General features: G+C 34.9%; 1 protein-coding gene and 1 long non-coding RNA gene across 2 annotated transcripts; both read left to right on the top strand.

Annotated features, from left to right (window-relative positions):
• Positions 1-29,668: 29,668 nt before the first annotated feature.
• On the top strand, positions 29,669-33,886 carry LOC108476945 (uncharacterized). Its single transcript, XM_017779325.2, has 8 exons — positions 29,669-30,176; positions 30,478-31,669; positions 31,757-31,847; positions 31,968-32,125; positions 32,224-32,275; positions 32,523-32,602; positions 32,689-32,782; positions 32,867-33,886. The coding sequence occupies exons 2-8, from the start codon at positions 30,518-30,520 to the stop codon at positions 33,454-33,456; spliced, it is 2,217 nt and encodes a 738-aa protein (XP_017634814.1). The 5' UTR covers positions 29,669-30,176; positions 30,478-30,517; the 3' UTR covers positions 33,457-33,886.
• A 1,456-nt stretch (positions 33,887-35,342) lies between these two features.
• LOC128295406 (uncharacterized) lies at positions 35,343-41,811 on the top strand. Its single transcript, XR_008285863.1, has 3 exons — positions 35,343-35,943; positions 36,837-36,954; positions 41,576-41,811. It is a non-coding gene; the product is annotated as an uncharacterized LOC128295406 (long non-coding RNA).
• The last annotated feature ends 30,278 nt before the right edge of the window (positions 41,812-72,089 follow it).

Below are 72,089 nucleotides of genomic sequence, written 5' to 3'. Positions count from 1 at the left end.
TGGATCGGTTCGTAGTTGTGTTCATTGATGACATCTTGGTCTATTCAAGAGATGAGACCGAACATGCTGAGCACCTGAGATTAGTGTTACAAATTTTAAGGGATAAGCAGTTATATGCCAAGTTCAGTAAATGTGAGTTTTGGTTACGAGAAGTTAGCTTTTTGGGTCATATAGTATTTGTATCGGGCATTCGAGTTGATCCGGGCAAAATTTCAGCCATACTTAACTGGAAGCCTCCAAGAAATATTACCGAAGTTCAGAGCTTCCTGGGGCTCGCCGGTTATTACCGATGATTTGTAAAAGGTTTCTCGATAATAGCCACACCAACGACGAAGCTACTTTAAAAGGATGTTAAGTTCGAATGGACGGAGAAATGTCAGAAAAGTTTCGATCAACTGAAAACTTATTTGACTGAAGCTCCAATTTTAGTGCAACCCGAATCAGGCAAAGAGTTTGTCATTTATAGTGACGCATCCCTATTTGGGTTGGGTTGCGTATTGCTGCAAGAAGGTCGAGTTGTGGCCTATGCGTCGAGACAATTGAAGCCACACGAGAGAAATTATCCGACCCATGATCTCAAACTAGCCGCCATCGTATTTGCTTTGAAAATATGGCGACATTATTTGTTTGGTGAGAAGTGCCATGTATTTTCGGATCACAAAAGTCTCAAATATTTGATGACTCAGCGAGACTTGAATCTGCGACAAAGGCGTTGGCTTGAGTTGTTGAAAGATTATGAGCTTGTCATTAATTATCACCCGGGAAAGGCTAATGTGGTTGTGGATGCCTTAAGGCGGAAATCACTGTTTGCTTTGCGAGCGATGAATGTACACTTGTCTGTTCTACCCGACAATGTGTTAGTAGCTGAATTAAAAGCCAAACCATTATTAATTCATCAAATTCGTGAAGCTCAGAAAGCCGATGATGAATTGGTTGCAAAACGGGCTGAGTGTGTTCCGAACAAGGAATCGGAGTTTCAAATTGATGATGATGATTGTTTGAGGTTCAGAAGTCGTTTGTGTGTTCCAAGGAATTCGGAACTCATTTCGATGATTCTGAACGAAGCCCATTGTAGACGAATGTCAATTCACCCGGGGAGTACGAAAATGTACAACGATTTGAAACGCTTGTTTTGGTGGCATGGTATGAAACGAGACATCTCCGACTTTGTTTCGAGATGTTTAATATGTCAACAAGTGAAAGCGGAACATCAAGTGCCTTCAGATTACTTCACCGATCACGATACCCGAGTGGAAATGGGATCGAGTCACAATGGACTTTGTGTCCGGACCGCCATTGTCGCAAGTAAGAAGGATGCGATTTGGGTTGTTGTTGATAGATCGACTAAGTCGGCTCACTTTATCCCCGCGTCACGGATTTTCATTGGATAAACTAGCTGAATTGTATGTTTCTCGATTGTGAGATTACATGGGGTACCGATTTACATTGTCGGATAGAGATCTCGAGATTCACCTCGCGATTTTGGAAGAAATTGCAAGAAGATTTGGGTACCAAGCGCATTTTAACACCGCTTTTCATCCACAAACCGATGGTCAATCTGAAAGCGGTAATTCGGATACTTGAGGATATGTTGAGATGTTGCGTCCTTAAGTTTAATGGTCCATGGGAACGATATTTACCTTTGATTGAATTCGCCACAACAACAGTTTTCAATCGAGTATTAAGATGGCACCTTACGAGGCTTTGTACGGGCGTAAATGCCGTACACCATTGTTTTGGACCGAGCTCGATGAAAGTAAAATTTTGGAGTGGATTTGATTAAAGATGCTGAATGTAAAGTAAAAGTAATCCGTGAAAGTCTCAAGATAGCCTCCGATCGTCGAGTCGTGACGCGGATCTGAAACGAAAAGACATTGAGTATCGTGGGAGATAAAGTGTTTCTTAAAGTTTCGCTTTGAAAAAGATACTCGATTTGGCCGTAAAGGCAAATTGAGTCCGAGATTCATCGGGCCATATGAAGTATCCGAACGAGTCGGTCCGCTTGCATATCGATTGATTTTGCCTCCTAACTTGAAAAGATTCACGACGTCTTTCATGTTTCGATGCTTCGACGTTATAGATCCGATCTATCGCACATAATTAATCCATCAAAGGTTGGAATTCAACCCGATATGAGTTATGAAGAAGAACCGATTCGTATCCTAGCTCGTGAAGTGAAAGAGTTGCGAAACAAAAGGGTTCCATTAGTGAAAGTGTTATGGCTCAAACACGGGATGGAAGAAGCTACTTGGGAACCCGAGAACTCTATGAAAGAGCGATACCCAAACCTATTTATCGGTAAGATTTTTGGGGACGAAAATTTCTAAAGAGGGGGAGAGTTGTGACAGCCTTAAAACGACCCTAGTCGGAATGTGGTTTCGGGACCACAAAACCGAGGCATAAAAATAATTTAATATTCATTTTGATGCCTATAATATGTGTTAATTGTGTGTGACATTTTTGATGTTTTGATTTAGAGTTATAAATGTGAATTTCACTAAAAGGACCTAGTAGTAAACTTTGAAAGTAGGATAGGAAATGTGTGATGACTAATTAAATCATGCATGCAAAACAATGGTTTTGCATGTCAAATACCCTTCTTTTTATAAGTGGTGGCGGCCATGATGGTCACATATATATAATATGTATTAAATCTTAATTAAATGACTATTATTTTATGCAAAAGAAAGGAAATAAATAAAAGAAAGAAAAGAAAAGGGTAATGAAAACAAAGCTTGTATCCTTGGTTCTAGCTTGGCGAAACTTAAAGGAAGAAAGGGATATAGCATTCGGTTGTCTTAAGCTCAAAACAAGGTTAGTAATTCATGTTAGATTTTGGAATTTTAGCTTAATTTAAGTTAATTACTAAGTTCTTTAATTAGCCTATGTTAAAACTTTGGACTTGGGTGGTGAATGAAGCATTCGGCCATGGTTGTTAGTGAAGAAATTTGATTACCTTCTTCATGTTTTAATGAGTAAATGTGATATGGGTGTTAAGCCGGAATGATGTTTAAGTACCAATGTGTTTGGATGGATGTGCTTATGAGTATGACTTGAGATAAAATGGTGGTAATGTTGTATACACTTGATAAGTATGTTAGATGGTTTGAGATTTGAACTAGTTATCAAGTTCTTTAGGTAGCCCATGCTAGGAATTTTGATTTTGGCATGACTAGGACTTTCGGTCATAGTAGCTATTCAGGGTTTAGGTTTGTGATTCATGTTAAATTGGATGATAGGAAGAAAATCGGCTTGTGTATGTGTAGTAGCCGAATGTGAATTTAGGTAACATTTCATGTAACATTGGCATTTTAAAAGTGATGGAATGGGGATTTAAGCTTGATAAGATTTTGTTAAGGATGAATGAAAAAAAAAATGTGTGTATTCGGCTAGGGATGATATGATTGGTTGGTGAAGTGGCTAATAGGGATTTTTTTAATGAAATTATGCCAAGGCTGAATGTATCATGAAGTAAATAAAATGCTAAATGCGCATTATGTGCTTATACGTATAATCGGCTAGGGAGGTTTGATATGAAGCTTTGATAAGTTTGAGAGATGAATGACCGAATGAGCAATAGGTTATGTATGGGTGAATTTTATGCATATGTTTGTGTGTAGCATTAGTAATTTAATGGCATTCGACATTGTTTAATTAAAATTTGAAATGAATGCTTGGAAGACTAAATAGGTCACTCTAATGACCAAATATGCTAAAAGCTAAAATATGGAAAAATGATACGAATGAATTGGTTTTTGAATTGTATATGGTAGCCGTATGTATGTGTTTGATTGAGAAGTAAATTTGTTTGAATTAGCTCAAGAGCTTAGAGGACCAAAGTTGGATAAAGGGAAGGAAAAAGTGATCGAATAGCCGTCAAAATCGTTCGACAACATCCGAGGTAAGTCTTCGAGTAATGACCCTACTTGAATTATATTGAAATGATTTGTCATATTATGGCGGATAGCCGAATGTGCGTAGGGACTACGTTGTAAAGTCAATTGAAATCATGTTTTGTGTGTGGCTATTGAGCCGAAATTGGAAAGGTTTGATAAATGTTTTGTGTTTGAGCCTTAGTAACGAAAATGAAATATGGATGTGTCGTGATTATTGATATATGTGTGCATGAGCATTTGAATGATACCCGTGCTAAGTCCCAAGGCATTTATGCTAGTGATTATATCCGGCTAAGACCAAGGCATTTGTGCGAAGTTGCTATACCCGGTTAAGACCAAGGCATTTGTGCGAAGTTGTTATATCCGGCTAAGACCAAGGCATTTGTGTGAGTTGCTATACCCGGTTAAGACCAAGGCAATTGTGCTTGTGGTTATATCCGCTAAATTCAAGAAACTTGGTTTGAAGGTGAGCGTTTTGTGCTGTAATAAATTCAATTAATACGCTCAAAAACCCAAACGATAAGGTATGTTTGCATGTGCATCGGAAAAGTCGATTCGCTTGAAATAGTATTCGCTCAATCGACTAACGAACTTTCGGCTCTTAGATAGGTTGATACCTTGTGTGTGTATATGTTGATGAAGTGTGAAGTAAGTATGATTATGAGAATGTGTATTAATAAAGTGATTCATTTAGCTATGTGAACGTAATACTTTAGTCGGGTTTATTTCATTACTTGAAACTTACTAAGCATTAAAATGCTTACCCGTTGCTTTGGCTCTTTGTTTTCTAGATTTTGTTCGTTAGCTATCGGATTCGGGATCATCAAGTCAAGTCATCCACACTATCAAAGCCCTTTTGGTACTCTTTTAGTTGAACTCGGATATGGCATGTATAGGACTACCCTTTGTTGTTTTTCAAGTACTTTTTGTGATGTATGTGTGTACAGCCATGCGAAAATGGCTCGTAGAAGTGGAGTATGGCATTAGACCATTTGTGTTTATGTATATATATATGGTTTCATGATGTGACTATGGACTAGAATGGAAGTGTTGGGCAAATGATCAGCCATTGGAATGGCTAAATATGATCATATGTGGACCTATGTATGTCAAAACTCTAGTTGGTCCATGGAAACCACGAAATAGGTAAAGTTTACCTTGAAAACAGATGCTGACAGCAGCAGTGGTGTGGATTTGAAAATCACTAAAATTTTAGGAATGGAATTAAATAGTGAATAAATTATTTAATCGAACCTTGATGAATCTATTTTCATATGAAAGTAACGAAACGATCATATGAACAGTATATTAAGAGATATTAAAGTTCTCGTGAAACAGGGCCAGAACGGTTTCTGGATCCCCTGTTTCGACTTTGAAAATTTACCATAAATTATCCAGAGACAATTAGAAGTCATGCCTTATATTTATAGATTCCCCTTTGAGTCTAGTTTCATTAGAAATAAACGGCATGAGTATTGAAGCTCTGTACAGGGAGATATCCAAGTCGTAATACATGAAGGTCAGAGTAGTCGAACCTAGAATCAGGGGAGACTTTAACTAATAAACTGTACCAATTGGCCTGACCAAAAATTCTAGAAATAAATCCACAGATGGATATATGAGTCTAATTTCAGTGTAAATTTACGGAATCAGTTTTCGAGTTTTGGAACTCGAGATATGATTTTTAAGGCAACAGTGATGCAGTTAGCCAGCCTGTCTGAAATTTTTTTTTTAAATGGACTGTGAAAACAAAGTAATTAAGTCTGTTAGCACCTCGCGTTCGACTCCGGCAACGGTATCGGGTACGGGGTGTTACAGTTGTGTTGAAAGCTAAAGGAGGATCCTGACTTCTCCTTAGTAGGCGGGAGTATATGTATATATATATTCCCTTATCAAGTGTCCATTCATTATAGATTTGAAGCTAAGTCATACGAGTTTTTTTTTTTGCATGTATGTTAGGGCTTGGTTCTCAGACCACGTGTTTCTTCTTGAAGCTTCCTTAGGCTTCATGATGATTAGGTGATACGCTTTACAGAAGGCAAGTAATATGTCTTTTGACAGGGTTCTTACTGTTAGTGAGGTAATGAATCTTTGTAATTTGTGAGGTGACCATTTGGAATGTTCTCATCGTAATATAGGCATATAACAATTGCCCCCCCCCCACCCAAGCCCTCCAAATCGAGGGAAGGATATGAAATGATCTTACCTGAGACTCATGGTAGGTCATTTCTGTAACACCCCTAACCAATATCTGACCCCGGAATAGGTTACGAGGTATTACCGGATAATACACCTTATTTACATACATTTATACATTCATAAGCAAAATCCATACAGATCATACTAATAAATGTAATACCCCTAACTCGTATCTAACATCGGAATAGGGTTATGAGGCATTACTGAATTATACACATTATTCACATACATTTATACATTCATAATCAAAATCCATACAAATCACGCACAATGTCCCTTATAAGGCTCTACGAGACCTTAAAACATGTTTAGAAGTGGTTCGGGATTAAACCAATAACATTTGCAAACTTAGGGAAACTTAGAAAATTTTCTTTGATTTAAGGGTCACATGCCCGTGTGAACTGGCCATGTGCCTCACATGGCCACCATGCACACCCGTGTCACAGGCCATGTGAAACAGGGCATACATACTGACTTGTATCACACGGCCGGAGACACGCCCATGTGTCATGGCCATGGGAAAATTAAGGAGATTAGTGACTTGGCCACACGCCCATGTGCCAGCCCGTGTGCCACACACGGCCAGTGACATGCCTGTGTGTCTAGGCCGTGTCAAACCTATAGGGTATACTGAATTAATTCGAAAGGGTACCCTAAGGGACACACGGCTGAGATAATAGGCCATTTGAAAAGCCAATTTGCCACCCTTTCCTCATGCACACAAAATAATCAAATTGGTACCATTTCAACACATAGGCAACCAAAACATGCCAATTCATACACCTATCATGTCATCTATACTCAACCATTTCAACTACTTAATTCCATATTCAAAAACATACCAAATCAATATGTCACAATCATCAATCTCACATAACTTTGAAATGTATTTTCATCACCTTTCCATCAACTAAAACGTGCCTCCCAAACATATCAATTCATCATCTACAAAAACATACCATAATATACCATTCCTCAAGCATTAATGCACCAACTTACAACTATCCAAAATAACCAACTCATAACCATACCAAAACAAGCCAACATATAAGGCATTATATCCATCACATATATATTTCTTAACAAACACAATTCAAGCCAACTTAAATGGCCATGCACACCAACATTTACAAGCCAAATCATATGGCTAAAATCATAACTCAAAACATACCAATATGGCACTAGCCTATACATTCCATATACCATATATACAAAACTCTCAAAAGTACCAACGAGATGATCAATAGTGTGATGACGTTCCTGACGATTTTCGAATCTGAGCTAGCTTCGATAATCTATAAAACAGGGAAAGAACACATAAAGTAAGCTTCAAAAGCTTATTAAGCCATATACAAATAAAGCCAACACATGGATAATTGCATATCAATTCAAATATACTAAACATAGCTAATCACATTCAAATATACAAACCTTTCTCATTGAACATATATTCAATGTCTTAATCAAGTTCATCAAATACTTTCCCTTTTCAATACTCGTATGAATTTCATAAGTACCTAAGTCACTTAGCTCATTCACATATTCTTTCTCGACTTGACTTTGCCCGTTGAACCATTCAGAATCATTAAGGATACTCGAAAACACATAAGCTCGTACAATGTCATATCCCAAATATGGTATTACATGTTATCACATATCGATGCCACTGTCTCAGACAGGGTCTTACACTAAATCAATTAACGATGCCAATGTCCCGGACATGGTCTTACACGTAATCTCAATACAATGCCAATGTCCCAGACATGGTCTTACATGTAATCACAATTTGATAACCTAATGTCATGACATTCGTATCCTATACTATTCCTAAGGTTCGTACGAGACTTTCGGATATCGAAACTTCATTGTTTCTTGCTCGTAATTACTCGTTCAACATTCACAAAAATTCAATGGCAATTAAACACATATAATTCAATTTAAAGACATTTATTTGCATATGAACTTACCTTGTAGTCGGAATAGAGAGACTGAATCAACTATTCGATAACTTTGGATTTCCCTCGATCTAAATCTAATTTCTTTTGTTCTTGATCTATATACATTCAAAATCAACTCTTTTATTCATCAACACATTCAATCTAGCCCAACAACATATATTTGAGCATTTTTTCACTTTAGTCCCTAAAGTTTCATATTTTTACAATTTAATCCCTATTTCATAAATACACAAAATTCAATATGGCCCATGCCTAGCCGAATTCTCTATAGCTTCATAACAACCCATATTTTCATTTATTTCACACTTTTAACCACAACATTTCATATTTTCTCAATTTAATTCCTAATTGACATTTTTACTCAAAATCACTTTACAAAACATGTATATCAAACACCAAGCTTTCATATTTCATCATCAAACATTCAAAAACACATGAATTCATCAATGGAAACTTTCAAAATCATCAACATTTTCAAAAATTGAGGCATAGGCTAATTAGTACTCAAAATAACAATCACAAAAACATAGAAATCATCAAAAACCAAGATAAAACCATACTTTAATCAAGCTTAACCATGGCCGAATGGATGAAAGCTCAAAACCCTATTTTCTTTATCTAATATTCAGCTAAGTATGATGACAATTTTGGCTTAAAATTGTTTTTCTTTTATTTATTATAACTTAATACATATTTTACCATTTTACCCTTAATTATTAAACATTTAAAACATCAAATATAAGGCCATTAATGTCTATATCCACTATCAATGGTCTAATTACAACATAAGGAACTTTCATTTAATAAGCCATAGCAAATAAGCACTTTTAACTTATAGCATGCTACTTTTGCATTTTACGCGACTAAGTCTTTTTTCTCAAATTGAGCTATTAAACAATAAATTAGCTCACAAAATTTTCACACATATATATTCACATGCTATAAACACCAAAAATAATATTAAAATAATTTTACGACCTCAGATTTGTGGTTCCAAAACTACTGTTCTGATTTAGTTAAAACCGGCCTATTACAATTTCCTTGGTAAAGTTTTTAATTTTGTTATGTTATTGTTGTGGTAGCTCCTTCATATTTGTAATATCCCTAATTTACTATTGAGTTAGGAACAATACTGTAACAGTCCGTTTTTAGGCAAATCGAAACATTGGTTTTGGGACCACAAATCTAGAGTAAAAATAATTATTTTATTAATATTTTAATGTTTACAGTATGATAGTATAGTTGTGTGAAAGTTTCATTTAGAAATTTTATCGTTTGAGTGATTAATTTGATAAAAATGACTAAATCGCATAAAGTGCAAAAGTGATATTCTAATAGCTAGAAGTATTAAATGGCTATTAAATTAAATAGAAGAGGTCCTTATGTGGTAATTAATCCATTTATAAGATAGTGGATGATAGTGGCATGGTAATTTTGAAATTTGTAATGTTCATTAAGGTTATTAAAGTAAATTGGTAAATAAAGATAAATTAAATAAAAACAAAACATGGTCATCATCTTTCTTCACCATCTTCACCCAAAATTTAGCTAAGGAAACACCATTTTTAGGGCTTTGAAGGTTTAGCCATAGTTCTTTTTGCATGTAAGTGATTTTGACTTGATTTTTAGTGATTTCTATGTTTTTGAGATCGTTGCATCTTAATCTAGCTAGCCCAGGGACTAATTTACAAAAATGTTAAAAGTTTAGGGTTTTTCATTGATTAATTTTCATGTATTTTGAATTTTACTAGTAGAAAATGCATGGTTGTTGTTAGATAAACAACATTTGTTAAGAAATTTTTAGTAAAATGTCCAATTAGGGATTAATTTGTGACATGTTGAAATTTGGTCGTTAAATTGTGGAATAAATGAAAAATATGGATTTCTAGGGACCTAATTGAAATTTGGATAGCATGGGTTTTGATTGAACTGCATGAATTTGTGATTTTGTGAAATAAGGACTAAATTGTAAAAATGTGAAATATTAGGGGCAAAAGTGTAGAGTGACTTTAAAGTGTATTTTGGACTAAATTGAATAGAGTGATAATTAAATAAGTTAATTTTGATTACATTTAGATCAAGAAAGGTGAAATACAGATTTAGATCGGGGAAAGAACAAAGTATCGAATTAATAGACTTAATTCACCGTTTTTGCATCCGAAGTAAGTTCATATGTAATAAGCTTTGTTTTAATTGTATTTTAAATGCTTTAATATTGCATAAATTGTGAATACAACATTACGAAGCTATTCGACAAAGATTCAGCATTGGAAATCCTGGTTGAACCTTAGGAATAGATTAGGATACGAATGACATGTCATTAGGGGTTTATTATTGTTTTGGGTGCTGGTTTGTACGTCCTACCGGTGGCTGAGTTATCCAAGATGTGTTGCGGATTCTCGTTAGCTTGTGTGAGCAGCACCGTGTAGCTACATCATGACTGTCAGCTTGTGTGAGCAGACCTGTTGATAGCTCGATAGTGAGCATTATTAAGATATGATATTGAGATAGCTTTGGCTATGTATTGGCATTTCGGTGCAAGATTTATTGAGATAGCTTCGGGTATATATATATTGGCACTTAGGGTACGAGATTCCCGAGTATCCTATATTATTCCAAACGGTTCAACGGGAATATCGAAGATATGAAATGGTGAGCTATAGATACGTAATGGTACGGGTATGTACAAAAATTCAATTGAATATTGAATACATGAAATTGAGAGTTTATGATCATTGTGGAATTGAACATCATTTAAACTTGTGATTAATGACTTGTAGTATATTATGTTCATATTACTTGATTGATGAATGAATGGTGAGTGTTATTTATTAATTCATACGAGCTTACTAAGCTTTATAGCTTACTTTGTTTATTTTTCCATGTTTTATAGTGATTTCAAGGCTAGCTCGGATTCAGGAATCATCGGAGACTTCATCACACTATCCAACTATCACTTTGGTACTTTTGAACTTAAGTATTTTGGGTATATGGCATGTATAGAAGTTATGGTCATTTTGATATATAGTTTTGCAATGAATTTAGCCATTTGAATTGGCTTGTAAATGATGTATTATTTGGTTTTGTATATAGCCATGAGAGTTGGCTTATTCTAGTTGATTTGGTTGTGTAAATAGTTCTTGTTATGTGCTTGATTATGGATATGTTATACTTGTTGATATTTGGTAATTAAGGCTACTAAATAGTTGAGAATTGAATTTGGTATGTTTGTGAGATTAGGCTAAATGATGCAAAATTTGAAGTGTTCTTATTGATGATTTGAGATTATAAGTTTTAGTATGAAATTGAATGACATATTGTGGTATTGATGTGTTTTGTATTGGTTGGTATTGTAATGGTATGAATTATGTTTGAATGAGGTTAATAGAATGCCTAGTTTTATGCCATGAATTGCACTACTTGAGTTGATGTAGGTATATGCAAATTGGGTGGCAAAATGGCCTGGTAAATATCATATTTCTGTCCACACGAGCAGAGACACAAGCGCGTGTCTCAGCTGTGTGTGACACACGGTCATGTTACACGGCCCTGTGTCCCCTGGTGTTAAAATAAAAATCAAGTCAGTATGCTCCACACAGCCTAGCACATTGGCGTGTGACTTGGCCGTGTGATATGAGTCAATATATCCTACAGGTTTGGCATGGCCTAGCATACGACCTGGCACAAAGGCTTGTGTGGCCATTTTTAGGGTGTACGAGCTAGCCATACGGGCTTGTATGTTGGTCGTGTGACCCAAGTCAAAGTGTTACACAGGTCGGACACGGGCGAGGACATGGCCATGTGATCCCTTGCCAAATGTTCACATGGCCTATGACACGGGCATGTCTTTGGCCGTGTGAGACACATGGCCGGGCCACACGGAGTGTGTCCCCTGTATTTTGGAAAATTTTATAAGTGTTTCAAAAATTTCTTGAGCTATTGGTTTAGTCCCGAACCACTTCTAAAGCATGTTTAGGGCCTTGTAGGCTCATATTAGGGACAATGTGATTGAGTTTGAATGATGATTGCATGAAATTTGAAAATAAATGTGAAATGAACGTTTAATAGTTCTATAAGTTCGGGAATGCTTTGTAACCTTATTCCGGCGTTGAATACGAGTGAGGGGTGTTACAAATACAAAGCCGAGTTAGGTATACTTGAGAATTATAGAAATAGATAAAATAGAAGTTTTTGAATGTTAGTATAGAAAGTAGTTAGAACTGATAGAAAATTAAAAAGACTCTTGATATGAGAAAAATTAATCTGGGGTGTTGACTAAATTGTTAGAGAATAAAAAGTATTGGGGAAAAAGTAGAAAATAAAAATTTGAAATGATTGTATTTGATTAAAGGAAAAAGGAGGAAGGACTAGAGGTGGAATTTTACCAAAATTGTAACACCCCTCACTCGTCTCTGTCGTGATGCTACAATAATTAACAGAACCAAAACATGCAATTTTAATTAAAAATTCAGTTAAACATTCATTAAAATCCCTACCATTCAGTTAAAACATGTTTTACATGCAATATTGGGATTAAATCAAGCTTACGAAAGCTCTGAAATTAATTCAAAATCAATCAAGGACTGAATTGAAACATTTTAGAAAAGATAGGTAAATATGTAAAACAAAGGTCATACAACCATGTGGCTAGGCCGTGTAATAGGCTGAGGCAGTGTTTTGTTGTATAACACAATCGTGTACTCAAACCGTGCTAAAGTCTAAAGCCATGTAAATTTGAGTCACACGGCTGTGTCGTCAGGCTGTGTAACAAAATAAAGCCGTGTGGACATAAATGTAAAATCTTACGAACATTCACACGGTCATGTGGCTGGGTCGAGTAAGAGATTGAGACCGTGTCAATAATCATGCATTCTAGTTAGCACTAGCACATGACTGTGTTACCAAACCATGTGTGACACACGACTGTGTGGTAAAGCGTGTGATCTAAATTCATACCATTTAACCATGATTCAATCAATTCAAATAGGCAATTCCAAAGGCATAAAATGGTACTATAAATACATGCTTAATTCACATCCAAAAACAAAACATAAACATGAAATAATTCAACCTAAAAGTGCCTAACCAATATGTCATTTAGGCACTATCACACTCAATCTATATTCTTGCTAAATTTCACTTTTTAATCAATCAAAACATGCTATAATTCCAAAACCAGCAAGACTAAATAAGTTCATACAACACCATTACCGTATAACATGTATAACTCAACCATTCATCCAAGCATTACCATATCATAATCTTGTATAACTCAAGACTAAGCACACATAGTCTAAACATACATATTCCATTCATTCCATCAAACATGCCAAATAACCTTAAAAAAACAACATTACATATAAACCATTATAATCATATTACAAATTCAACTTATAACTACATACCATAAACCCAAATAACCTATATATATGCTACAAAACCATAATATAATGATTTCAAGATCTACCGAGATTGAAGCTTTATAGTGTGAACTTTAATTAAGATCTACCCAAATAAACTATGCACATAGTCTAATATTTTTTGTCACAACTTTGCTATGTATGCAAAACATGAAAGACAAAAACACAAAATATATAACAGTGAAATGTGAAATTAACTTTATTTATTTATTCATCATTCAAATACATAAAAAATAGTTACATGTTTACTGAAATATGAGCACATTTCCCAACAAGTCCCTTACCATATGCGGACCTTTACAAATGAAGCATTTCAATAGCCCTTTAGGTTTATTATTGGGCTTCATTTTCCCATTTTTTGGTTTCTCATTGTGTACACTATCATTGCAATTCTAAACTTTTTATTCTTCATCTTCCCCACCATTTCCCTTCCCCTTGGGCTTGGAAGACTCGAACTTGTCTTTCCTTGAAACAAACTTAATTAAAGACTCTATCACTCTTAAACCCCTCGATGTTTCAATTTTTTTTAACCTAAAAATTCAACCCATCCATGAAATAAAAGAATGCCTCCTTCTTACTCAGAACTGTAATCTGGAGCATCAATTCACTAAACTCTTTCATATACTCTCGAATTATACCTTATTGCGAAAACTGACAAAACTTAGCACAAGCCTCCTTCTCACCATATTGAGGGTAAAACTGCTCCTTGAACTCTTTTTGGAACTCCTCCCAAGTCCCAATTGTGGCTTTATGACCACGTCTTTCAACTGTGGACCAACACCGCCACCATAAAAGAGCAAAATTAGTAAAATATCTACTAATAGTATTTTACCATAGCATCATCATCCTTGATGTCCACGACATGGAAGTATTGCTCCATCTCTAATAAGAAGTTGTCCACTTCTCTCGCGGACCTTGCCCCATTGAACTTCTCTGACTTGGGGACATCAATCTTATGGCTTGGTGTTCATTCAACACCTCTTTTCCCAAAACAACTCTATACACTGCGAGCTTTCGCTCGAGCTCCTTGATCTTTGTGTTCAAAGCCATCACTGTGGCTTCGAGAGCATTATTCCTTTTAGTCAGATTATCCACAACAATGTTAAGGAGCGTTTGCAACGTGTCCACATTGGAACTAAGGGCCTCCTCCACATATTCCTTGAATTGCTCTTTTATCGAGTCTAACTACTTAGTTCGTGTCTTCATTACCTCGAGTGTTTCCTTCACTTCACCTATGGATTTTTTGAGATAGACCACTCGATTTTCCAAAGCCGATAGCATATCCCTTAATCTGCTCTGTTTTCTGCCCCTCCTAGCACGGGTCTCTATCGGGACATTCTGCTCGTCTACTCCTTTTGACATATCCACGGCACCTTTAAACGTTAGCTCCGCTACCAACTATCATAGGGCTAAAACTTTGGTCTCACAATCCGTGTGGCCTTATGCGATTTTTTCGCTTCAAATTCGCCTAAATCAGCCTAACTCTTGCAAAGTGCAAATTATAAAGCGAAAGCAAACTTGAAACGAAAGTGTAATGAATAATAAAAAAACCAAAGGAAAAATAACACACACTAAGTGTTTGAGTAAATACTCTCAAATATATTCACAACTATAAATGAAATTTTTGCAAATGAGGGGGAATGTCTCTATTTATAGTTGAGCTCCCCTAAAACTAATTGTACAGATTGAGTTACATCGACAATTAAGATTAGAGTCTATCTACAATTGATAGCCTTAAGGGATTTAAACTCTATACAATCTCATCTCTTTCAGATTTACACTATTTATCCTAGTAACTCTAGTTTTATTGGAGTGTTTCACTGGACCACCAAGGGCTCAAGTAGATGGGCTTATCTATGGGTTCTACAAGTCAGGCCAGTTCAATTAAGTTAAATGAGCCATGTTTTATCAATTAACCTTTACGGGACACTCTTTGCGCAATCATCACGAGCCGACATACGAACTTGATTCCCATACCACATGTCACTTAAAGCTTCCTTAATCTACATGATGATTGATCAATGCACTTTTCAAATGACAAATAATATTTGTCTTTTGTCAAAGTTCTTGTTATTGGCGAAGTAATGATGACTAACTAATATAATCTCATTGTAATAGAGTTAACAATTATATTATAAATAAAGAGAATGTTCACTATTTGAATAATATTTTTTGTTCATACCATTTGAATAATATTGAAGCAGTGGTTCCAACAACTCTACAAATATGAAAGGACTTTTCTTCTAAGCTACTCGTTGAAGCAAATAGATCAAAGTTTGACCAAGTTTGTAAAAAGCAGTTTTTAATGCTTATATATTATTTTTATTGTACTTCATACTCTTACAAACTGCTTATATAAAAACAAAGCTGGTCGGTTGGCGATGTTAAATTTCTATGTTACCAAGATTCGGAAGATGATGATGAGGATGCGACAAATTAAATAAAAAAAAGAAGAAGAAGAAAGCCTATAAGGTTATATAACGAACCCTAAAAGCTTATAACCAACCCGAGCCTCAAGGACCACCAAAGCTTCCTTATCTTGTCCGTAAAGATCGATGAGGATAATGCTTTGGGGTTGAAGAAGATTTTTTCTTGGTGGGAGACAAAGGAAGTGTCATTGTAACATTAATGAGTTATATTCTTTAGTCTCCAAAAAGCTGTAACCCAACTTCATGATGAAAATGGCAGAAATATATAATATTAGAACCAGTAAATGATGGATTGCCTATGGTTAATAAAATACATTAATGTCTAATTATATATTAATGTAAATATAAAAGTTAGAAAATTACATAGCTACTTTTACTTCGTTTGGAATTTTCAGCAAATGGAAAGGGTCAAAGGGAGAGATGAAAGAAATGAGGATCATGGAATGAGAGAGTTGAAAGTCAAATAATCCACCTTTTTTTTTTTGTTCTAATTTTCGTAACTGGCTGGCTACTTGAAAGGCAATTTGCTGGTCAACTTTAAAATAAGCAGTCTCAGTCTTCACATAAAAACATTTAGATATTTGTCATGGCGACTTGGCGTTATCAACCTTTTGGGTTGGGTGGTGGACAATACTCGGTTGACACTTCGACAACCCACATATTTAGGTATGACCAACTCTTTTAACATTTTATTCTTTTCATTTGTTGAACTGATTATCTTCAAATAATTAAAATAATCAAATTTAGATATGGTAAACTCATTCTAGCCTAAAATTACGCAATAAGAGAAGTCATTTAAAGAGGATAAACATTATCCATTGAGTAATGATTAAATTTTTATTTTCTATTCTTTTCATGCTCCATAATCTCAAAATTTACAGAAGAATGTTATATAGGTTTTGGAAATGTATAGAGTAGTATTTTTAACTTAAAAATAAAACCTTATTCACTTACTCTTAAACTTTTAAATTAATTGTTACTTTTTTTCAGAATATTAATTGTTACTCCCAAAATACTTTTTCTAAGAAAACTATATATATATATATATATGAGATTGTCTCTAATTAATATGATTTTATATTTAAGTATTATTTGGTAAATTATAAATTTAATTGTTGAAAATTAAGTAGCAATTTAATTTATAAAATTTATTTAGTATATTACTTAAAATTAAGTACAAAATATAATTAGATTGTTTCATAAATGTAAATATTTTATAAATTTTGTATTTCTTTATCCTTATTTTTAAAAATATCGCATTTTTTCTAAAAATGTCAAATTTTAAACATAAAATCTTTAAAGAATAATATAATGCTAAAATAAATAAAATTAAATGAAAATATTCTCTATACTTCCTTATTTAGTTATTATTTTCACACTTTTTATAGAAAAATTTTAGGTTAAAATATGTCATTTGTTCCTCTATTCTTCATAAATTTGGAATTTAGTTCATAAATTTTTTTTCCAAGAATTTTGTACTTCTATTTTTGCATATTTCAAAATCTAGGTCCAATTGTTCTCACCGTTACTTTTTGTTAAATTTGTTGGTGTAACATTTTGAAATAAAAAAAATACTCACTTGGTAGCAATGTAACTAAAAACAACTTGTAATGAACTTGAGTTTAACAAAATAATTTTAACAACATTAACAATTCGATTCGAATTTTGAAAACTGAAAAATTGAGGACTATGCTCCAAGAAATTAAAATACATGAACTAAATTCCAAATTTACGAAAACTTTAAGAGCTTGTAACATATTTTAATTAAAATTTTATCAGTTAACTATTATGAATTGCAACGTGTTTAAAAATGAAATCATTGAAAATATTAATTTTTTTCAACGAATTATAATATGGTCTTATTCTTTTAAAAATTTACCATTATTATTACTATTTGTTAAATATATAGAGTAGGGTGTGTATCTCATGGCTCGATTCCTATATGTGGGTGTCAACACTTAACCTCTTAACCACTATATTAATGGCATCATCAAATTATTATTGGTACATGAACAAGAATAATTTACAATTTTTATTAAAATAAATTAGACAAGTTTAAACCTCCTTAACTACTTATAACTGTGTGAGGTTTAATGGCCACTTTATTGATGGCCACTTTATTGATTTCTTTCTTTCAAAAAGAGGATTAAAGTAAAGTGATTCCCTGTCCCCATACTTGTTCCTATTATACATGCAAGGTTTATTAGCCCTTCTTACAAAGGCTCAAGATAATGGTTTTGTCAAAGTGATTCAAGTTAGCCAAAGGGTCTTTTTTTTTTTTTTTTTTTTTGCAGATGATAGTTTGCTCTTCCTTTAAGATAAAGAAAGGGAGGGCAGAACTATAAAAGATATCCTAAATTTATTTGAGAGATACTAAGGACAAAATATTAATCTATAAAAATATTCACTCTATTTTAACCCCAATACTTGATTGGAGTCAAGAAGCCTCCTAAGTACCATTATGAAAGTTCGTGTGGTTGAGGAACTTGATTCCTACTTAGGTTTACCCTTAGTGGTTGGAAAAATAAAACCAATGCTTTTAAATGGGTGGATTATATATCTCAGTGTGTTCATAGTTGAATGAAGCACCTTCTATCCTATGGTGGGAAGGAGATTTTCATCAAATCGGTATTACAAGCTATTTCAATTTATATTATAAGCATCTTTCTATTGCCAAAAGGTATTAGTAATGATATTATTAAGGCAATTAGGAAATATTGGTGGGAAAAAGCGAGAGAGGATAAAGGTTGGGCAATGTTAGACTAGAAACAAATGAGAAAACCTAAGGGTATGGGAGGACTTGGGTTCATGGATATTCGATTATTTAGTATTTCCCTTCTTGGGTGACAATTTTAAAGGTTGATGCACCATAAAGAGACTCTTTGTTTCAAAGTTCTTTTGGTAAAATACTTCCCTTCAGGTGATATTTGTGTCAGATACTTTCCTTTAGGTGATATTTGTGTCAGACACAATGTTGATAAACTATCTTTCATTTGGAACGATTTTATGAAAGTGTTAAATGTGCTTCTTCGAGCTTCTACTGAAGGATAGAGAATGGTAATATGACTAGGATTTGGGCAAATAGATTGGAGGACATTTATAAATGGATTGAATATAGGTCATTGTGATGCTATTCCTCATGATGTTAAGGTGTCTCAATTACTACTAGAAGACCGGAGATGGAATGAGACATTAGTTCGTTCATGTTGCAATGATGAAATAACTTACTGAATTCTTCATTTACCTATAAGTGAGGCAAATGAAGAAGACCAGTTGGTTTGGGGCAAGCCCCCAATAATGTTTGTACCATACAGTCGAGGTATAATTAGTTACTTCTTTAGACTTTGGGTTTGAGACCTCATAAAATCTTTTGGGAAGAACTTTGGAAGGAAAAGAACCCTTTCAAATATTTGACTGTTTGGGTGGAGATTGGATTATGGTATCTTCCCTATGGCTGATAGACTTGCTCTGTTCTCCCTAGGGGCAGATTTGAGTTACCCTAGATGTAGGGCCCCTAAGGAGGATGTTATACATGCTCTTCGGGATTGTCTAATTTTTAGGGAGGCTTTAATCTTATCTAATATTCATAATGATTTACTTTATTTGTCTTTTTGCAATGCGATCAATTGGCTCGAGGTGGCTGTGAGGAAGATGGACAAAGGAGTTTTTACTAGTTTTCTTGTGCTACTATGGCAACTATGGGAAGTAAGGAATTTGTTTGTGATTCATGTAACAACCTATTTTTATTCAAATCAGAACAATGGTTTCAGGACCATAAATTCAAGGTCAAAATAATTATTTTATTATTATTTTAATGTCGACGGCATAACAGTACAGTTGTGTGAAAATTTCGTTAAGGAATTTTATCGTTTGAATGCTTAATTCGGTAAAAAAGACTAAATTGCGTAAAGCGTAAAAGTTGAATTCTATTTGTTAATGCACTAAATGACTATGAATATTAAATTTGGAGGTCCTTAAGTGATAAATGGACAATTATTAAAGTAAGTGGTCATTAATGGACATGAAATGGATGATATAAATTTTTTATCATTAAGGTTAATTTAGTAATTTGTCAAATAAGGTTAATTAAATAAAACAAAACAAAAAATTTATCTCATTATCATCTTATTTGGCTGAATGAAGCATGAAGAAAAGCCATTTTAAGGCTTGAAACTTTCAGTTACTTTGATACTCAATTGTAAGTTTGTTTTTATTTCGTTTTAATGATTTCTACGTTTTTGATATCGTTGCAACTAGGTTTAGCTAGCCTTGGGACTATTTTTCAAAAATGTTAAAGATTTTGAATGTTTTAATTGATGAATAAGCATGTATTTTGAAGTTTCTTGATAGATTATGAATGTTGGTTGTGAGTTATACAAGTTTTATAAAGTGATTTTTAGTGAAAATGCAAATTAGGGATTAATTTGTGAAATGTTGAAACATTGTGGTTAAAATATGAAATAAATGGAAAATATGAGCTGCTAAAGACTAATTTGTAAATCGGCTAGCATGGGTTAGTATTAAATTTCATTAATTTTTATTTTTATGAAATAAGGACTAAATTGTAAAAGTGGTGAAATTCTAGGGGTAAAAGTGTAAATGTACTTAAATGTGTGTTTTGGATTAAATTGAATAGAGATATTATGAAATAAGTTAATTTTGAATATATTTAGATCAAGAAAAGTGGAATTCGGATCTAGATTTGGGGAAAACTAAAGTTATCGACTAATCAACTTATTCCGTCATTTTCGCACCCGAGGTAAGTTTGTAACATCCCAAATTTAGCTCCATAAAATTTAGAAATATATCAAAAATAGAGAATTGACCTAATGGCTAGTCATTAAATGTGAAAGCTTGAAAGTTGGTTGGAGGTCCCAAGTTTAAGTCTTAACTATTACAAAATAAATTATTTTTTTTGCAAATTTCCTTTTTTTTTATGTGTTGGCATCCAAGCTTAGTAAACCTAGGTATAAATACATGTTTTTATCAAAATAAACAGCCTTTTAACCTATTTTCTTCTACCTTAGCCATTTCTAACCCCCTTTCCCTCTCTTCACCTTTATTTTTTTTTCTTTTCCCTTTTTCCTCTATTGTTGCATTGCCTACACCTCCCCTTTTATCATCATCTTCTTCTTCTTTTTGCATCAAGATTGTGAACCATCTCCTTTACTATATTGCTGCAATATTTCCTCAATTAAATCAGCCCCAAATCTGGAATTTTGAACTCCAAGATCGATCCCAAACATCGCCTAGAAAGTGCCATTATTGTTTCTCTCGACTAGCTTGTGTAAGGTCTATTCTCTCTTCAATTTCTTAATTGGTCTTGTCCATTAAAAACCTAAATTTCTAGATCTGGAATTTATGGTATTTTAAATGTATTTTTTCAAATTTTAATGAGGTTTCAAATCATTTTAAAATTCAGCCCCAATTTCGGCCACCATGGGTGGTGGTGCGTATGCATATGTGTAGAATAAAGGGCTTTTTGGTTTCTTGAATCTTGCCCAATTAGTTCCAGAATTAATTTGAGTTCTTAAACCCTCCTAATCATCTATTAAACCCATATAAATTAGGGAAAAAAACATTCTTGATCGTTTGGGCATTCGAATCTCACAAATCGAGAAGCGTAAATGTGGTTAAGTGTAAAATTAATTGTTGCTTCAACATAGTTGTAGGGTAAATGCTATGGATTGATTAAATGAAAGAATTGAATAATTATTAGCTACTTATTTTCCAGTATATTATGGAATTAGGTGCTGATCCAAACGCCTCGAGTCAACCGTAAAGCAGAAGAACGATTGTACGTAAGGTTCTCATTGATACAAGGTAAAGAATCGAACTAGTTGAATTCGTAAATAGTTATTAATCCGAAAATTGGTTTGAACCCATAAATGGGTAATTTGGAGTTTACTAAGTGATAAATTGATTTAGTTTATACTAAATTTTGGTTTAGGATCTTATAAAGGATTATTAAGAAAAATTGGAAAATTCACTAGGGTGCTGCGAGAAAGCAAAAAAATAAGATGTGGGTCCTAAACTTGTAAAATTTGTTTAATAATGATAAATATTATGTTATATTTGATAATTAGCTTGCTGATTGGTTTGGCATAGTAGCCAAAATATTAGTTTTGCGAGTGGCCGAACCAGGTACGTTTTAAGCCTTAAAAGATTGGTGTGTTGGCAAATTGCTAGTTTGACTGTATGAATGTGTAACTGAGATTGTTATGCATAGTTATATTATGTGGTATGAGAATGTTTGATGGAATGGTATGAAATGTTGAAATATTAGTTTTATGCATGAAATATTTACTATGATATATATATATATATATATATACGTGAGGTTGCTAATGATGCATAATGAAATTCGTAAAGCAAGTGAATTGAACGATATTGATAAATACCATCTTAATGGTAATTTGAAAATTTGAAACATTGTTTCTTTCTTCTGAAAGTATGTGATTATTGAAGACATGTTGAGCATGTTGAATAAAAGTGAAAATGATTGAAATGTTATTGTGTATGAATTTGTATGACATATTGCATGTGCATTGGGATGGGATTTTGGGGTTAATGGAGGAGTTCCGTGGAGTACTGGCAGCATATTAAGTTCGCATATATTGTTAGTCAGTGCACTGCGTTTGGAGTACCAAGGGGATTGGCGATTAAATCGCATTATATATTTGGCAGTTTCACTACATTATTGATTATTGGTGGTTTTACCACATCGAGCATCGCTTATATACGTTGGAGTTTGGCAAACGGGTTTTGGGAAACTCGTGGTGTGTAGCGGATGGTATGGGTAGGATCTCACATGTGCATTTTTCACGATCATGTACACTTGAAAATTATTATTGTTAATGTTTGATTGTGCTTTTGGTACCTCCATGAAATTGCATATATGAATGCTTAATACTCGTTTAGTCTCACACTGAGCTAGTTAAGCTCACCCTATTACCTCAACTTCTCAAGTAATGATCGAACTTAGGATCGGAATTAGCATGTGGATGTACGGCGGACTTTAGACTTTACATCGTCATATTATTTTAATTTAATTATATGTTTAGGTTATTTTTTTATTATTATTATTCGATTTTGGATTGTTAAGTTTCTTTAAACTGTGGTTGGGGACTGTTCAAGATTTTGGGGTTTTTCATGCATGCATGACATGCATCTTTGGTATAGATACATGGTTTTTATAATATGTTAAAATGGACTATGCATGATATATGACTAAATTAATAATTTGACTAGTAATGGCACATTTCTACTGCTAAGAAGATAACAAAATGATCTTTCAAAGGCAACACCATCAGTAAGGTTTTACAAAAACTCACCTAATTCGCTAATTTGACCTAAGCAGGGTTGGACTGAGTAGATGGACGTTTTCCAAAGATAACAATAGAAACCACGGTTTTATAAAAAGAAGTACTTAAGGGTTTTTAACTATCGTTAGTGTAAGTTCGACACTAAGGTGTCCAATATGGCCTTCCCGATTTGACCATAATGTCTAGGTCGGGTTTGGGAGGTTACAAAGTTCGTATGTGATAAATTTCATTATAAGTGTATTTTAAATGCTTTGATATTATATAAGTTGTGAATACGAGACTTCGAATAAGTTTGACAATGACTCGATGGTAATTTGGCATTCGAAATCTCAGTTGAACCTTAGAAATAGTTTAGGATACTAGTGACATGTTATTAGGAGAGACATTGATTTGGCTTCAGGCCATGATTATCGGCTGATTTGGCTTCAGGCCATGATATCAGTACTTCGAATATAGTTACCTTTATTTGGCTTTGGGCCATGGTATAGGTACTTAAAGTGCAAGACTCCTGAGTATCCGACTTCTATTCTGAATGGTTCAACGGGTAAATGAATGATGTGGTTGAGAATGAGATTGGTACGAGATGGTACAGGTATGTACATAAACCATATTAGCTTTGAATCAAAAAAATGGCGAAGAAAGTGTATAGTTTTGTGAATGAGTAATTGAAAGGTTTGTTAGTTGATGTGAATTCATGTATCTATAATCAATTGTTGAATTTTATGGATATGATTATATCGAGTTTATTTCATACAAGCTTACTAAGCTTTATAGCTTACATCGTTTATTTTTCTATGTTTTATAATGAATTTAAGGCTAGCTCGAATTTGGGGATCGTCGGAGATCGCTTCACACTATCTACCTATCACTTGGTATTTATGAACTTTGGTATTTTAAGTATATGGCATTTATAGGGACTTTGGTCATTTTGGTATAAGTATTGTAATGAATTTGGCCATTTGTGTTGGCTTATAAATGCTATGTATATAATGTTGTTCATGGCCATGTAAGTTGACCTATTTGGCTTAGTTGGTGATGTATATATATATGTGTGCTAATGCCATTTTGTGATGTGGGTTATATTGCTTGGTGAAGGGTTGATTGTGGATTATTAGCTTAAATACCTAATGGTTGAATTTGAGATTGTTATGCTTGTGGTTCTAGACAAAGGAATGTTTAGATGAAATAGTGCATATAGATGTGTTGTACAAGTGAATTTTGGTATGAAATTGAATGGTATAATATGGTATTGATGTGTTTGTATTGGTTGATGTTGAGATGGTATAAATTATGCTTGAAAAATGCTAATAGAATGTTTATTTATGCCTTGTATTGGTGCCAATTGGTTTAATGTAGGTATGTACCAAATTGGGTGGCAAAATGGCTTAGTGAATAGTCTATTTTTGTCCACACGGACAGAGACACGAGCGTATGTCTTAGCCGTGTGTGACACACGGTCATGCTACACGGTCGTGTGTCCCCTAGTGTTGAATTTGAAACCAAGTTAGTATGCTCCACACGGTTTCACACACGGGCGTGTGACTTGGCCGTGTAGCATAAGTCAATATACCCTATAGGTTTGGCACGGCCTAGCACACGGCCTGGCACACGGGCGCGTATGGCCATTTTTAGGGCACACTGGCTAGCCACACGGGTGTGTGTGTTGGACGTGTGACCCAAGTCAGAGAGTTACACGGAGTTAGAAATGGGCTGGGACACGACCATGTGCTTCCATTTCGAATGCCCACACGGCTTGTGACACGGGCGTGTGTCCCTTGTTTTGAGAAAAAATTTCAAGGTTTCGTGAAAGTTTCCTAAGTTATTGGTTTAGTCCTGAACCACTCCCAAAGCATGTTTTAGACCTCGTAGGCTCGTTACAAGGACATTATGCTTAAGCTTGAATAATGTTTGCATGAAATATGAAATTATATGTGAATTACATGTTTAAATATTTTATAAGTTTGGTAATTCTCCGTAATCCTATTTTGGCATTGAATACGAGTGAGAGGTATTACAATTCAAATGTAGGTTTCTTTTTGACAAGATGTAGTTTTAAGAGCTAGTTCGAACCAACATAAGTTTTGGGTGCATAACCTTCTTTATGCGTCGTTGTTACCTTGAAGTCTGACTGTGGCTTGATGGTTTCTGCTTAGTAAAGATGCGATCAAAATCAATGTTGACGCGACATAGGATGCAAAGACTAGAGTTGCTTCTTGAGGTGCCATTGTTCATGACCATGAAGACATGGTGCTAGTCGATTATGCTTGTTCAATCATCGAGTCTTTTGGCGCCCCTTTAGTTGAGGCTATCGCCTTGGCTTATGCTGCCCAGAAGGCACTTGTGAAGGGTTTTTCTAGGGCTATTTTCGAGTTTTATTTTGCTTTTATTATTAAAAGTTCAACAATCAAACTCTTGATTTATCCCTTTATGATCGTATTGCTAGAGTGGGCTTAAGCATTTGCAATTCTTTTGATGATGTTAGGCTTTCCCTTTCTCATAGGTTAGCCAATCGTGTAGCTTATTGCTTGGCACATTGGTTAATGGATGGGAATGTTGGTTTAGATTTTGGCTTGGCTATCCAGATCTTATCCACCGATTAGTGTTGGATGATACTTTCTAACTTAATATAATTAGAACTTTTTCTTTTAAAAAGAAAACTGTATTATGATCATTAAATGAATAACAAAATATTAGATGATAAATACAACTTTTTGCGCTCAATTTATTTAAGTAGTTAGTGAGTGTAAAAAAAGTATTTCTACAGGATTTGGCTTCCTTTACTATTTTTATATTTATTGTTTTTATTTGGTATTTAAAATCACATAAAATTTGATGTCTACTTAAATTAGATTTCTCTAAAGCTAACATAATCTTTCATATTTCTTTTCATGCATAAAGTCAAACCCTTACTAGTTAACAAACATTGATGTATAGAGTTGAATCACTATTTATAAACATATAATTTCACAATCCAATAAATAAAACTTACGCATTTAAATAATAATAATAATAATTTTATAGTAATACTGATATACACTAAAATAATAATTAGAAAATGAATATAATTTAAAATCATTTAAAGGATTATTTTGATAAAAAACAATAAGGTACTATATATTTTATTTAGAAACATTATACTATGCTTTATTTTAATGTATTATATCGTGATATCTTGAATTTTACTAAACGAATTAATCTAATCCACACGTCTAAATATAATATATTATGTGACCATTTAAGTTAAAAAAAAAACCGCATGCACGTTTTTTAATAATAAAATCATGATTAATCAAAAATTATTATTATTATTATTATTGAGATTCCCAAAGAAGAAAACCATATTAGTTTTATCATTATATGGATTGCCACTTGATTAACGAGGTGATCTCACTACTCATAACCACACTTACATAGAAAAACTGAAAGGCTGGGAAAAAAGATGAGAAAAATTTTAAGGCACATTATCACCAAAATTGTACTTTAAAGGAAACAAAAATTTAAAGCTTCTTTGATTAGTGTTTTTTTGTTTTTTATGCTTTTTGTTACGATGAAAGAGTAAACACCAACTAAGCTTTTGGTTGTATTTTAGTCGCTCACTAAGGTTTTTATTTTACTTTCTTCATCAACTATTAATTTTCTCCATTTAATTATTTAACTTTTTAAATTAAATTTTTATTTAGGATAATTTAGCTACAATTTTATCTTAATCTACGACATTAAATGTATATTTATTTGAAGATTCTAGTAAACTCTAATTTTAATTAATTTTAGAAATTTATATTTGTTTTAAACTTTAGCATTGAGAGGTCTATAAACACTTTGACTTTGCCAAACATTGTAAAAGATTTTATAAACTTAACCATTTCTTTTCAAGAATGAGAGGTTCACTTCTTCTTTTTTCGTATTATCCATGTTTTTAAATAGAACCGTCCAATTTATTGTTAGCTACAAGTTGATTAGAGATGGCATATGATAATTTATTTTATTTACTTCTATATATATATAAACATGTTCTCTTCCCGATTTGTTGATATTAATGATTTACAAATATTTTCGAATTTTGAGTTCCACGTCTACGTCCATACAAAAAACATCAAGTAATCAAGAAAAAATATTTTTATTTACTGAGTTCCAAAATTACATGACAAAGTCACTAAAAGCACAAATCCTGATATATTAACCATGCTTTAAATACGGTTGCATGGCCAAATTGCTGGAAATTGTAATTGTGAATCCATAAATTCATCACTATTCATAAGCACTTATTAAAAAGTGATGATTTATCCAAATGATACATTTGTTTTCCGTGAGATATGTTTTTTTAAGAAGTATGTCTAATAGAAATCAAATGTAAACGGTTATGGCTTTTTAATAGTGTCTATTGAGAGTATTATTACAATCAATCCAATTTCACATATTAGAGTAAGAGTTAATTAATTTCTCGATTTTATTAATAAAAGGAAATTAAAAAACTTTGTTGTATTTCAAGAAAATCTTTATCTTAACCCTCTAACAATTTTGGAATTGAGACAAATAGTTCTATTTAAAAAGCGTCATTTGCGCCTTAAAATTTACTGTTTAATTTTATATAGTCTCTGGAACTATAGTTTCCACTCAATTTATCCAACACAAACAAACATTACAAATCTAATCATTGAGTTTTGTTATTAGCCTTCATTCTAACAATAAATTGCTTGATGATTGCAAGAATTTGTTGAAAGAGATCTAGAATAAACAGATACTTCATGTGTACCATCAAAGGGACTGTAGTGAATGAAAGGAGCTACGACTCCACTTTTGCTCTTACTGAACTTGATTGTTACTGTCTCCTGAATATTCACGTTTATGATCTTATACAAGCATTTATAGCATCAATTTATGGTGAATAAATGTGTTAGTAAAACCATAATGAAATTTATTTGAATTTTAGCCTATGGATGATGAAATGGCATTTATGGTAAAAAATTCTTGTCAATTAGCGTTCTTTTTCCTCTATAATGGTTTTATTTATTTATGAAAACGCGCTTAGGGCAATGAGAAAGACTTAACAATGCAATACAATTTTACCCCTTTTTTTTTTTCCCAACTTTTGACTTTTTAATTTTGTTTAAATAAAGAGTAAACTACAAAATTAATCTCCTAACTATGCCTTCGATTCCATTTTGGTCACTAAAGTATTAACTTTTTTATTCAATCATTGAACTTTTCTAAATGAAAATATTTTAATCATTCTCTCGTTAGTTGTTGTTAGATGAGTAACGGAAAGCTAATGTGGATTTTTATTGGTATAATAATAAATTTTACCCTTAATGTTAAAAAATTTTCATTTTAATTGTAACTCTAAAAAAAAATCAATAAACTTAACATTCAACATTTATAAAATTTATCAATTTAGTTATAATTCTAAAATTTCAAAAAAGTTAAAATATTAAAATGTTCATTTTTTGGATAAAATTTATAAAAGTAATTAAAAACCTAATAAGTATAAATAAATTAGAAATAGAAAAATACAACAAAAGAGAAATATAACAAATTATTCAAAAAGAAATCAACACGAAATGAATTTATGGATATTAGTGAGAGATGAAGTTGGACAATTCCATGAGACATGGAATTCACAAAATTATATTCTTTAGTTTAGTTCAGCTTGACTTTAGTCGTTTGAGCGACGTGCTTGGACTACCTAAGATTGAAAGTTATTGATAGCATGTCCAAGTCAAAAAAAGCAGGGGGAAAAAACCTTTTCTAAGTTTTTCATTTCGTGAAAGATTTCACTTTGTGTTGTTTTTTCCGCCCAAACATTAGGTCTTTGTATATTTTTAAAATAAAAAAAATAAAAAAAAATGTTTTGTAATGATTAAAAAGTGCTATTTTTTAGAGTAATTTAATTAAATAATATGATATTAATAAAAAACATCACACTTAGATAGTTGGATTTAAGCCGGCTACTTTTTTACCATATTCATGAAGGTGACAGTTTAAAATGAGCATGATACAAATGGTGTTTAATACTCTTCTTGTTCGGTGGATTATGGAGTTACGTTAAAGAATATAAGAAATGAATTTTAAAATATTTTTCTTGTTTAAAATAATTAAAATTAGAACTAAATTGAAAAATTAAAAATATTGAGGTTAAATTTAGTGATTTTTAGAATTTAGACTAAAATGATAAATTTTATAAACACGAATGATTAAATTTATTAAATTTTTAGATTTATAAGTAAATTAATAAAATGTGTAAATATTAAAATATCCAAACTAGCTTTATTCTATTCACTTAACTGAAATTAATAGTTGGGTGACTAAATCGAAAAATTAAGTGAGTAAATAGTTGAATTTGGGTGAGTATGGTTGTAGTTTACCCCTTAAAAAAAAGAAAAAAGTCGTTAGCTACTGTGTGAAGGCCGGGACGAAAGTGCAAGTCACACGGTTATAATATTCGTCTCTTTTTCAAAATTTTGGATTTTGTTGAACGCTCTTTTTCAATTTTCATTTTGGCTAGTTTTAGGAATAAAATATGATTCAAGTCGTGAAACTTAACTGCTGTCTTAAAAGAGATGGCGATTAGAAAGAACTCAACACACACTACTAATATTATTTTAACTTTGGTAAGAGAAAGAAAATCACCAAAGCCAAAAAAGCAAAAAACAGACCAACGGACTAACCAAAGCAATTGACTTCAAAGAGAGAGAAATAAAGCAGACCCAGACAGAACAGATACAGAAACAAATAAACCACCACCTATCAACCCCCCTTTAGGAATTTGGATCTTCTCCTCCTTTGTGTTTACGCCATTCTCAACACTTGTTTTTGCTTTCATTTATTATTATTTTATTATTTTGGCTGTATTTGTTGTGAGAGAAAGAAAGAAGGGGGAAGAGGGTGTTTGTTCAACTGAGGAAATCTGTGGAATTCTGGGGTTTTGACCAATTATTTCGTGGTGACCCTGGTGAGTATATCTCTTCTTTTTTCTGGGTTTCTATTTCTTTTGTTTTATCGATTTGGGTCTTCTTCTTCTTCTTCTTTTTTTCTTTTTTTTTTTTTGTTTCTTTAAAGCCCTCTCATCTTTGTCTTTTGGTGTTTGAGAATTTCCTGCAAATACATGTCCTTTTTATGTTTCTTCTTACACGTTTGTCGCTGGTTTTATCATTTATGTTGTTCTTGAAATAATATAAGGGAAAATATGAAATTAAAAAACAAAAGAATTCTTAGATTGAGGGCGAAAACTTAGTAGTGACTTGATGTTTCAGGATTTTCATGGATTGAGAGAAGAGAAAACAAGGGTATATAATGGGGAGTTATTTAGAAGAAGAAGATGATAAATTCTTTGATAGCAGGGAGGAGATTTCTTCTGCATCTGAGGAATGTGGTCCTAGTCCTGATTTAGGCTTAGTTAATGATTTTTTGGATAGTTTTGATCATTTCGAGTTCTGGTCTGCGTTCCCACAAAGTGTTGATAAGCGTCGGCATAACTTTAGAAGATGGATGGATCTAAGTTTCGATGGGAATTCGATTACCGGGGAGGTTCCTGGTAGTTCCGACAGGGATGAACTTGAATTGGGAATTTCTAGAATCTCACTAGATAGTGGAGCTGTGTTGAGGACTTCAGGTCTTGAACATGGGGTTTCATCCAACCAGTCCTTGGTGTCTTCTCGGTTCGATGATGCTCAACAACCTGAGGATCATTTTGCATGTCAAGCCGATAATTTGGATGGTCAAGTGGAATCAGTAACAGTTGAACAGTGTCAGAATGGAATAAAAAGCTGTTTACAAAGTTCAAGTTCAAGTAGATCTGTTTGTTCCCAAGTGTCTGAGCGAACTACTATGTTGTCTCCTTTGGTTGAGCGGCACTTGGATGGGGAGGTCAAGGGAAGACCTGCAATAGATGTGAAAAGGAAAGTGAAAAGGAGTTGGTTAAGAAAATTAGGTGCCATGGCTCATATTGTTGATAGACATGTTGATGTTTCATCGATGCCTGGTAATCATGATTCGGTGCCCGGGGAAAGGATGAAAAGGGTAAGACCTCATCCATCTAGCAAGCATTCCAAGGAGTTGTCTTCCCTCTATTGTGGGCAAGAATTTGTAGCACATGAAGGGTCCATCTTGACGATGAAGTTCAGTCTGGATGGCGAATTCCTAGCAACTGCAGGTGAAGATTGTATTGTGCGTGTATGGAAGATTGTTGAGGATGACAGTTTAGACAAATTTGATATCCAAGATCTTGATCCATCATGTCTTTACTTCAGAATGAATCATCTCTCACAGCTGATTCCTCTTAATGTCGATAAACAAAATATAGATAAAATAAAGAGGTTAAGGAGATCATCTGATTCAACTTGCGTCATTTTCCCACCCAAGGTCTTCCGAGTTTTGGAGAAGCCTGTGCATGAATTCCAAGGGCACAGCGCAGAAATTTTGTCTCTTTCGTGGTCTAAGAAAGGGGTAAAGTTCCTAGACTTCATCTTCCTTGTTAAGTTGCTTTCGGTCTCTATTGACAGATAAAAATGTAATATATATCCTTTATTGTAGTTTCTACTGTCATCTTCTGTCGACATGACCGTTCGTCTGTGGCAAGTGGGATACGATGGATGCTTGAGGGTTTTTTCTCATAACAATTATGGTAGGCCTTCCATAACCCTAATCCAAGCTGTACAGAAATAGTAGTTAATTACATTTTTTTGTTTTGTTAGCTGGTCATCGTCTTTCATTACATGACATTAACATGTGTATTATTCTGTAGTAACTTCTGTTGCCTTCAACCCTGTGGATGACAATTATTTCATCAGTGGTTCAATTGATGGCAAAGTTCGCATTTGGGAAGTGCTTCGTTGTCGAGTCATTGATTATACAGATGTAAGGGATATAGTCACTGCTGTTTGTTATCGGCCTGATGGAAAGGTTTGTCGAATCTTTTGCTTTTATTAGCTTGTTGAAAATTTTGGTTTCTTTCCTGAAATTTAATAGATTTAAAAAATAATAATGTTTGATTATTGTAGGGAGGAATTGTTGGTTCAATGACTGGCAGCTGCCGCTTCTATGATATAATAGGTATGTTCATGTACGGAAGCCAGGATTTTATAGTACATTAATGGGGCTATTGAACATTGAATTCTGATAATACGAGTATATAGCCGTTAAAAAAAGATTTAATCATGGGATAATATTAAGTTCATCCAACTAGCTAAGGCCTAAGGTGGTCGGTTTTGCATTAAACATAGTGTTCTGCACCAATGGTCCTTTTGTTGCTAGTAGTTTCTGCTTAAACCTCGGTGAATAATTTTAACTGTTCCTATAGGTACTCGACTTCAACTTGATGAACCGATATATTTACAAGGCAAAAAAAAGTTACCTGGAAAAAGGATAACTGGCTTCGAGGTGGTTAAATTTAATCCTTACATTTCTTTTTCATTATATTTTTTTCTCCCAGGTGAAGGCTTACATATTGCTGTTTCACTTTGTAGTTCTCTCCTACTGATCCAAGTAAAGTGATCATTACTTCAGCTGATTCACTTGTCCGTGTCGTGTCCGGGAGAGATGTCATATGCAAAGTGAAGGGTGAGTATTTCATACTTCTGTTTATATAATCTGTTGTTTATGATCACGAGGTAGTAGTTGATTTCGCTTCTTTTCATCTTCCAGCATCCGGCTTTCGAGTTGCAACGAGTCAGATATCTGCAACTTTTAGCCAAGATGGGAAACAGATCATCTCAGCCAGCGAGGATTCCAATATCTACATCTGGAATTACGCCAACCAGGAGAAGAACAGTTCCAAGGTGAAAAGCATTTCGTCTTGCGAGAGTTTCCTCTCCCACAATGCATCGGTTGCTATACCTTGGCGTGGAATCGAGACCATTCCTGCAACACTTACATCCCTAGAACTGGGTGGTGGGGATGTGAGGAGAAACAGCCACCCAAGCGGGCAGAAACATCAAAGTCCAAAAGTGGAGCCGGAACAACCTATGCCTAATTCTTCACCAGATTGTTTCTCTTTAACGCGGGTTCTATTGGAGTCATTAACAAAGGGGTCTCCAACTTGGCCTGAAGAGACACTCCCCAATGCGAGTCCGGTGACAGTTGCATCTGACGTGTGCAAGTTCGAGTTAAAGGTTTTGAAAAGTGCCTATCAAAGCATGTTGAGTTCCCACAAGTGGGGACTTGTGATAGTTACTGCAGGCTGGGATGGACGGATTCGAACCTACCTCAATTATGGTCTACCTATTCGATTATAAGACCCCTCCAAAGATTCAGCAAGCTTTAACCAGGGACTGAATTCATGGCTGTTGCTGCAACAGGCTAAGGTTCGTTGGTCCCCTTCCCTGCATGTGGGTCTGGACCCATCTTAGATTTGGAAGTGTATTAGAGTGCTATCAGTTCAAAGGGTTCGTTAATTTAGGGTCAAATCCAGTCAGGTCCCAACAAGTGGCTGGGGTTTAATATTTTGTTGGATCACAGCTTATAGATATCAAATTTATATATATATATATATATATATATATATTATTTTACTGATTCTTTGATTTGTTTGAGGGACTATGAGCTCTAAATTATGTGCTAACGGGCCCTTTCTTTTTGTAAGTAATTATTTTTAGCAGTATAAAGGAACTTGTAACAACCATATTTGCATATCAATATTTTCGATAATTAATTTTCAAAAGAAAATATTTTCGATTTTTGATAATTTTATTCAAAAATGCAACTAGTTTTCTTTGTCGTGGGATGCACAAGTTATTATTGTAATTTTTTTGTTTAATCAACATATATTACAAGCGATAAAATATAATTTTATGAAATATTTAAAATTATAATGAACATTATAAATAAATATTAGTTTAAAAACATATAATGTAAAAAGTATTAACTTTCATGAATGCTAAATTATATATACATCAAATCACAAAACAAAATATACATAATAACAAATATAAACAATTTAACCATAATTTATACATAATGTTAAACATTAATATTTAATTTATTTAAACTATTTTGAAAAAAAACTTGGACCTACCTTTAATTAAAATAAAAATTATATAATTATTTAATTTAATTTTTTGCTTTTACGTAACCCTAAGCACTCTCTATATTTCCTACTCTTCAATACTATAGAAGTTACCGAAGTCGCTTTTTATCAACTCTTTTTTTTACACAAAAACCAACTCAATTTCTTCGAAAACACAAAAAAAAGTTTCAACGCAGATAAGATTGATTTTAAGTCTTTTTTGACCATCAACCTTTATTTTTTTTCAATATGCTTTGTCTAACATATTTAATAAATAAATTCAATGTTTTAATATTTGTTTTCTTTCAAAAGGTTTAATTTAATGTATTATAAGTAATAAATTATATATCATTAAAATATTCCACATATGAAATTCCATATCGTCCCCTTCAACTTTTTTAATGGTATTTTCATTAAATCATTAGAAAAGCGATTGAAAAAAAGAACAAAGGTTGATGGCCAAAAACAACTAAAAAATACAATTAGGGTCATTTTGACAAGACATGCAAATGTTAGTGGCCAAATTTATTGTTAAGCCTTTTTTATAGCATCCAACATCAATAATTAATCCACTAAAGAATTGACAAAGTAAAATTAGGGCTAAAAATATCATATTTTTAGTAAATTAAGTACATTGCTCGACTAAATAGTAATATAAATGACAAAATTACCTACAATTTAAATGCAAATATAATCATTTGATTTCAAAACTAATCATGATGGGTGTAACTCCATGAATTATCATATATGAAAAGTAGTAGTATTTATTTAAAACATTAAAATTAAAGCAATTAAAATGTTAGATACTAATGGGCCAACTAATCATAATATTAAAAAAGCTGAAGTGTCAAGCAATTAATGGTGCCACTTGTCAGTATCAGAATTATCCAAGAACTTAAACTTTTCAAATTTGCAAGTATACCTTTATATATATATATATATATATATATATATATTAAAATAAACCATTCAGTTTTTTTTGAAACAAAGTCAATATGCATTGAAAAAAAAGAAAATTAAAACACACAAGGTAAACGGAAAGAAACAGTTGTCCTAATAGCTGTACAAGCCTGCTAGCAACTGAGAAGGTGCCTCGAGCTTTCCTAAAACATTAACTAAAGAAATGAAAAGAGTCTTAATTCCTAAAAATTAAATAAAACCTATCAACTAAACCACAAAACCTTTCTCTTCCTAAACACATTTCTTTTTTTCTACATTTGTAAACACATTGGAGTCTACTGGTGTATTGCCATCGTTGTGTTTTCCTTTGAAACACCATACTAGACCACTCCAAAACTAAGTTTGTTGGAGAAATAAGCCATCCCCGAACTCAGAAAGACGAAAATAAACCTTTATTGTTCTAAGATCCTTTTTTGATCTTTGATGACATTAGGTTCTACTTTCGAAGGTACCTCTTCCATTCAGTAGATCGTGCCAGAGAGACTGTGCCCTCGTGTTGTGAGAGTGTGCGCTGCTTCATTTGCCTTCCGAGGGATATATTGAAATATAAGTTAAGAAATCTAGGTCTTTTCTTTTTTATTTCATCAACTATGTTACCAATCACCGATGTATCCTCTGAAACAGACTTGATTTTTTAATAATAGTTAAGGTATCACCTTTCACAACAAGGTCTCGAAACCCCATTCCTTCCCCAAATATGATAGTCTAAAGACATGCCTTTGTACCGCGGTGGTCGGGTTCCACTTCTTCCTAGAGGGTAGGTGCACGATCCCATCACAAAACCTTCATAATTTATTATTATGATTCCTGTTGTTGCTTTCAATTCTTGTTGAAGAAATATTGCATTGAAATTTACCTTCATTTGTTCTGCCTTCGGGGGTCTCCAAAAGTTCTCATTTGTCTTCATATTAATCTCTGTTATGGTTTGTATCTGATTCAATTCTAACACATAAGTTTTTATAAATCCCACAACCTCTTGTACCCTCCCATTTTCCCCCTCATGGTAGAATTTATTTCGATTATACCACACTGCCTAAAATGAGATTGCCATGATTGTACACTGTTGAATGTTACTATTACTAAAAAGAAGAACTAACCATTGTTTCCATGTTTGTTCTGTGTTTATTTGTGAGGAATATACACTAACCCCTTAAAGGACCTTCCGTGTGAACTCACAGTCTCAAAATAGATGCTCCATAATTTCCTTTTCCTCTAAACAAATTGGGCACACAACACCATTCCCGAGTCCTCGAATTTTTAGATTGCTAAGCGTCGAAAGATAATTGTTTGTTATTCTCCATAATTTTATCTTTATCTTGTTGAGGATCGAGAGATTCCAAAATTTTGTAAAATAGGCCTTTATATTTGTTTGGTTTGTATTAAAATTATCCAATAGTTGTAGCTCTTCTATAATTAGCTGTTTACATCCGCTCTATACTATGTACTCGCCCGACTTATCTCCTCTCCATGTCAGTACGTCCTATTATGTCCTACTTACCAACGAAATAGTAAGGACTGCCTCGACTTGTTCCCTCTCTAGTAAGTGCCAAACTGCATCATAGTTCCATGTAAAAAAGTCTTTATAAATTAGATCTACTACTTTGTTTTAGTTGATGTTTATATTCTGACTAGTCACTCTTCCATTGTCAGAGATAGGTAGCCAAGCATCATTCCAGATGTTTGTTGCCTCGTCGTTTCTTATCCTCTAGCTCGTTCCCTTTTTTAGTGAACTACGCGCATTCCAAAGGCTGTGCCAGATAAAAGAGGGGTAAGCTCTTAAACCTGCATTTAAAAAATTATCTCAAGGATAATATTTAAATTTCATTACGCGCGCAAACAAACAATTAGGTTGGGTGAATAGTTTCTACCCCTGTTTAGCCAATAGGACAGTATTAAAAAATGCAAGATCCCTAAACCCCAAACCCCCAAACGTCTTTGGACTACATATAGTAAACCAGGTACTCCAATGAATACCCTTATTATTTTTTAAATTTTGCCACCAAAATTTACACATCTGACTTTCTAACTCTCTGTAAAGTGACATGGGTAACTTAAAACACTGCATAGCATAAATGGGAAGCGTTGTAAAACTATTTTAGTAAAATTTCTTTACCACCAATAGGTAAATTCTGGGTGCTCCAACTCTTCTTTTTTTTCTTTTGAATAAATCTTTCTTTTAACTTCACGAACACGACCTTTTTTCTTCTCCTACCATCGTAGGTAAATCCAAATATTTTTCTAGGTTATTTGAAATTCGAACCCCCAACACCCCTCCTAGTTTCTCTTTGAGTTCATTTTGCACATTTCTATTAAAAAAATCAGAGATTTTTCGAAATTCACCTGTTGACCAGAAATACTTTCGTACTCATTAACCACTGATTTCATCATCGTTGCTTCTTCCAACATTGCATCCCCAAATAATATGCTATTGTTAGCAAAGAAAATGTAGGTAATTGATAAGTCTCCTCTACCCACTCTAGCCCCTCCATTTTTTTCCCTTTTTTTTTAGCTTTATTTAGCATTTAGAGAAACCCTATACGTAAATGATAAATAAATATGGACTCAGAGGATCTCCTTGCCTTATTCTTCTCGTTGGTTTAAATTCTAACCCTTGTCAGCACCATTGAATAAGAAACAATCCTTACACACCTTATCACAAGTTCTATCCATCTGTTGTAAAATCCTAACATCTTCATCATATCTTCTAAATAATTCCACTCCACTTTGTCATAGGCTTTATTGATGTCTCTAATTTTAGTGCAAAGGAACCTGAACCACCTCACTCTTTTTTTTTAAAAGAATGTAGAATTTCATAAGCAATCAGAATGCTATCTGTAATTTATCTTCCCGGGACAAAAGCACCTTGCGTTTCTTCGATGCATAAATGTAGCACCTTCTGAAACCTATTAACCAAAACTTTTGATATTATATTGTAAACGATATTGCAAAGGCTTATGGGTCTGAACTGTCCCAAATTCGTTGGAGCTTGTACTTTGGGTATAATCACAATGTTGGCTTTCTTAATTTCTTCAAAATTATTGCCATTGTTCAACACTTGAAGACAATAAGTAACTATATTATTTTTAACTATATGCCAAAACTTTTGAAAGAAAAAAGCAGGTTATCCGTCTTTTTTGGATGCTTTGAGAGGTGTCATACTTTTCGACGCCTCTACCATTCCTTCTTCCTTAAAATCCTTGCAAAGTTCCTCATTTAAAGGTCTTGTGATGCAAGAATGAACTTTTTGATTGTATTTCATTTTTTTTTTGCGATATGTTATAAAATTGTGAAAAAACTTGTCTTTTGATCCTCCATACGTAACCAATTTTCTCTAGCACGTTGTTCTCAAAATACTTTTTTGTCGGCTTCTATGTTTAAAGTAAGTCTAACTTCCATTATTTTCGCCAAATTGTTTTCATGTGGATCTTCTTCATTTAAGCTATTTAGACGCAGCTTTAACTCCTTTCTAGTCTTCGCACGAGTTTTATTATTATCCTTTGCCCGAATTTTCAACTTTGACTTCAATTCTTCTAATCTCTTTGGCAGATCTTTCTCCCCTAAATTCCACCATTGGCGTATCTACTCTTCAAAATCTTTTTCCAAAACCCAATCAACATTGAATCAGAACGGGATATCACCATACACAAATCTTCCCCTACCACGTGTCATTGTACTTAGAACCACATGGTTTTGATGATGTACTAAGTAATTTGGGAATCTATCCCACCATAATGGATTTTCCACCCCTCTATCAAGTCTCTCACGAATATTGTTACTTGGAAGCCTACCTCTCTCCCAAGTAAACCAATGACATGAAAAACCCAAATCACTCAACTCACAATCCTCTAAAGCCCCCCTAAACACTAGCATTTGTCTTTCCTCTCTTAATCTATCTCTTTTTTTTCAAACAATATAGCACTTCATTAAAATCCCCCATTACAAGTACGACAACTGGCTGCTCCCCTTTAAATGGCTAAGCAGGTTCTACGATTCCCTCATTTGATGCTCTATTGGTGAACCATAAAAACCCGTAAAGCATCAGTGCTCTTCCCCACTATCCTCCATAACTTTTGTGTCAATGTGGGGATTAGAATAACTCCTCAGCTTAATCATTATTCCTTCATTCCATCCAAGAGAAAGTCTACTTTTTAATCCTTCAACACTAACATCAATTCTGTTTGTAAATCCACATGTCTTCTTATTGCTTCCATTCTTCTCGAGTTAACTTTTATCTCTATTAGAAACAAAAGTTGAGGCTGAAACTATCTCAAGTTGTTCTTCACAAGTCTCACTATTCACAGTTGCCCTAAGCTGCGAAACTTAAGATTTTCATTGCGACTGGCTAGCCTTTTTACTAGTGACTGCTGATAATTCATTGTCTAATGTAGAAACTGAATGAGTGTTATGATGACTTCTCTCTATCTGTTGAACCCGTTGTCTTTTCTTCCCTTCCACAAGTCCAATTGGCCTTTCTTCGAACACCTTATTAGACTCCGTTATCATGTTATGTATTGTCTCATCCTCACACATTTAACTGCCAATCTCATTAACCTGATTAAATTTATGCAATCTTTTACTTAACTCCCTTACCATGCCTTTCCCTTTTATGTTGTTTACATCCTCTATAACAACCCATTTTTCAGTGGTGATGGAACATTGGTTTTAGGACCAAAAATTTAGACATGTCAGCCTGTAAATATAATTCGTATAATATTTACGAGGTCATTAAAGTTGTATTAAAAGCTTGTTAAGAAATTTTAACGTTTATACAACTAATTAAAGAAAAAGAACTAAATTGTAAAAATTGCAAAAGTTAATAGTTATTGATGTTTTAGTGCCGATTTGATATTTTATTAAAAGAGGAGGTTTATTATGGTAATTAAACCATCCCAATGGTTAGTGGGCAGTAATTGAGATTAAAAAATTGATTAAAACATGTTATAACGACATTTTTGTAATTAAAGTAAAATTAAGTAAAAGAAAAGTTAAAAAAATTCATCATCTTTTTCATTTGGAATTGTTTTGGCCGAAACACCATAGGAGGGGAGAGCTTGGAGGTTCAGCTAGTGTATGTCCTTGCATGAGTGAGTTTTTTAGTCCCGTTTTTAATGAATTTTATGTTTTTGAGATTATTTCAATTAGGTCTAGCTAACTCGTACCTTTGTTTTTGAAACTGTTCAAATTTTTTAATGTTTTCATTGATGAATATTGATTGTTCTTGATGTTAGTGATGATTTTGAAGTCTTGGTTGAGATTTTGGATTGTTTTATAAAGTGATTTTTGTTAGTTTTTAGTTAAAGGATTCAATTATTAAAATGTTAAAATCTCGTGGTGTAATTGTGAAATAGTGGTATTTTAAGGACTGTTTTGAAGCCTTAAATATTCCGCTGGATGTAGTGATTTTCAAAAGTGGCTAATTTGATGATTTTTGGGTTAAAGGACTAAATCGCATAAAGTGTAAAAATTAGGGGTAATTGTGTAATTTTTGTAAATAAAAGGGTAAAAATGTTAAAATTAATTAATATATGAAATTTAAGCTAATAAATGAAATAAATTATATTTTAGATCAAGATTTTTTTTATATAGGGGAAAAAGTAAAGTAGCGGAATAGTCCTCGAACTTCCCCAACTACTGCAATTTAGCCTAAGTAAGTTAGTTCAGTTTAAAATTATATATATAATGCCTAATGAATTATAATTGTATTAATGGTTGTTAAACTACTATAATGGTGATATGAAATTGTTTGGAAAATATGATTTAAAATTTTATTCTTGAGCCGGTTGAACGTTGGATAGAGTATAGTTGGTAATGCAAATGGATTATATTGCGTGTTATATGAAATTGGTGGAGAGGAGATGTTACATGATTTACAGTTATTTCCTCAGTATACCGAAGTTCAGCATTTGTTACAAACCATCATGTTATACTATCCTGATACTAGTGTTTTACGGGGGCAGATGTATAGCCTACGGACTGGGCACTTGGTGCTGAAGCATGTTTTCGATTGGACTAGCTCTTACGAGCGTTTGGCATGTTTCTGTTGGTTTACCTGTGTACTCATACCCATATAACGTTTATCGAGCAGTGATTCTCGTATTAAAGTATTGTGTTGAATTTTTTGATGGTCCTGTATTATTCATGAATTCTTGGAGGTAACTTGTTTTCAATATGATAAACCTCTTATGAAATTATTAAATGAAGCTTGTACTCGAAGTGTGTAAACTCACTAATTATAAATTGTGTCTGACAGGAAATATTGACCATTAAGTTTTAATAGTTTAAATTATCATGTTTAGTTAGGTAAGATTTGCCATTTTTATCGTTTGAACTTATTAAGATTTATAAGCTTACTTGTTTTACTTGATGTTTTACTTGATGTTTTCTTGTAGATATCATTTTGTGGAACGATTGATCTGATCAACCTTTGAGTCACGCTATCCAGTTGATTTTGGTAGTTATTGGATGTTTATTTTGGCTTATATGACATGTAACAGGGTGAGAAATGTTTTGAGGTATGGTGTGGTTACTTGTAAGATTAAGATGTGAATGACATGGTAATGTTATGTGTTCACTTGTATTGTGGTTAATTTTTAATCTTTTTGCATTGTTAATGTTTGGAGAAAAACTTTGGTATGTTTAAATTGGATAGAAATGTGTACAATTGTGCTAGGTGTGAGCTAATGTTATATATTTGTGGCATGAAAGTATACATTTTATCTTAAATTGTTTTGTTTTGATTTGAGGTGCCTTTGAATAGCATATTGGTTAGAAGGTTTAGGTTGTATGAATTGATATGTTTTTGAATGTTTAAAGTGTTCTTAAGTCAATTGAATGCAATATAAATTTGGGTAACTTGTTGGAAAAGTTTAAGTTCTGAAATAGCTTGTTTTGAGGGTTCATAAAGCTCGTTTTAAGCATCATAAATGTATGTTATGATTAAATTTCATTTATTTTATTTTAGTTAAATGTTTATTAATATAATGACTTGACGTTACTTGTTATGAACTGTTAACATGTCGTAGCATCTCGTAACCCTAATCCAACGATGGTGACGTGTGATGTAAAGCCCGGTTTTAGTTAAATCAGAATAATGGTTTTGGAACCACAAATCTGATGTTGTAAAATTATTTTAATATTATTTTGTGTTTATAGCTTGTGATTATATATGTGTGAAAATTTTGTGAGCTAATTTTATCGTTTAATAGCTCAATTTGAGAAAATGACTAAATCGCATAAAATGTAAAAGTGACATTCTATATGTTAAATGTGTTTAATTGCTATGGTTGATTAAATATGAAGTCCTTATGTTGAAATTAGACCTTTAGAATGGTTAATGGACATTTATGGTCATGTATATAAAAGTTTTAATATAATTTCATTAAGAATATTATGGTAATTAGCAAAATAAAAGGTTAATTAAAGAAACAAAATCAATTTTGGTGTCATCTTCTCCATGCTTTCACCGAAAATCAAAAGAAAATAAAAGCTTGAAGCTCATTTAGGGTTCGACACTTGTGTGGCTTAATTAAGGTACGATTTTAACTCGAATTTTGATGATTTTTACCTTTTGTGATCGTTGCTTTGAGTATTAGTTAGCCCGTGCCTTAATTTTTGAAATTTTTTGATAATTTTATGAAGCGCCATTGTTGAATCTATGTGCTTTGTGATGGTTGATGATGAAAAATGGAATATAAATGATAGATTAATATGTTTTGTTAAGTGATTTTTAGAGAAAATATAAATTAGGGATTAATTTGTGAAAAAAGAAAATGTGGGGTTAAAAGTGTGAATAAATGAAAGATATGAGCTACTAAGGGCATAAGGGTAATTCGGCCAAGCATGGGTCTTATTGAATTTTGTGAATTTTGTGTATTTATGAAATAGGGACTAAATTGAATAAATGTAGAGCTTTAGGGGTTAAAGTGTAAAAATGCCCAAATATGTGTTTTTGGATTAAATTGAAATGAATCAATGAATAAATGAGTTAATTTTTGAATGTATATAGATCAAGAACGAAAGAAATCGGACTTAGATCGAGGCAAGAACAAAGTACTTGATTAATCGGCTAGTTTCATTGTTTCTACGACCGAGGTAAGTTCATATGCAAATAAATCTCTTTATAACACCCCCAAACCCGGCCCAGACGTTATGACCGGATTTGACATGCCACATCGAAGCGTTCAAAACATTATATATTGTTGATCTAGAAAAAAAACTTACTTAGTGTTTTAAAAGATAATTTCATTATAGGTTAAAGTGAATGGAAGCTGTGCACCAGGTAGGAAACCGGAAAAGAGGTGGTGAGTCCATCGGACTGTTTAAGTACCAAGCTCCCTTCGGATCCAATCCTAGACATGCATACCGCCATTGCCACACCTTAATGTCATGGATATTTCTAGGAAACCGATTTTGATTAAGTCATTTTTAGGAAAAGTGATTAATTTTGGAAAATACTTTCATTGCGAAGCTTTGCTTGTTGTCGTGTTATTTTGAAATCAATTGTTGTTTTTGAAAACGTGCCTAAAGCTATCCAATTTCAACAGTTAAAATAAGTAATACCTATCTTAGTAATACATATTAAAACCATCAAAAATAATTAAGCGGCCTTATTACATTTAAAACCCAAAACTTCAAACGTAAATAAAAGGATGTCCAGTTCACGGAAGAAAATCAAACTTTCGAGCAATGTGGCCTCTGAATTCCCTCACAGACTCCAAGCCCACTATGGTTGGGGATTACCTCGTGGATAAAAATAAAAGGGTGAGTTTGGGGAAACTCGATGTGTAAATTAACCCAACCATAGCCTATATCAGCTCAAACTACAAAAATAGAATAAGTTGGCCTTAGCCCAGAACATAATTCAGAATAAAGCCCATAGGCCCATAATGAGCGAACAGATATTACATGTTTATGCGAAACCCAACCATATCCAACCGTATACACCCGTACCAACCTTACACCGTGTGGAGAGACAACTCGACCCGCCCAACCGCTACACACCACGAAATCGCAATGAGGCTGCCGGATATTGTGACGAAGTCACCAGATCTGAATATTGTGGTAGAGCCACGAGCAGATATATGTGGCGAGCCACCGGATCGATAATCGTGGCATAGCCACGGAAACGAATATATGTGGCGAGCCACGAGATCGAATAATTGTGGCATAGTCACCGGGCGCTTCCTCCATAATATAACCCATGTCCCCATGCAGCGATATATAATCATGGCATACATCATACGAAATCGGATCGTCATGCTTTTCGGTCAAAATTAACCCTAGGGGTATAACGGTAATTTTGCACCTAGGGTATAACATAATTTTCCATACATAGGGGTATTATAGTAATTTAGCTACTTTTAGGGTTTCCATGCATATCCTAACTATTTACGTACTATCGAACACTTACAGCATACTTACGAATTGGGCAGTTGGCCCATGAACCCGATCTTTGGCCCATTAAGCCCAAATTATCAAAATGTACGAAATCGCGCGTACTGCAGTTTATTACTTTAGATTACCAAATATACAAACCCAACTATCTTACGAGCATTCGCACACTTGCAAATTCCCAAAATACCGACTTTTCGGCATTTCGGTTTTTCGGCTTTTGCCAATCTAGTCTATGAGAGGGTGTCAGTTACACACCTGTTTGCGACGATATGCTGACAAGATCCACACACGAACCGCCTACAATTGGATTACTAACACGTTAATCTAACTATTCAAATGCAAACTACGTATTAACCCTTTACAATATTCGGCCAACCACACCTACAGATCATAGTAAGCTTATAAGAAAATAATAAACAACTCATTAACAAATTTTTGTCAATGTTTACCACATAATCATAATTTCACTGCAAGCTGTCTTCCTGAGCAACAGTCACTAAATTATTTATAACTGGAGCTACGAAACTCCAAATCAAGTGCCATTAATTTTCCCTGAAAATAGACTCATATATCTTCTATCCATAAAATTTTTAGAATTTTTGGTATGGCCAATCAATACCAGATTTTTCTTAAAGTTTCCCATGTTTCACTGTTTGACTAATCTGACCACTCTTCATTTCGAATAAAATTTCTCATTGTACAGAATTCAAAATATGTTCTCGTTTATTCCATTTGAAACTAGACTCATTAAGCTTTAATTACATAATTCATGCAGCTTCTAACTCATCTCCCACAATTTATGGTGATTTTCCAAAGTCATGTTACTGCTGCTTTCCCAAGCAGATTTATTACCAAATCACTCTTTCACACCTAACTTGCATGCTTGTTATTTAAACATGTATATTACCAATCAATCATCACTTATCTATGATTTTACTTAAGTAGAATCTCCATTTCATCATTTTAAAGCACAACATGTTAGCCGATTTTTCCCCTTATCATCTAAGGCACATGCATGCTCATTTGTTTAGCTCAACTTCACCTATCTTCCATTTTTCATCAAAAGAACATGAAACAACAACCATTTCATTCATTTTAATTCATGACTAAATGCTCACAACACAACTAAAAACCAAAATATGCTTCAAGAGTTAAGATAGAATCAAGAAGAACTCATGAACATCAAGATAGAAGCAAACTACGATGAACTTACCTTCAATTTTCTTCCCCAAGTGACCGAACATTCAAGAGCTTTCTCCTCTCCTTTCTCTTCTCTAACTTTCGGCTATGATGAAAAAAGATGGACAAAAAATTGTTCTTTTCACCCCTTTTTCTTTTAATAAAATTTCATATTTCATCCATTTAATTCTTTAATACAAAAGACATGAAATGCCCATCATGGAACATTTACCTAAACCATTGTCATGGAACATTTACCTAACCCATTATTATGGAATATTTCCCTAATCCATTATCATGGAACATTTACCTAACCCATTATCAATTTGTACCATGAATTATGGATATCAAGTGCTCATATTGTCTAAAACAACATGATGGCTGGCCACTTCATGTAAAATGGGAGGTTTGTCATGCAAATCCTCCTATTTTGCACTCCTATTTATTTGGCCACTTCAATTTAGCCTATAGCATTTTCAAACATTTTCACATAGGTTCTATTTCATAATTTCACCCCCTTTTTTCTTATGGAACAAAAATTAACTAAAATTGCCGGGTTCTATCTTAAGCTTGAGCCTTCTAGAGGCCCACTAACATAATTAAACCTATGCCAACATTCACAGAATTCCCGAAAATTGGGGCGTTACACTCTTTGAATTGAATTATATATGTTTCATTATCATTGAATTGCTATGAATTTGAAAGAGCAAATACGAGCAAGAATCGACGAAGCTACGATATCCGAAAGTCCCATATGAACCTTAAGAATAGTATAGGATACGAATGTCATGACATTAGGTTATCAAGATGTGATTACATATAAGACCATGTCTGGGACATTGGCATTGTATTGTGATTAAGTGTAAGACCACGTCGGGGACATTGGCATCGTTTTATGATTTCGTGTAAGACCCTATCCGGGACAGTGGCATCGATATGTGATAACATGTAAGACTATATCTAGGATATGGCATTGTACGAGCTTTATGTGATTTTTGAGTTTCCTTAACGATTCCAAATGGTTCAACGGGTAAAGTCAAGTTGAGAAAGAATGTGTGAATAATTTAAATGGCTCAGGTACGTACGAGATTCATACAAGTAATGAAAGGGAAGTATTTGATGAATTCAATTATGATATTGAATATGTGTACAATGAGAAAGGTTTGTGATCTAATAAATGTTTACTCATAGTTGCCTATTGATGGAAATGATATTGATACATGTGATAATTTATTTATATATGGCTTACTAAGCTTTTAAAGCTTACTTTGTGTGTTCTTTCCTCCTTTTATAGATAATTGAAGCTAGCTCGGAGTCGAGGATCATCAGGAATATCGTCACACTATCGATCAATTTGTTGGTACTTTTGAAGCTTTGTATATATGGTATATGACATGTATAGGCTAGTATCATTTTGTTATGTTTTGAACTTTGAATTTTGCCATGTGAGTTAGCTTGTAAATGGTGTTGTTGATGAAGTTGAATTTGACTTATGTTATGAGTTAATATGTGATATGTGATGTATTTATGATGCCTTCTGTTTTCATAGACATGATATGGTTATTTTGATGGGTTGATGAATAAGTATTAGTAAATTGTTAATGATGTGTTATAGTTTGAGAAATGGTAAGCTTTGGTATAAATTAAGATGATGTTTGGATGTAACACCCCTTACCCGTACCAAAGGCCGGGATAAGGTACGAGGCGTTACCGGACAAACAACAAACATTAAACTAAAATACGGGCCATAAAATTTCATTCATATTTCAAAATATTCATTCACTTACACATAGTCCCTTATTTGAGTCTACGAAGCCCAAAACATACTTTAGAAAGGGTTCGGGACTAAACCGAGAACTTACGAAAATCTTGGAAATTTCATGCTTTAAGGCTCCACACGCCCGTGTCCTAAAGTTGTGTTCCATACACGACTGAGACACATGGTCGTATCTCTACCTGTGTGGAATATACCTAGGCTATTTTCCAAGCTTTTGTCAACCTTAATCTCTTACACACTTATACAAAATCAAAAGCATATAACATGGTATTCATTTAATGATTAAATATTCTCAATTAAACCACAAACATAGCATTTGTATGTCATCATACATGTGTCTCTCATACTCATTTTACCTTGTTTATTATAGTACCACGTATTCATTTAATGATTAAATATTCTCAATTAAACCACAAACATAGCATTTGTATGTCATCATACATGTGTCTCTCATACTCATTTTACCTTGTTTATTATAGTACCACTTATACATTTATACCAAGATTATCATCTTACCAAATATCTTCAGCTTAATCATCAAGCATTCATATTTTAAACTAGATCATATCTTTATAAAATACCACAATTCAGATGTGCAAAATAACATTTTTGCCTGAAACATTTCAATTCAACTCCATACCCGACAAGCATTACATTGAGACTAGTCATATATATATACATGTCATGATACATATCATTCTCTTTCTGTTTTCTTATAAACACATATAATTTATTTCATTATATCAATATTTCATATACCATAGTTTCCATGTATTCCACATATATTTATTTTCCTCCTCCTCCTCTCCATTCCACATCCTTAATGTATATAGCATTCTTGTAAGTACGATTTCACAATTTACTAATAAATGCTCACATCAAACTGTCCACACGAGTCATAGTCACTTACTTATTTATAATTCAATCTACAGAGCTCCAAATTAAGATCCGTAAATTTCACCTAAAACTAGACTCACATATCTTTCCACCATAAAATTTTCATAATTTTTGGTTTATCCAATTAATACATTTTACTCATTAAAATTTCCCTTGTTTCACTTTCTAACAGTTCTGACCTCTCTTCACTAAAAAATAATTATCTCACAATACAGAACTCAGATAATGTTCTTGTTGATTTATCTTGAAAATAGACTCATTAAGGATTTTAAAAATATAAGTTTAAGCCTCTAATTATTTTTATCCAAATTTTTGTAATTTTCCAAAGTCAAAATAGGGGATCACGTAATCATTCTGAACCAATCTCACAAAAACATAAATATCTCAAAATATAGAACTCATTTTATTGCTCTGTTTCTTTTATATGAAAATAGACTCATTAAGATTTAATTTTATATCTCATTCAGTTTCTGATTCAATTTCTAATATTTTTGGTGATTTTTCAAAATCACGTCACTGCTACTGTCCAAAACAGTTTTATTGCTAATTCACTCTTTCACACTTTCTTTGTATTAACCTCATTTTAACATACATATCACATATCATTTTCACCACATTTCATACATCACAAGTATAGGCCCATGATCGCAAGGTCACCATAAAATCATCCTTATGTATAACTTACTTGTTTATAACCTTACCACATCCTGGTCACTTAATGAACACATCATTCACATAACCAAGTTCTTGCACTTATTCATCACAAAACTCACAAAGCAATACATAGAGAGTCTCCCGTTGAACACTTCGGATCAATCCTCGATACTTGGTGGTTTCAGCACATAGCTCCACCCATCATATAGTTCGGCTCTCTTGTACACATGGTGAACACTCAGTACCACCCATGTGACCTAGCCAATTTATCTCGTAGCTCTCTTGTCTACATGGTGTCCTTCACCTGGAACCACGCATGCGACCTAGCTACATATATCCTGTAGCTCTCTTGTCTACATGGTGTACACATAGTATCACCCATGCAACCTAGCTACATCATAATGTCTTGTAGCTCTCTTGTACACATGATGTGAACTCAGCACCATACATGTGACCTAGCTACGTTCCATCTATATTGTTCAATCTTTCCGAATGTTCAACCGGGATTTCTCTCTCTTTTCCAATAATTTCACCAATCAAGTAATTATCCACAAACATATTTCCAATATTATTATAAAATATCATAATTCAAGTAATATTGATGTATTACTTACATATAAACTTACATCTCATTTAATATCAAGGCAATAACATTAAATTACACATTGCCTTATTAAAAATCATATGAACTTACAATTTCCATAATATCCATAATCATAGAAATCACATTTATGTATGATAATTCAATGCACTTCATGTACCATAGACATATTTTTAAACCAATTCATAAACTTGGCACCATAATCATTTAATTTAACATAATTCAATTAATTCACTAAATTTAACTTTCAAATATAAATTACTGACATTATTAACATATTATTATCATACCAACTTACATACTTTCAACACATTAGAAATTATAATAAATATATCAATTTTACATTGAAACATGCATAAATTAATGCTTATTATACATATGAACTTACCTCGATACTAAAACGGCCATTTTACCAACTTTCCCAATTTTCGATTTTTCTATCATTCTAGGTTCAAATCTCGTTTTCCGAGATCTAAAACATCATATTTTACTTATTTAGTTAATTTAATATTCAAAACATTCTTGAACTCAAACTTTGGAAAAATTATAATTTTACCCCTAAACTTTGGCATATTTACACTTTTGCCCCTAGGCTCGGGAATTAAACTTCATCCCTTATTCATATGCTGGTCACTTTTCCCTTCTATGGCAACATCAAATTCTCACTCTAACATATACTTATGACTATTAGGTATTTTTACTAATTAAGCCCTTTTGCTCGTTTTCACTCAAAACCGAGTAGCACAAGTTGTCTAACATAATTTAAAACCTCATATTCCATCATAAAACAGAAAAATAAACATATTTCACCTATGGGTATTTTTCCAAATATGAACCCTAGCTTAAATTATTGCTAGAATAAGCTTAATCAAATTACCGGGATTCAAAAATGTAAAGAACTTGAAAAACAGGGTTAGAATGGACTTACTATTGAGTTTGGAAAGCTTTAAAACCCTAGCCATGGCTTCCCCCATGCTAATTTCGGCCTCCATGAAAACGATGAGTCAATTTTGGCTTTATTTTCCCTTTTTATTTCTTTTAATTACCAAATGACCAAAATGCCCTTCCTTACTAAACTTTCAAAAATTCCATCCATGTCCAATTTTTGTCCATCACTTAGAAATTGGTCAAATTGCTATTTAAGACCTCTTAATTAATATTTCAAAGCAATTTCATACTAGAAACTTCTAGAATACAAGTTTACAATTTATTCAATTTAGTCCCTAACTTCAAATTGAGCACTTTATGCATGGAATTTCTTCACGAAATTTTCATACAATCATGAAATCATATCATAGACCTCAAAATAATCATAAAATAATTATTTCTATCTCAGATTTTTTGGTCTCGAAACCTCTGTTCCAACTAGACCCAATTTTGGGCTATTACATTGGATGCCATTTTGGTTTAGTAAATGCATGATGATTTGGGTTATGTCTAAATGTGGATATTAGTTAAAGTATCAATTTGATTTGGCATGTTTTTGGTTGTGGAATTGAGTAGTGAAAAGGATGATGTATAAATGGCATGAAATGTGTATGAAATAGCGTGTTTTGATAGCCTATTAATGTATTGAAATGGTACCATTTTGGTTGTTAGGTGTGCATGAGGTGTGACAGCCCAAAATTGACCCTAGTCGGGAAGTGGTTTCGGGACCGCTAAACCGAGTCACCGAAATGTTTGAACGTAATATTTATTGTCTAGAATATGTATTTATGAATGTGTGAAAATTTCAAGCTTCGATTTAGTCGATTGCATGTGAATTCAGTTATTAGGACTTGTGTGACACTTTTGAAATGTGATAGGCTAATCTATAAGGACCTAATAGTGCATGTAATCAAAAGGGGGGACTTGCATGTCAAATTTCCCCCCCTAATAGCTAGTGGCCGGCCATGACAAGGGATTATGGGTAAAAACATGTCATAAAACATGTTGGGACAATGGTGTATGTAAGAAAAAAATAAAATAATGAGCATGGGAATTTAATAATGAAAGGGAACAAAAAAAAAGAGAATGGTGAGTGTCCCCCCCTTTTCCGTGAGTTGAAGAAAAGAGAAGAAAAAATTTGTTGTTCATCTTTTTTCATTTCTTTGAGCTGAAATTCTAAGGAAGAAGGAAGGGGTTCTTGCTTCATGCTTGGTTTGGAAGAGGATTAGGAGGAGGTTTGGCCATACTTGTGTCTAGATTAAGGTATGTTTGAGGTTGTGCCATGAGATTCATGCATGTTCTTAGTTGCTAGCTTGAGTTCTAATTAGTCCATGGTTCAAAACTTTGCTATATCATGGGGATGATATTCGGCCAAGGTAGATTTTGTGTTAATGTCATTGCATGCTAAACATGAAGCTTGTTAATGATACATGTGATGGTGGATTGATGACTCTTGGATTTTCTTTTTAGCATTTTTGAGTAAGACATTAAGTTTTGGAATTGATGGAATGGAGAGTATGCTTAAGTTGTGTTATGAACAACTATGTGTTAAATCGAGGTTTGCTAAGCTAGCTATTAAGGTGAAGGTGAAGTGCAATGTTAGTGATTGATTAATAGTGTATATACATGTATGCATATTCGGCCATCAAATTAAGAGCATAGGTGATGATGAGTCTATGCTTTGTACATTCGGCCATATATATATATGCATGTGTGATTGGATTATTGATAGTAGGGCTATAGCATATGATTATGAGCCGAATAGCTAAGAGCATGAGGTAGCAAGATAAAAATTTTTACCATGCCGTTCCGTATGTCATAAAATCATTAAATTGTGAATATCAATATGTGTAGCAAAGCGGTTGAATGAGTTAATTTATTTGTTTAAGCTCAAGATCCTAAAGGAGATGCGTCCAACAAGGGGAAATCGAAGGTCATCGAGTAGCCGACTTGGAATTATTTTACACCACACAAGGTAGGTCACTAAGCATATATTTTGTATTGATTTAAATAGACATAATGTCTATGTAATTATGCCGAAAGGAATGATAAATTTATATACATGTATGTATGTGGTGATGAAAGTATTGAATGAAAAGAAAAGAGGTGAGATGTATTGAGTTGTTGATTTCGGCACTAAGTGTGCGGGTATAAACATTTGTGATCATGAGAATGGCACTAAGTGTGCGGGTTTAAAATTTGTACAGCACTAAGTGTGAGAGTTTGATCATAGAGCACTAAGTGTGCGAGTTGATTATATAGCACTAAGCGTGCGGACTCACTATATGCTTTTGAATCACTATTGACACTGAGTGTGCGACATTATTGAGTCGATCACGGACAGCGGATCGGGTAAGTACCTTGAGTTCATGGCTAATAAGCGCTATGTTTATATTTGGAGTTGAGCTTGGTAAGTTTCGAACCTATGTGACAATTTAAATTGAAGTCACGTACATAAGAATTATCGTGGAATAAGTGAAATGTCATGTAGATGTATGAATGTAACGAAAACAAAATGCTGTATAAAAATGCTTCAAATATCCTATTGATTAGTATATGGAATGTGAATGTGTAACTTGGTATGAGATTGAATCGAAAGGTCTAAGGAACTATGGTATAGTTCGGTTTGAATGGAGTAATTAGCCTCGTTCCATTTTGTTTCCTCTTGCGATAATGTTATTAATGGTTGGTAGTGCATTGCTTATGACTTACTGAGTTATATACTCATTCGGTGTTTGCTTGTCACCTATTTTAGGTTTCTTGGACTCGACTTTTTGCGTATTCGGGACCGTCATCGAAGTCATCACACCGGCTAACAACTTTTGGTATTTTCTTCGTAGTTGGTCTAGGAGTACATTTCGGCATGTATAGGCTGTTATGCTTTGTTGAAATTTGGTATGTAAACTTTTAGCCATGCGAAAATGGCGTAAATGTTCGGTTGGAATTGGTTTTGTGATGTTTGGACACAAATCATGGTTATAATTTGGGACATGCATGATGAATTATTAGTTAAATCAAGGAAAAGTCATGAAATAGGCATAGTTTATTTTAGTAATAGATGCTGACAGCAACAGTGATGTGGATGTGAAAAATCACTAAAAATATCAGGAGTGGAATTAAATAGAAAATAAATTATGTAAATGAGCCTTGATGAATATACTTTCATATGGAAGAAACAAAACAGTCATATGAGTTGTATAATGAGAGATATTTAAGTATTCGTGAAACAGGGCCAGAACAGTTTCTGGATTCCCTGTTCCGACTTTGGAAATTCATTATAAATTAACCAGAGATAATTAGGAGTCATACCATATATGTATAGATTCCTCTTTGAGTCTAGTTTCTATAGAAACAAACGGCATCAGTATTGAAGCCCTGCACAGGGAGATATTCAATTTGTAACGCACGAAGGTCAGTGTAGTCGACCCCTGTAACATGGGAGAATTTAACTAATAAACTGTACTAATTGGCTTGACCAAAAATTCTATAAAAAAATATGTAGATGAAAATATGAGTCTAGTTTCAGGGAAAAATTTCGAAACTGATTTTCGAGTTTTGAAACTCCAGATATGATTTTTAAGGCGACAGTGACGCAGTAACCAGCTTGTCTGGAAATTTTTTTTTTATGGACCGTGAAAACAATTAAGTTAAGTCTGTGTGCACCTTGTATTCGACTCCGGTAACGGACTCGGGTACGGGGTGTTACATGAGGAAAGGGTGGCAAATTGCCTTTGCAAATAGCCTATTTTTGTCGACACAGGCAGAGACACGGGCGTGCGTCTCAGTCGTGTGCGACACACGATCATGCATAGCCGTGTGTCCCCTCGGATACCCTTCGAATTTAAGTCAGTATACCTTACAGGTTTGACACGATCTAGATGCACGGGCGTGTCTATTGGCTGTGTGTGACACACAGGCTGGCATATGGGCGTGTGGCCGGCCGTGTAACTCAAGTCAGTAACCCCTCTAGATTTCCTATGGCCATGGCACACGAGCATGTCCTCAGCTGTGTGGTGCAAGTCAGTATGTATGCCCTATTTTCACACGGTCTGTGATATGGGTGTGTCTGGTGGCCATGTGAGGAATACAGTCTGTTCACATAGGCTTGTGATCCCTGAATGCTTGGAAATTTATAAGTTTGTCAAAGTTTGCAAATTTTATCGGTTTAGTCCTGAATCTCCTTTAAGCATGTTTTTAGGTCTCATAGAACCTTATAAGGGATAATATGATTATGTTAGACTGATATTTATGTGAAATTGAATCATGTATGAGAAATGTATATTATATGTTGTGCTTTGATCAGTAATGCTTCTTAACCCTATTCTAGAGACGGATACAGATTAGGGGTGTTACATTTTATTGGTATCAGAGCTACGGTTTAGTCGACTTGTAATATCTTGAATTAGGGTCTAGTCAGAACAGTGGTTTTAAGACCACAAATTTGAAGTAGAAATAATTAATTTATGATTATTATGAGGTCTATGATATAATTACATGCTTATGTGAAAATTTCATGAAGAAATTTTATTAATAAAGTGTCCAATTTGACATTTAGGACTAAATTGCAAAAGTTGCAAAATGTGAGTTCTAGAAGCTTTAAGCATGAAATTGCCATGAATTGTTAAATAGGGATCCTTAAATAGAAATTTTCCCAATTTCTATTTTTATTGATAAAAATGGGCATGAATAGGAAAAAATTGAAAGAAAGACTTTAAGGGAATTTTTGTTATTTGGTTAATAAAAGAATAAAAAGGGAAAAATAAGTCAAAAATTGTATCCATCTTCCTCTTCCTTGTCCGAATTTCTCAAAGGGCCATATCTAGGGTTTTGTTTATCCTTTCAAGCTCGATTATCAAGAAAAACAGAGTCTGGACCTAAACTGAGGAAAGAACAAGGTTGTGGACTAAATCGAATAGTAGCCATATTTTGAGTACCGAGGTAAGTTTGAGTGTAAATAATGCAACTTTACATTATTATGTTTTTAATGCTTTAATATTGCATGAATTGTGTAATTGTCTCTGTGGATTTAATTAACGATGACTCGATGATGATTCGACGAAGTTTGATCCTCCGAAACCCCGGTTGAACCTTAGGAATAGTTAGGATACAAATGTCATGACATTAGGGTTATATATGATCCCATGTAAGACCATGTTTGGGACATGGCTTTGGCATCAATATGTGATTTCGTGTAAGACCATAGCTGGGTTATTGGCATCGCTATGTGATCCCATGTAAGACCATGTCTTGGACATGGCATTGGCATCGACCTACGATCCCATGTAAGACCATGTCTGGGACATGGCATTGACATCGATATGTGATCCAATGTAAGACCATTTCTGGGATATGGAATTGGCATCCTACCATGTGTATGAAAGTTCCCTAGTATCATTTAGTATTCTGAGTGGTTCAATGAGTAATCCAACGATTATGTCAAAGAGACGACAAGGTATGATCATGTTGAAAGAGTATAGGTACGTACACAAAGCATATAAAACGTTGAAATTATGAATCGATGAAACCTTGGAAGAAGTGAATGAATGAACTATGATAATGAGTTTCATTGTACATTATGCAAATGACATGACTTAAAATGTAACTATGATACTTGATGACATTATGATAATATTATTACATTATGTGTATAATAATGCATGGTTAATGTTGATAATTATTTACATGCAAACTTACTAAGATTTATGCTTACTCCTATTTCTTTTCCATTTCTTTATAGTGTCGCCAACCTAGCTCGGAGATCGAAGGACATCAGAGCTCGATTCACACTATCAAGCTAATCTTTTGGGTATAGTGATTTTGAGTATTTTAAGTATGACATGTATAAGGGCTTGGTCTTTTTATTATATATCATATTGGGTTAGCCAAATGTGTTGGCTTTTAATGATTTGATAATTCATTTTGTATATGGCCATGAGATATGGCTCATATTAATTATGGGGATGTAAACCTATTCATATATGCATGCATGTGCTATGATCATTCATGATGTGGTTAAATTAATCTAGCATGGATGAATTATGGATATGATCATGGATGTTTGGTGATGGTGTTGTGAGTAATGACATGATAACAACTAAGGCATAAATGTGTAATATGGAAGTAAATTGATGTTACATATATTGCATGTGATTGGTAAGCTTAATCTAAATAAAATATGAAGCCTTAAACAAGTATAAATTGATAAGAAGTTGATATGCATGAGCCATGTTTATGAATGTATAAGTATTCATTTATGCCATGAAGAATATCATTGAGATGTGTAAGTGAATATGTGCTATTAAGGGTGACAAAAGGCTTGGAAAATAGCCTCAAAGTTGTTCGCATGGGTAGGCACACGGGCATGTGTCTAGACCGTGTGTGACACACTGTCTACCCCATGGGCATGTGATCCAGCCGTGTGTCCCCTGCACCCTAATTAGGTAAAATAGAATGCCCAGTAGTAAACACACGGGAAGAGACACGGCTGTGTGTCTTAGTCGTGTGAAGGACACAACCACAGGACATGGGCGTGTGCCCAAGCTATGTGAAGTCTGCACTTAATTTTTGGAATTTAATCACGGGCCTGTGACTTGGCTGTGTGACCCTAATTGTGTTGATGATGTCATAAACAGAGAGTTACACGGGCTGAGGACACGGGAGTGTCCCAAGCGACACGAGCGTGTGTGACACACGGCCTACCCTTACGGGCGTGTGACCCTGTTTCATAAAATTTTTTCTAAGTTTTCTTAAAGTTTTCTAAAGTTCTCGGTTTAGTCCCGAACCACTCCCAATTTTGAGCTTTGTAGGCTCGTTTAAGGGATGATACGAATAATTTTGAAAATTTTTTAAATTTGAGTGGAAATCCATGTCTCTATTTCGAATGTTTGATTGAGTTTAAGTTTGGTACTACCTCGTACCTTGTTCTGGCGTTGGATACGGACAAGGGTGTTACACGATTCTAGGACTAACGTAGCATGTGAGAGTCTAGCTATACATGGCATATATATATGAACTGCGATAGAGTGATGATTCCTGGCAGCTTAAAGTGTGTTTTCATATAGTAAATGGATCCCGAAAGAGCAATAGCCAATGATGTGGAAAGTAATGTGCCCGCTCCTACTCAAGAGGTAGTGTCGGCTGATTCTAGGCCGATTTTAAGTAGTCAAGGGGGAGATGCTAAGCAAGCCTTCTTCCAGATGATGAGTGAGTGGTTTATGGAGTTCGTTCGAACGAATCCGACTACTCAACAACCTCTACCCCCACCTATTTACTACTAGGTAGACCGAAAGATGTCCCTGTTATAGTCGAGTATTGGCTTCAAAATAATTTGTGGGTATTTGAGGAAATGGCTTTTTCTTTTGTTGACTATCTTAGATGTGTTGTTTCATTATTGAAAGAGGAAGCATATAGTTGGTGGACTACGTTGGCAACAGTAATACCAAGAGATAAAATTTATTGGGATTTTTTTCAATCAGAGTTGAAGAAGAAATATGTTGGCAAATGGTATCTGGATAAAAAGAAAAGAGAATTTCTTGAATTAAAGCAGGGAAATAAATCAGTAGCTGAGTACATGAGAGAAGTCATATATCTTAGCAAATATGCTCGAGAAATTGTGCCTACTAAATAAGAAATGTGTATCCGGTTTGAAGATGGCTTGAATAATGAGATTAGAATAATGATTGGAGGAAATGAAATTTGAGAATTTTTCATTCTATCTGATCGTGCATAGAAAATGGAAGAAGTGTATAATCACAAGCTGCAAAGAGATAGACGGGCTCGAGAATTTAACAAAAGAAGTTCCTCTAAATCATTTTTTGTACCACAGTTAAAGAAAACCAAACAAGAATTCAATCGTGCCACATTAGCATCAGAGTATCTGAGTAAATGTAAGTCGATTCAACATGATTTAAAGTCTCAAACAAAGCTTGTTGATGGTGTGGGAAGCGTGTAACACCCCTTACCCATGTCTGACGCCGAGACAGGGTATGAGGCATTACCGGACTTAAACATAACCAATCATACATAACTACGCCATGGATTTTCATCCAAATTTAAAACTTTTCAATCACATGCAAATTGTCCCTTACCTACGAGGCCCAAAACATACATTGGAAGCGATTCAAGACTAATCCGAGAACTTTAGAAAACTTTGGGATAACTTAGAAAATTTTCCTATTTTGAAAAGTCATCGCCTGTGTAAGTAGGCCGTGTGGTCACACAAGCCCGTGTGGCTCGGGACACACCTGTGTCCTCAGCCCGTGTAGCTCTCTGACTATGACGTCATAAACAAAAAAAGGTCACACGACCAAGCCAACGCCCGTGTGGTTAGGCTGTATGGCGAATTAATTTCCAAAATTTAAGTGCAGACTTCACACGGCCTAGACACACGTTTATATTCTAAGGCCGTGTCCTTCGCACAGTTGAGACACACGGTCGTGTCTCTGCCCACGTATTTACTATTGGGCATTCTGCTTTGCATAATTAGGGTGCAAGGTGCACACGGTCGTATCACACGCCATAGGGCAGACCGTGTGACACACATGGCCTAGACACATACCTGTGTGTCTAACTGTTTGGACAATTTCTAGGCTATTTTCCAAGCCATTTGTCACCCTTAAACACTCACATACTTACTCTCACTTCATGCCATGCAACATGGGTCATTTGATTACTCAAACATTCACAATCGTGGTTAAATTATGACATGGTAAAGTCAATATATCACCAACACAAATTATCATGCTTTCATATGGCATTCCACATCAATTTCATATTTATCTATCAATCTTTACTAACCTACTTTCAAGTTACACATTTGCACCACATTTATTGTCATACACATTAATCATATCTCATCATTAAACATACATGCTATCCATCACACTCGTCAACCATAATCAACCATAACCACATTAAAGCATAAACACATTTGCATGCATGCATCGATAAATTGGGTTACAACCCAAATAATCAACATGAGCCACTTCTCATGGCCATATACAAAATAATCATAATACCATCATGAGCCAACACATTTGGCTAATCAATATGACACATAACAAAAAGACCAAGTCCCTATACATGCCATACTCAAAATGATAAGGCTAGCTATACCCAAATGTTTAATTGATAGTGTGATCTAGTCTCCAACGTCCTTCGATCCTCGAGCTAGCTTGGTAATACAATAAAAAAAGGAAAGGAAGGGGTAAGCATAAAGCTTAGTAAGTTTAGATGCAAAAAAGTTGCACTTAAACAAGCATTCATCATAAATTTAACATAATAAACATAATCTTGCATTTTATCAAATCTCTTAAATTCATTCTTCATATATATTCATATATGTTCTTACCACAAGTTCATCATATCTCATGTCATTCTTATAAGTTTTATGTACATACCTGTGCCCATTTGCACATAATAACTTACTTTCCCATATTTGGCATATTCATCGAGATTATTCATTGAAATTCCTTTAGAACTACCCATTGAACGCTCGGTATACTATCGGATACATCAAAATCTCACACATAAGTGCCTCATATGTAGCCAATGCTACTTCATATCTCAGATCACATATTGCTAGCTTTCAAGGTACTCACGGCTCTGCTCATACAGGCTGTCAGGTATCCACAACACATGCTGGACTACCTCGCCATTAATAGCATATACGAGACCAGTACCTGGACGCCAAAACATGTATCACATACATCATGAACTAAGACCACAATTCAATAAGCTCAGATGTCACATATGTCATAAACTCAGACCACAACTCAATGTGTTCAAATCACATTGTTCCTAGTGACATATCACTTGTATCCTAAACTATTCCTAAGGTTTAAACGGGATTCTTCGATACCACATTTCTGTTGAGCTTGCTCGTAGTGTCGATTTCAATACTCATAGCACCAATCATATACTCTTCGAATAATTAAGGCATCATTCATGATAAAAATGCAAGCATTTAAACATTGGTACAACATCTCATTAATTATATACATACTTACCATACATGCAATATCAAGCATTTAAAGAATGGTATATGTTGCATTATTTGCAAATGAACTTACCTCGGTACAAAATGATAGAAACAAGCTTAATCCTCGTAAACTTTGTTTTTCCGCCAATCAAGACCCGAATCACGGTTTTCTTGATCTATAATGCCAAATTTAACTTGTTCAATACATACATTGCTCATATTGACCCATAACACATGTTTTGGTAAAATTACCTTTTTACCCCTAGCTTTTTACTTATTTACACTTTAGTCACTAGGCTCATAAAATGAAAAGCATGTATTTTCTTGGTTACTCAAGCCTAGCCGATTCATATTCTAACTCTTATCAGCCCATATTTCTCATTGAAACACATTTCTACTACTCATTTTTACACCTTTTACAAACAAGTCCTTTTTAGGTGTTTTCATTAAAAATCACTTAGTAAAAGATGTTTATCACACATCAAACATTCATATTCCTCCATTAAACATCAAAATACAACCATGTCACACATAGGTCAAATTTCATACATGAACCCTAGCTCAAAATAATGGTAGAAATTGATAAATCATGCTTTAAGGACTTCAAAAATGCAAAGAACATAAAAACGGCGCTTGGGAGCACTTACAATCAAGCTTAAAAGTTGAAGAAAAACCCTAGCTATGTCCTTAGAAATTTCGGCACCCCCTTGAAGAAAATGGACAAGATTTTCACTTTATTTTCCCTTTTAATTGTTTTATTTACCAAAAGACAAAAATGCCCTTAAGGCATTTCTTTCAAAATTTTCCTATTCATGCCCATTTTTGTCTATAATTTTAGAACTTGGTCAAATTGCTATTTAAGGACCTCTAATTAATAATCCAATGCAATTTCGTGCTTGTAGCTTCTAGAACACAAGTTCACAACTTATTCAATTTGGCCCCTAAAGTCAAATTGGACATCTTAGGCATAGAATTTCTTCATGAAAATTTCACATAAACATGAAATTATATCGTAGATCATCGAATAATCATAAAATAATTATTTCTATTTCAAATTTGTGGTCTCGAAACCCCTATTCAGACTAGACCCTAATTCAAAATGTTACAACTCTCCCCCTTTAAGGATTTTTGTCCCTGAAAATCTTACCAGTGAAAAGGTTTGAGTATTGCTTTCTCATGGTCTCCTCGGGCTCCAATGTAGCCTCTTCAACCCCATGTCTTTTCCATAACACTTTCACCAAGGCAATGCTTTTGTTTCTTAATTGTTTAACTTCTTGTGCCAAAATCTTAAGCAGTTCCTCATTATAAGTCATATCCGGTCGAATCTTAACTTCTGTCGGTGTAATCAAATGTGAAGGATCTGATCGATAACGGTGCAACATGGACACATGGAACACATCATGTATCCTTTCCAACCTTGATGGTAAAGCTAACCGATAAGCAACGGACCCTAGGCCTATAAAACGAGGACTCAACTTCCTTTTCTTGCCAAATCTCAACACCTTTTTCCATTGAGACACTTTCAAAAATACCTTATCACCGACTTGATACTCAATTTCCTTCCGTTTCAAATCCGCGTAGGATTTCTGTCTATCCGAAGTGGCTTTCAGACAATCACGAATTACCTTCACCTTCTCTTCGATTTCTTTGACTAGATCAACTCCGTGAATTTGATTTTCTCTAAACTCGATCCAATACAAAGGTGTTCGGCACTTACGTCTGTACAATGCCTCGTAAGGCGCCATTTTCAAACTCAACTGATAACTGTTGTTGTAGGAAAACTCCACAAACAGTAGGTACTTTTCCCAACTACCTTGGAATTCCAATACAGAACATCGGAGCATGTCTTCGAAGATCTGAATTACTCGCTCAGACCAACCATCAGTTTGTGGATGAAAAGTGGTGCTAAAATTCAGCTTTGTACTTAAAGCTTCTTGTAACTTTTTCCAAAACTGTGAAGTGAGCCTCGGATCTCTATCCGATACAATCGATATAAGTACACCATGAAGTCTAACAATTTCACCAACATACAATTCAGCTAACTTATCAAGTGAGAAATCGATACGCACTAGAATAAAATGAGCCGATTTAGTCAGTCTATCGACAATAACCCATATGGCATTTTTCTTTCTCGGAGTGAAAGGCAAACCTATCACAAAATCCATAGTAATCCGGTCCCATTTCCACTTGGGAACCATGATGGGCTGAAGTAAACCTGAAGGTAATTGGTGTTCAGCCTTTACTTGCTGACAAACTAAGCATTTCGACACAAATTCTGAGATATCTCTTTCCATACCATTCCACCAATACATTTTTTTCAAGTCATTATACATTTTTGTACTGCCCAGGTGAATTGACAAACAACCGTTGTGTGCCTCATATAAAATATTCCGAACCAACTTAGTATCCTTCGGAACGCAAATCCTACCTCGAAATTTCAAACAACCATCAGAGTCACTCAGAAAATTTGGTTCACTACTGAACTCACACCGAATTCTCTTAGCTTGCAACTCTTTATCAACTTTCTGAGCATCACAAATCTGTTGAAGAAAAGTTGGTCTAGTTCTCAACTAGGCTAGAATGAACCATCATCGGACCAAGTCAGACGTGTATTCATTGCCTTCAAGGCAAACAACGACTTCCTACTCAAAGCATCAGCGACCACATTTGCCTTTCCCGAATGGTAATCAATCACAAGCTCATAATCTTTTAACGATTCCAACCATCTTTGTTGCCGCAAGTTCAAATCCTTTTGATTCATCAAGTACTTAAGACTTTTGTGATCGGTATAGTCATGGTATTTCTCACCAAATAAATAATGTAGCCAAATCTTCAAAGCAAACACTAAGACAACCAACTTTAAGTCTTGTGTTGTATAGTTCCTCTCGTGAGGCTTCAATTGTCTCAAAGCGTAAGCTACGATTTTACCCTCTTGCTTAAGTACACATCCCAAACCATTTAAGGAGGCATCACTATAAATTACAAATTCTTTACTTGACTCGGGTTGTACCAAAACTAGAGCCTTAGTCAACAATGCCTTTATTTTCTCAAAACTCTATTGGCACTTTTCTGTCCATTCAAACTTGACATCTTTCTGTAACAATCTTGTCATCGGAGTAGCAATCATGGAGAATATTTCAATGAACCATCTGTAATAACTGGCCAAACCTAGAAAGCTTCTAACTTTAGTTACATTCTTCAGCGGTTTCTATTCAACAATAGCCGAGATCTTACTTGGATCAACTCTAATACCATCACCCAAACAATGTGGCCCAAGAATCCAACTTTTCAAAGTCAAAACTCGCTTTTACTAAATTTAGCATACAACTGCTTGTCTCTCAAAGTTTGCAAAACAATTCTCAAGTGCTCGGGATGCTCGTGCTTTTCATGAGAATAAATCAGGATATCATCAATAAAAACAACCACAAATTTATCCAAGTATGGTCAGAAAATACGGTTCATTAAATCCATAAATACAGCAGGCGCATTTGTTAAACCAAAAAGCATGAAAAGAAATTCATAATGACCATACCTCATCCAAAAAGCAGTTTTTGGCACATCCGAGTCTTTCACTCTCAACTGGTAGTAACCAGACCTCAAGTCTATTTTAGAAAACCATGTTGCTCCTTTCAATTGGTGAAACAAGTCATCAATCCTTGGCAAAGGATATTATTCTTAATTTTTACCTTATTAAGCTATCGATAATCTATACGTAACCTCATAGATCCGTCCTTCCTTTTCATGAATAATACCGGAGCACCCTACAGTGAAAAGCTCGGTCTTACAAAACCCTTATCGGTCAATTCTTGCAACTGTAACTTCAGTTCTTTCAATTCGGTTGGGGCCATTCTATATGAAGCAATTGAAATAGGTGTTGTACTAGGGACTAACTCAATACCAAACTCAACTACCCTAATAGGAGGTAATCCCGGCAACTCTTCCAGAAACACATTCGGATATTCACATACAACAGGTATTGATTCAATTTTTGATTCAGACTTTTTTTATATTCAACACATAAGCCAAATAAGCCTCACATCCTTTTCTCATACATTTCTGAGCAGACATCGAAGAAATCACAATTGGCAACCTATCTAACTCATCTGATTTAACTCGGAGAATTTTACCATTTTCACATTTCAATTCAATAACTTTTTGTCTACAATTTACTATAGCATCATGAAGTGTCAACCAAGCCATGCCCAATATAACATTAAATTCATCGAATGGCAATAACATCTAGTCAGCGAAAAACAATGATATCTAATCATCAAAGGACATTTCTTGCATACCTTATCAATTAAAACATGCTTGCTTAACGGGTTTGACACTTTAATCATAAATTTCGTAAACTCAACAGGAATATTCATGCGAATACCAATTTCATGCACACATATGAATGAGTAGAACCAGGATCAATCAAGGCAATAACAGAAGTGTCACAGAGAGAAAAAGTACCCGTAATCACGTCGGGAGAAGACGCGTCCTCACGTGCATGTATGGCATAGGCTCTAGCCAGAGCTCTAGCTTCAAATCTCACTACTGTATCCCTTGTTACATTTTTACTGCTAGCTTCATTATCGTCATTTCTCGAAGGTCGTCCCTTTGTAGCTGTAGTACCCGACCTTGTACTTTGAAAATTTTCTTTCTCAACCATCTCAGGACAGTCCTTGATATAGTGGTATTGAGAATCACATCAGAAACAAAATCCATCGCTCACCCTACACTTACCAAAATAACCTCTACCACATTGTTGGCACTCGGGTCTGGGAGCTCTATCATTACCTACACTAGCCACAGATGTAGCTTGAGATTTAAAACCTGAATTTTGCTTCTTACGATTTTCGTACGAATGCCTAGCCGAAACATGAGAATAAGAATACATATCTCTAGATTTCTTAGACTGGGATGGAAGTGACTTGCTCATCGGCCTCTTCCTTATATCTCTAGCCTCAGCCTCAGTTTTTCTCTTTTTTTGGTCAATTCCTCAGCTTTACAAGCCTGACCAACGAGCACAACAAATTCCTTCAACTGAAGAATACCCACTAACACTCTAATAACCTCATTAAGTTCATCTTCAAACCTTCTCCACATTTTAGCCTCGAAGGATACACTCTCAAGCATATTTACTGAGCTGACCAAACTCTCTTTCGTACTCAGTGATTGACATGCGGCCTTGTTTCAAATCAAGAAATTCCTTATGCTTTTGATTGATAAATTGATCACTGATGTATTTCTTTCGGAACTCTTCTTGAAAGAATTCCCATGTGACCTTTTCTCTTGGAACCACTGAAATTAGTGTCTTCCACCAATGATATACTGCATCCCTCAACAATGAAATAGCACACTTCAAACATTCATCAGGTGTGCAGGATAGCTCATCGAATACCCAGATGGTATTATCAAGCCAAAATACTGCCCTTTCGAGATCATCATCGGCATTGGCCCTAAATTCCTCGGCTCCTTGCTTTTGAATTCTATCAACTGGGGTTCTTTGAAATCTCATATAATCCATACCTTGAGGCATTTAGGGTACGTGTTAGGGATTTGAAGCGGGTGGAGGAGGTTGAGCGTTTGGGTTCGTTCGAACGAACTCCATGTACCAGGCATCCATCATATCGAGAAAGGATTCTCTGTCTCCTTCTCCTCTACTAACAATCGTGGGTCTACTATCAGACGGCACTGCTCCTTCAGCGGGAGTAGGTGCTTTACTTTCAACATCATCTGCCACAGCTCTGTCGGGGTCCATTACTATATGAAAAACACAGTTTAAAATCGTCAAGAGTCGTCACACTATCATACTATATGTATGGCATGTATAACTAGACTCGTACACATGCTAGTTAGTCTGAGAACCGACTAAACTGTAGCTCTGATACCATATGAGGCATTACCAGACTTAACCAATCATACAAAATCGGGCCACGAATTTTCATCCAACTTTAAAACTTTTCAATCACATGCAAATTGTCCCTTACAAGGGCCTACGAGGCCCAAAACATACATCGGAAGCTGTTCAGGATTAATCCGAGAACTTTAGAAAACCTTGGCATAACTTAGAAAATTTTCTTATTTTGAAGAGTCACACGCCGGTGTGGGTAGGCCGTGTGTCACACACGCCCGTGTGGCTCGCGACACGCCCGTGTCCTCAGCCCATGTAACTCTCTGACGATGATGTCATCAACAAAATAAGGTCACACGGCCAAGCCACACGCCCGTATGCTTAGGCCATGTGGTGAATTAAATTCTAAAATTTAAGTGCAGACTTCACATGACCTGGAACACACTCATGTTCTAAGGTCGTGTCCTTCACCCTACTGAGACACACGACTGTTTCCCTACCCGTGTGTTTACTACTGGGCATTCTATTTTGCATAATTAGGGTGCAGGGGGCACACAGCCGGATCACACGCCCATGGGGCAGACTGTGTGACACACACGGCCTAGACACATACCCATGTGTCTAACCGTGTGGACAATTTCTAGGCTATTTTCCAAGCCTTTTGTCATCCGGAAACACTCACATACTTACTCTCACTTCATGACATGCAACATGGGTGTGACAGCCCAAAATTGACCATAGTCCGAAGGTGGTCTCGGGACCACAAAACCGAGGCATAAAAATAATTTAAAATTTATTTCGATGCCTATAATATGTGTGTATTCATGTCTGTGGCGGTCAGAGAGGATTTAGAGATGCTACCATCAGATCTGAGGCTTGTGCTCCTGCGAGGACTTATGCCATCTGCGCACACGAGGATCTTGCCTCTCCGGATGTCATTACGGTGCTTTCACTCTTTTCAATACTAATGTGATTGCTTTGATTGACCTGGTTCTACTCAATCTTATATATGTGAAACCTTAGCATCCAGAAGACTTTGCCTATTGAGTCTCTTGAGTTTGTAATTCGGTGTCAAACCCTTGGGTCATTACGTGCTTGTCAACAAAGTGTGCAAGAAAAGTCCCCTAGTGTTCGAGGTTCTTGTTTCCGGCGGACTTGATGCTTTTGCCGTTCGATGAATTGACGTTATTCTTGGTTTGGATGGGTTGACCATGCGACGATGCGGTCGTAAATTGCAAAAGCAAGACTATCGATTTGAGGTGCGCGAATAACGAGATAATCCGGTCGAGTCTACGGACTTAAAGGGTTGCCGGTATAATATCGCAATGTTGGCCCGAAATATGTAAGAAAAGGGTGCGGCGTACCTTGCGTATGTGCTCGATGACAAGGAATCGAAAGGAAACCCGAATCTCTGCCGTGGTTTGTGAATACCGGATGTTTTCCACGAAGAATTGCGGGTTTACCACTGTTCGGAAATAGAATTTGGCATCGAATTGGTACCGGTACCACTCCAATTTCGATAGCTCCGTATCGTATGGCACCAACGGAATTAAAGGAGTTGAAAGCTCAGTTGCAAGAATTGGTGGATAGAGGTTTTGCTCGTCCGAGTTTCTCGCCTTGGGGTGCGCCAGTGTTGTTCGTGAAGAAGAAGGATGGAACCATGCGGCTGTGCATCGACTATCGTCAACTTAATAAAGCGGCGATAAAGAACAAATATCCGTTACCACGTATCGATGACTTGTTCGATCAACTGAAGAGAGCCTCAGTGTTCTCGAAAATAGATTTGAGATCGGGCTATTATCAATTGCGAATCCGAGATTGGACGTACCCAAGAGCGCCTTGAGCGAGATATGGTCACTATGAGTTCCTAGTGATGCCGTTTGGGCTCACTAATGCCCTGCGGTATTTATGGATTTAATAAATCGGATCTTGAGACCATATTTGGATCGATTCGTAGTCGTGTTCATTGATGACATCTTGGTCTATTCAAGAAATGAGATCGAACATCTTTGAACACTTGCGGTTAGTCTTTGTAAATTTTACGGGATAAGCAATTATATGCTAAGTTCAAGAAGGGTGAGTTCGGTTAAGAGAGGTTAGCTTCTTGGGTCATGTGGTATCTGCATCGGGTATTCGAGTCGGCCGAATAAAATTTCAGCCATACTTAATTGGAAGCCTCAGAAATATTCTTGAGGTTCGAGCTTTTGGGGCTTCTTAGGTTATTACCGACGATTTGTAAAGGTTTCTCAACGATAGCCACGCCGATGACGAAGCTACTCCAAAAGGATGTTAAGTTGAATGGACGGAGAAATGCCAAAAAGTTTCGATCAATCAAGACTTATTTGGTGAAGCCCCAATTCTAGTGCAACCCGAATCGGCAAAGAGTTTGTCATCTATAGTGGCGCCTCCTCCTTGGGTTAGGTTGCGTATTGATGCAAGAAGGTCGAGTTGTGGCCTATCGTCGAGGCAATTGAAGCCACACGAGAAAAATTATCCGACCCATGATCTCGAATTGGCCGTCATCGTGTTCGCCTTAAAGATTTGGCGACATTACTTATTTGGTGAAAGGTGCCATGTGTACTCGGATCACAAAAGTCTCAAATATTTGATGACCTAAAGAGACTTAAATCTGCGACAAAGGCGTTGGCTTGAACTGTTAAAGGATTATGAGCTGGTCATTGACTATCACCGGAAAGGCGAATGTGGTTGCGGATGCCTTGAGTCGTAAATCATTATTCGCTTCGAGCGATGAGCGTGCACTTATGCATTCGATCCGATAGTGTGTTAGTAGCTGAATTGAAAGCCAAACCACTATTGATACCTCAAATTCGAGAAGCTCGGAAAGTCGACGACGAGTTGGCGCAAAAGCGAAATGAGTGTGTTCGAACAAGGACTCGAATTTCAAATCGATGATGACGATTGTTGGAGGTTCAAAAGTCGTCATGTGTTCCAAAGAATTGAACTCATTTCGATAATTCAATGAAGCCCATTGTAGCCGAATGGCAATCCACCCGGGAGTCGAAGATGTACAATGATTTGAAACGTCGGTTTTGGTGGCATGGTATGAAGCGAGACATCTCGACTTTGTTTGAGATGTTTAATATGTCAACAAGTGAAAGCGGAACATCGGTGCCTTGAGATTACTTGACCAATCACGATACCCGAGTGGAAATGGGATCGAGTCACAATGGACTTTGTATCCGGACGCCATTGTCGGCAGTAAGAAGGATGCGGTTTGGGTCGTGGTAGATCGATTGACTAAGTCGCTCACTTTGTCCCCGTCGTCGCACGGATTTTTCAATGGACAAATTAGCCGAATTGTACATTTCTCAGTTGTGAGATTACAGGGTGCCTATTTCCATCGTGTCGAATAGAGATCCGAGATTTACCTCGCGATTTTGGAAAAAGTTGCAAGAAGTTTTGGGTACCAAGTTGCATTTCAAACGACCTTTTACCCCCAAACCGATGGTCAATCCGAGTGGATAATTCGGATACTTGAGGATATGTTAAGATGTTGCGTCCTCGAGTTTAGTGGTTCATGGGAGCGGTATTTGCCGTTGATTGAATTAAACTTACAAAAACGACTTTCAATCAAGTATTAAGATGGCACCCTACGAGGCCTTATGCGATTCGTAAATGCCGTACACCATTGATTTGGACCGAGCTTGGTGAAAGCAAGATTTTCGGGTGGATTTGATTAGAGATCTTTGAGCAGAAGTGAAAGTAATCCGTGAAAGTCGAAGATAGCCTCCGATCGTCGGAAGTCGTACGTGGACCTGAAGCGTAAGGATATCAAGTATCAGGTGGGTGACAAAGTGTTTCTCAAGGTATCGCCTTGGAAAAAGATACTCAGATTCGGCCATAAGGGCAAGTTGAGCCCGAGGTTCGTTGGGCCATATGAGATATCCGAGCGAGTCGGTCCAGTGGCATATCGTTTGATTTTGCCCCCTGAACTCGAAAAGGTTCACGATGTCTTTCACGTTTGATGCTTGACGCTATAGATTCGATCCATCGCACGTGATTAGTCCATCAGAAATCGAAATTCAAGCTAATATGAGTTATGAGGAAGAACCGATTCGTATCCTATCACGAGAAGTGAAAGAGTTGCGAAACAAGCGGGTTCCGCTAGTAAAAGTGTTATGGCTCAAGCACGGGATAGAAGAAGCTACTTGGGAGACCGAGAACTCTATGAAAGAGCGATATCCAAACCTATTTACGGTAAGATTTTCGGGACGAAAATTTCTTAAGTGGGGAGAGTTGTGACATGCCCAAAATTGACCCTAGTCGGAAGGTGGTCTCGGGACCACAAAATCGAGGCATAAAATAATTTAAAATTTATTTCGATGCCTATAATATGTGTGTATTCATGTATGACATTTTTGATGATTGATTTAGTGTTATAAAGGTGAATTTCACTAGAAAGGACCTAGTAGTGAACTTTGAAAGTATGATGGGGAAATGTGTGATGACTAATTAAAGCATGCATGCAAAATAATGGACTTGCATGTCAAATTCCCCTTTGTACAAGTGATGGCCGTCCATGACAAAGAGATATGGGCTAAACATGTCATGAAACATGTTTTGTTGGGCATTAGGGAGAAATAATAAACAAATAAGCATGGGTAAGAAAAGAATGAAAAAAAATGTGTGTGAGTGTGGTAATCCCCCCCCTTGCCGTGAGTTGAGAAAGAAGGAAGAAAAAAATTTGTTGTGTTCATCCTTTCTCATCTTTTTGGCCGAAAATCATAAGGAGGAAGAAAGAGGATTTTTGCTTCATGCTTGGTTTAGAAGAGATCTAGAAGGTGATTTGGCTAAATTGGCATCAAGATTAAGCTCAAGAGCTTAGAGGGCCACAATTGGACAAGGGGAAGGAAAAAAGTGATCGAATAGCCGTAAAAGCCGTTCGACAACATCCGAGGTAAGTCCTCAAGAAGTGACCTTAATTGAATTATGTGGAATGAAATATGGATGTATTGATTATTGATTTATGTGTGTATGAGTATTGAATGATACCCGGGCTAAGTCCGGCGGCGATTATGCTAATGATTATAATTGTGTTTGAGCCTTAGTAACGAAAATGAAATATGTATGTCCAATGATTATTGATGTATGTGTGCATGAGAAATTGAATGATATCCGGGCTAAGCCGAAGACAATTATGCTGGAAATTATAACCGGGTTAAGACCGAAGGCAATGGTGCTAGTGGCTATATCCGGCTAAGACCGAAGGCATTCGTGCGAGTCATTCTATCCGGGCTAAGACCGAAGGCATTTGTGCAATCGTGATATCCGGGTTAAGTCCCGTAGGCCTTAGTGCGGGTTACCATATCCGGCTATGTCCCGAAGGCGTTTGAGCAGTAGCTATATCCGGTTAAGCTCAGAAGGTATGTGATTTGAAAATTATAAGCTTGCTGGAAAATTTCAGCTAATACACTTGTGAAATTTCCCAATAACAAGGTAAGTGTGGTGTGTGCTTTGCTGCGCTAGGAGTAGGCGTATGCATATCCACTCCTATGATGGAACGAGTTATCGGCCTTAAGCCGTTATTTGTGTATGAACCTAAGAGTTGGGATGGTGAAGTAAGTATGATTATGTGAATGTGTATTAGTGAAATGATGTATTTGGTTATGAGAATGTAATGCTTTAATTAAAGC

Source organism: Gossypium arboreum, chromosome 1 (assembly GCF_025698485.1).
Source record: "Gossypium arboreum isolate Shixiya-1 chromosome 1, ASM2569848v2, whole genome shotgun sequence".
Classification (NCBI taxonomy): Eukaryota; Viridiplantae; Streptophyta; class Magnoliopsida; order Malvales; family Malvaceae; genus Gossypium; species Gossypium arboreum.
This window is presented reverse-complemented; position numbering and strand designations above follow the sequence as displayed.

Coding starts and splice junctions, on each gene's coding strand:
- LOC108476945 (XM_017779325.2), top strand. CDS start 30,518: ATGGGGAGTTATTTAGAAGAAGAAGATGATAAATTCTTTGATAGCAGG. Junction 32,126..32,223: donor GTTATCGGCCTGATGGAAAG/GTTTGTCGAATC, acceptor TGATTATTGTAG/GGAGGAATTGTTGGTTCAAT. Junction 32,603..32,688: donor AAAGGATAACTGGCTTCGAG/GTGGTTAAATTT, acceptor TTCACTTTGTAG/TTCTCTCCTACTGATCCAAG.